This window comes from Eleginops maclovinus, chromosome 16 (genome assembly GCF_036324505.1).
Source record: "Eleginops maclovinus isolate JMC-PN-2008 ecotype Puerto Natales chromosome 16, JC_Emac_rtc_rv5, whole genome shotgun sequence".
In the NCBI taxonomy this organism is placed as follows: Eukaryota; Metazoa; Chordata; class Actinopteri; order Perciformes; family Eleginopidae; genus Eleginops; species Eleginops maclovinus.
The window spans coordinates 19,964,551-20,031,471 of NC_086364.1; the positions used below are offsets into that span (position 1 = coordinate 19,964,551).

Consider the following 66,921-nt stretch of genomic DNA (forward strand, 5'->3'; position numbering starts at 1 on the left):
GACGCCATGCTAAAGGGAATGTGCTCTTTCATTGTCTCTGTCCTTGTGGGTGAAACATCTGTCTCTTTCTCCTTCTCTCAGCACGGTGCTGCCAAATTCATAAAGGTCCATGATGGTTTCTCTCATTTCATCATCGAGCAAATTCTCTATTCAGATGAGACGAGATCAGATGGTGTGCTTCAATAGGAAGGTGGTTCTCAAATAGCAACCAAATGCCTCATCAAGCAGTCAAATGAAGAATTAGAAAAGAATGCAAAAGAGTTATAGGAATTAAAAGTGTGATGATTGATCTATCCTGCTAAAGTGAAATTGCTAATTCTTAAAGCCAGTCTTAGATTCACCTTTTTTTTCCTCGTACCTTCCAAATATTTGACCAAATACACGAAACAGCAGACAAAATGTACCTCGATGACAATAAAAGTGAAGATGAAGTTCATCTGAAAGCAGTTTTTGGGCATATATCACCAATTAATGTGCCAGACTATTTGCCCACAGCACAACACCTGCCCTTATGAAGAGTTTACGGAGCTTTATCAATGCTAGCACTGAATATTGACCTTTTTAGGATTAGCTGGGAGTTAGCTGCCCATTTTGAACTTCATAAGGGCTCTTTAGAAACCTAAGGGTGGAGTCAGTACGACTAGGTCCATTCACAGTCTATAGTAGACAGATCGGTTCTTAGTTGGTAAGCAGAAGTGATTTAATACCAAATATCAGGAATGCATGTATTCTAAATGCAATCCCAGTTTAAATCTGAAACCAAAATCGACTTCAAACATAAGACTCAAAAGTATGTTCTGTTCATTTCCATCCAACGATTCATGCAAAGGTATTTGATTTGAGTTTTTAGATTTTCTGTCATTGAATTGATCACAGTTAAGTAATAGCTTTCAGATTCAGATTCCATTGTTGTCCATCACATTTACATAAAATGGAAATGTATCCTTGGCACCGGCAAAAAAAAACAACACAAAAAACGTTTTGGCATCTCGTCTGAAAGTGACTTAATTGGCAGTCATAATTGGAGTGCTGAGTGCATTGTTGTTCCACTGGAGCGCAGTCCATTTAAAGAGAGATATCACCACACAGCCTCCTCAACATCTCTATGAAAGCCAGATCATGATCTTCTAAAACACTTGCAGAAACATCATTTACTTTTAAAATGTACTATAATGTTACTCTAGTTCATCTCTTATCCACATGATCCTCTTTTTTTTAATATTCTGGCAACTTCTTGTTAAGCTACTCACTTTTTTTTATCACCGTAAAGCCTTGCTCTGATGCACTGACACTGCTAAAGATGTCTTCATCCATTATAATGCTAATTATCCAATCTCAAGAACGCACATCTCCAGTTGAAACCAGCTCTTTTCACAAAGAAATGTGGAGAGATTTGGAACAAAAATGCTGTTGAATGAGGCCCCTTTAAAAAAAAAAACTCACTGCTACTTTAACCTTGTGTCTTGCACGTTATTCATTTCCACTTTACACCGACGTCAAGGAAAACTATGATGCCTTCAGTATTTCAGCGTAATAATTACACACTGCATCAGCCTGTCTTCAAGCACCTACATTTGAAAGATGCTTTATAGGGTGAGTGAGTTTGTGAGGGAGCGAGTTGTCCTTGGAGCTAACTTTTATCCAATTGATGCCAGGCTGATGTTTAGAGCACCTCCAAAGAGTAGCGCTCTGATATCACACATTAGGACCGGAGCCAGACTGAAAACAGAGTATCAAATCAAAGCTTTGAACTGTCTGTTTTATATGGCGTCTTATTTGGATTACAGTTTTGCCTCACCCTCTACTCCAAATGTTGATCCCCTCGTTTGTCCGTGTGGCTCGTCTGTCCTCTTGAAGCTGCAGAGACAATGTGTCCCTGCAACCCGGATTAACACACTCATCCATCTCGCTGCCTCTCCATCCATCTCCCCCTTCTCATTTGGCTGTCCTCCCTGACTCTCTTTCGCTCTTTCTCTCTCAAGTGCATTAAGATAATACAGTATAATACAAAGACCTACACTTAAGACTATACATACCAAAAAAACTGAGTAAAAAGCCTTGCGCATTCACAACGTGCGTGTACTTATCGAGTGGTGCAGGAATGAGTCATAAAACCCAGATATGACTCAGCATTTTACCACTTCTGGTTTTTTAAAGTTAATTTCCGACCTGAAATAAGGTCTTTGGATAACCCCAGCTTAAGATATTTTTAGATGTTGTTCTATGACTTGAAATACATCAGTAAATACGGCACTGAAGAAATTCCGAAGCTTCTATGTGTCATGAACTGTGGTTGCTAACAAGTGGCTAACCTTTAGCTTAGCGGTGGTGACATGAAGTCATGTGACCGTGATTTAGTTCCTCTATAGCCTGACGTTAATTGTCTTACTTCTGGGGATTGCCTTTACGCTTAATATAATCATAAAAGAGATGTTGATATGTGGAGATTATCCTGCTGAACTAAACATTTAAGTGTCATAAAGATTTCTTTCAACAGATCTTATTTGATGGAAAAATCCCATTGAATTATGTCGATGGCACCCTTGCGATGCTAACCTCAGGGTTGCTTTTCAAAAATACATCATCACTCTACCTGTTATATGAGTTATCCTTAACACTTAACCATTCCAGTTCCATGTAACATGATTTTGGGGACCAGTCCCTTCGAAATTCATCAAGAATAACTCTTCATAATAATCTCTCCAACAGCAAAAAGTTTTTCAAACGTTCCTAAAATGTCTGCGTTTCTTTATCCAATAATATTTTCATTCACTGTATTTATTTTCTGTGCTTTACTTTCTCTTAGCGACACAAATCTATGTAGTGGCATTATCCTCTCTCCTGGCACATTTTAGCATCCCCCATTCTCTCACCCTTAAGTCCTTGATCACCCCCCATCCCATTTATTTATTATACTCCATTCTGTGTCCCTCCAACGCACTGGCAGGATCATTTGGCCGCAGCAGAGGGGCTCCTGTGCTCCAGGTGTGAGGCATTGAATGATTACCAAAGGACAAACACACACACACACACACACACACACACACACACACACACACACACACACACACACACACACACACACACACACACACACACACACAATGAGCTGCCAGCATTTTTGTTTCTTTACCCGTTCCAAGAAAAATATCTGTCATGTTTTGCCAGTAAGCCATTGCTATAATGCCTGATTTGGATAACAGTGTTGTCCATTGTGTCTAATAGATGGGCTTGTTTAATATACTGTGTTTAGTCAGTCAATGATTCACATAAATATGCAAATACACACACACACACACACACACACACACACACACACACACACACACACACACACACACACACACAGGAGTGGTCCAGTCCTTTTGAGTCTCCATGTGACAGATGTGTATTCCATGCCATCTCCTCGTCCACTGGGTCCTCTTCCAAGCCATTACTCTCTCCTCCTCTCCTTCCCTTTTCTCGCTCTTTTCCTAATTCCAAATGGATTAATTCATCCAGGCGATTAAATGGACATCAACATCAGTAGTTTTTGAGCCATCGTAATTTAGCTCCAAGGCTCAATGAGGTGTAGAAATGGCTGTTATAGCTTGTTTGGAGAGATGAAGGGTTACAGTTATCTCAATGGGAGTTTCTGAATGGAAGTCATCTTTCACGGTGGAAATCTGGGCGACATTTGCAGGAGCCGAGAAGAATTTCTGAATTAATTACTTTCCCTATTGATATTTGTGCGACTTGAGGGACAGATTAAATGCGCTGTCTGCATTTATCAAAAAATGGAAATAGCTCCATTGTTAATCAGTCCAGTCGTGCAACGTAGATAAAAGGTTTGTGGGATGAAGCAAAACAATGCACATATTCAATTGAATCTCTTATTTATCCAGTCCACACATTAGCTGCATAATAGCTTTACACAGTCTGTGGCACGCGTTTATAAGATTTGATGGCTTATTACTTCTTATTTCTGACAAAAATGTAGTTTACTACCTGTACAATACGACTTTCTTTGTGTCGTAGCATCGCAGCGTTGCAATTATTCTGGGGTCAAGAACACAAACATGAATGAAAAAATGCGATTGACTCTTTTGTGGCTCGAAAGAGGATGAGTGTGGGATGTTAAGCAAGTGGCAGTCAAGCTTGAGAAACCACTTTTTTATGGAATAAAGCACTGAATTAATCATTTGACCTGCTTGAGATGAGAAATACCAACACCACAGAACCAGCAGTATTCTTTTTAGGCAAAACATTTTGTGTAGGAATGAAACTCTCTTTGGGGTTTTACTTTTGCAGCCCGTGTACATTCACACAAACCTATACAACACACTACAGTAAAGGGAAAACCCCCAAAAGCATAATAGGGCTTCTTTAAATTATTGATTTACTTCCGTCAGTAAATCACAAATGTCCTATTTGTTTGTGAGACATGTTAAAATATGTGCATAAAACTGTTTTACTGTATAGAGTTTGGTTTTATCCATCAGTTATACTTGCTTCATGCCTTTGAGGGTTGCATGGGGGCTGGAATCAATTCCAATTTGACATTTGTGTTCATCCTGGACATCATGCAAGTCTTTCAATGGGTTTACACGTACAGTATATGAGCGATAAAACACCTGACTGGAATGAGCCCATCGACCTTGCCTCTTCCTCTGGTTTGAATATTGAGTCTAAACTGAGCTGGTTGAGAGCAGATTGTTCTTTGCTTCACCGACAGAATTAATATGATACACATGACCTTGAGTTTGACAGTGAAATGTATGTTTTTAAAGTGTTCTGTGTGATCTGTGTGACCGTCCTGCAGGCTGCACGTCACCCAGAGTGATCACTCCTGCTCTGACACTTTGCTGTGCTGCAGCCTCGTCCTTTTTAACTCTGTTGTTCTCTTGTTTTAATCTTTAGCAAAGCAAGACAGACAGCCTGAAAGCCAAAGAGCTGCTGAACACACGCTGCACACATGCACTCTTTTGTGAATGAAATCATGGATGGACAAGGCAATGACCAGAAGAGTCAAAAGGCAGGAACAGGAAGCACATCTTTCGAAACCAACTTTGCACCCATTGGTTTATTTAGCACTGGTTGAGTTAGGCGTTTTGGAGTCGCCATTGATTGTCGCCATCTTGGTTTTGTGCAATGGGAGTAAGCAGAACCAAAGAAGAAGATTTACAGATGTAGGTTGTCTTTAACTATCAAGGACTGAAAATACTCAATTTCTAGGATGAGAACAATGATCGCCCAAACTGCTTCATCACCTAATTTACTCTTAATTGGATCATAATTTACATTGGTAACATTATGCTCTGTTGAAGAAGACTTTGATCTATTGACTAAGACTATACTTTCTTTGGGAAGATGTTTTCTAAGATATTAAATCAAGAGAGATGTAGGTTCATTTTCTCATAGACTTCTATGCAATCTGACTTATTTTTGCAACCAGTGAAGCTGCCATTTGCCTGCCATTAGAAAGGATGCAGGCTTAAGGCACTTCCACATTGGCTTACTGAGGTTGCGGCTTGGTCACACACACTGAAGCAGCTATAACACACACATCCTAAAATTAAAAGCTTCACTCTTTGACATTGACAGATCAATGCAGAGATGTATACAGTAACATCTCATACGGCTGCAAAGGCATTAAGGTTTATTGCCTTTTCCTATAAGATACATTAAACAGTGTTAGTTTATCACTCTGCGGGGTTATAGTGTGTGTGTGTGTGTGTGTGTGTGTGTGTGTGTGTGTGTGTGTGTGTGTGTGTGTGTGTGTGTGTGTGTGTGTGTGTGTGTGTGTGTGTGTGTGTGTGTGTTAGCCGGGGTGTCTCCCCAGCCGAAAATACTGCAGTCTTCGTCATGCATGGCTGGCTCACAGCAGCGTGATGTAAGGACACGTATTTCCCCTCAGCTGCTTTAAAGTGATGGAGTCCAGTTTGGCTGGGCTTTGTTTAGGGAAGAGACCAAATCAAATGAGACAACATTGATCGTGTGTGTGCGCGCGTGTGTGTGTGTGGTTCCTAGTGGGGCGATGGCAAACACAAAACCAGTGTGAAATGGGGTCACAGAAAGTCACATGTCTTGTTTATTACTCACACACCTCTTCCAGGGCAGTGGCCACACTCATGCTCACTCACAAAAATATGAAGCATTTGCACCGGCGATCACACAAACAAAATACACCCCTGGCCTCTTGATGGCGGTCCCCCCCTCGGTCCTCTTCCTGCCTCGCTGCTCCAGTTGTGTTTCCTCTAATGTTTGAGCAGCGGGCCATCATGAGTGTTTACCCTTCCATCCAGCGGACAGAGTGGGGGATCCTACGGGCTGAGTGGCAGGCAGGTTGGTTTCCTTTGATTTTAATAAGAGCTGATGGACTCTGAGGTCTGACTCACTGCCTGCTGTCTGTGAGCGGCACAAGACAACAGTGCCTGGTTAGGGGGAGCGCCTTACTGCCACTGTAAGTATATCGCAAGTCTCGTGGTTGTGATGAAGGAACAGACGGTATTTGGTGACCTGCTTTCTACACACCCGGTCACACTGATGCCTGCAAGGCCTGCACAACTACACAGTCCTGTTTACAAGCAGGACGTACACTCACTTAACATTCAAGTTCAGTTTCGGTCACTGAAGAACACATTTACCACCAAGGAGCTTGATTTATTCATCACTTAACATAAGATACAGTATATTTGGAGCCTGAGTCCCCCCATACCAAGGGATTAAAGCCAAGAACACGTGTTTTTGAGAACAGTTTTTCCCAATAGTTTTCAAAATAAAGTCAAAAAACTAAATTCAACAACGTTATTGGTCTGTGTCTTGGCATTGAGGGTTTATGTAGCAGGATTGCGGGCATTTTGATTTCTCTGTTCCAAAATATAACAGAATAATAACTGTGCATTTGTGTGGAAGCATGCAAAAAGTCTTGATGTCAAGGTTATTTTACCATTGTTTGTTCTTTTGTTGCAGCAAGAAAAACTCTCCATTTTGCCTCTTCCTTTTTGAAATCATTATGATTTCACAACTTTATAGAAGTGCAAATACTTTATCCCAGGAATGCTACATGATTACAGTGTTTGATTGTGAGAAAATGGGCTCTGTGAAGCGTGCCCATGTGATTGCAGGGGTGACGCCATAGGCCAGGCCTTTAGCTGACACAAAATAGAAAAGACTTGGAGGAAGTTCCAGATTTAAAAACAGTTACTGTGAAGAAAATATCACGATACGACCTTATCACGTACCATATACATCCGGTTGGTTCTGTTATCCGACCCCAAACTATAAATCCAAACCTACTGTATCTCTTTGAGGTCAATGGTTCGAACCTAAAGCATCAAGTATAAATCTGGTGATGAGCTAAAAGTTTTCAAAGATTCAAAAATTCAGAGATCAAAGCAGGCCTAATATTATTTCAGAGGTGCTTGCTTTAACTACTTCTCTAGGTATCGATGCATATTGAAGGCATCGAGAGCTTAAGTTTCATTGTCTTTCAGCACGCTCTGAACATCTGAAGTGCAGACTCAGTGAATGAGGACGGGGTTGTGTTATGTTACAGGGAATAAGTCATAGATCCAGCGATCGATACTTCAGATCTAAATATGGAATTAAAGGACTTGGTGTTGTATGAAAGGGTCACTTATACCTTCGATACCACTAAGAACCAACACCCCATTCTGCAGCATAATGCAGATTATTACGGGAAGACATTGAATTATTGTGGCTTTGAACAAATAATGAACCAGGTCTTTGAAGGCTATTCAACAGCCCGTCCTTTACAGGCTCCTTTGTCTTCATTTAGTCTTTGTGTGTCTTCCATCCATCTTTATATATCGCCGCCGTGTCTCTATTTCCACCCCATCTCGCCTTTTTGTCTATAGTGCAGCTTAACCGCCTCATTGTCGCCTCCCTTTTCTCTTTGGTGGGACGCATTCGCTCCCGTCTCCCTTTCTTTACTGGCCTACAGCATTATGGGTTTCCCAAAAAAAAAAAAAAAAAGAAAGGAAAGGAAAACACAATTTGTATTCTGGGCCACGTCTGTGATGCGAGAGGGAAAGCGCAGAGGGGGAGAGAGGCAGCGAGGAGAGGAGGGGTTGTTAAAGTCACAGTTTGAAGTTGTTTAAATTCATTGGACATAAGGTCCGGGGGCGTTTGTCCTCATCGTTAGCAGATTTGTTTCTCCTTCTTCAAGAGGCAAGTTTGACCTTGAGTGAATGGAGAGAATACTCATCCACTTAATGTCTTAATTATAATTCTTATTTCTGCATCTGATTGCAATTAGGCATTCGGGTGCAATTCATCCATCTCATTTTCTTCATCATTACACAAGTGGTTTGTGCATTGACACGCGACTTGACTGCGCTGGTGGTTGTTTTGAATCGTCTGAACATAGAGTGTGTTTCCCTCACAGTTGGATAACGATGTGTTTAGCAGAGTAGAAGGAGAGTACGTGGGATGGCAATCCACGCATCAACAAGCACCCATGAATGCGCTTTTCTTAGCGCTGGTGGCGTACTATGCGAAACCGCATCAGCGAGATTGAGCGACGCCGGCCTGCATGCCTGAGTGTGCACGCGGATGCCAATGTCTGCCAGTGTGCGTGCACTGGCCTGTATCCCTAACCCCGGCAGTGATGCCTGGTCAGCAGCAGCAGCTGACACCCTCTTGTCACTGACAGCAGCTCCTGCAGTAAGAGAGCGATGGGAGGAGGAGGCGGAGGGGGGAGAGCTCCATTGACCTTGCAGCAGAAAACCCTAACAGCAGTAGTAGCTGACTGCTCATACGCAAAGACACTGGCTTCAAGAGGGGTAACACACATTTACACAACCTCTCCCTTTCAGCCTCTCATGTTCATCCTGACACTCGGTCCACACCCTGAGGAATCGCCCCAGGCCGGTTTGCTAGGGTCAGCCGTCTTACAGAGCGAGGAGCAGGATGGCAAATCGGTTGAGGGCAAGTGGGTAAGGATGGAATATGCACAAGAAAGAAATTAATGTGCACTCATTCATAAGGTAAAGCTAGAAAGTGGACCCAAGGTATATCTTCAGGGGAGGATGTGAATTAGGACCAGACATGTGGACTCGAGTCACATGACTTGGACTCGAGTCAGACTCGAGTCATGATTTTAATGACTTCAGACTTGACTTGATCAAATTCGGCATGACTTACGACTCGACTTGGACTTGAATACTATTAACTCGAGACTTGACTCGGACTTTGCCTCTTTTACTTGTAATGACTTGACATGCCTCGAGTCAAAAGCTAAATTTCCTGATCATGGACATCCTTCCCTGCAATGCGAACCTGCGAAGCCCCAAAGACCGCAAAGTGAGAGAGCCGGCAGGCAAGTGCGAGCAATGCAATCATGTGGTGGATTTTGGCCTTTTTGGATTGGATCAGGGACCTAACCAGCGTGATTGGATAATCCCCGGGTTTCCCCTCATTAATATTCACGATTTCCCCGGATTTCATCTACGGAAAAGATGCAATTGTGCCACGGAAGGGAAGCCTAGTCGAGAGCTGTCCGTCTGGTCTGCGTCTCTCTCAGTTGCAATTGGCAGGTTTAAGATCCAGATTAGGTTCATGGTTGTGAATTCTATGTAAATCGACTCTATAGATAACACGTTCATTCTACATGTTGAATGATGATAGCGTAATACAAATATAGGCTATACATACAATGACAAAACTGCCGTGGGCGATATGTTATCCGTATCCTTTGTTAAAATTAATGTTCAATAGCTCTATGCCAATGGGAACAACAGAACGTGCGCATTACATATGGACCAATGCGACACGTTCATTACGGCCGTGGACCGATAAACACTCAGTACCGTACGCACACCAACCGGCATTTGCGTGTTTAACACCTTGTTTAACACCGTGTTTAACACCGTGTTTAACACTGGCGTTACCGCCGCTTAACTTAAATAATGAACAACTGCTTTTAATTACGACTTGGCCGAGATCTTAACGTGCTGTTCATGCGTTTCCCATGAATAGCCAACTACTATAACTCGGAGCGGAGCAGGATATAATGCGCATGTGCGACGTTGCTAGGCAACGTGTACAAAGGCTGGGGGGGTGGGGGGGGGATGCCCCCAGACCCCCCAGACCCCCCTACAACGGTTTAGTTTGTCACCTTTTTCAGCCCTTCTGAGTTTGCAGGTATGTACACAAATAACTAAGATTAGGGAGGTGTACTCTGTCTCTCTCTCTGTCTGTCTGTCTCTCAAGCGCCTACCCCCAGCACCTTTCATTGTGTGTAGTCATGCTGCTTAATTGTTATGCAGATTAAACATTGTTTTATTGAAATATTAGGTTTCTTTGTGATTTAAGCAAAATGTTGACCTACTGTAACTGGCATCCACTGAAGCATCAATGCCAGTTACATGCATCCACACAGTCCATGCCTCACTAGTCAAGGCGCTTTACCAACTTTAGGATGACAGTGGTGCCTTCCGTGCTCATACATTTCTAACCCACCATTCACACACAATACTTTGAAGGTCTTTGGGCGCATGCGTATATACAGATATATAAATATATGCATAGTTTAATCTGTATGTATAAAAAAATACTGAAGATTAGGTTGATATGTTGAAATTGTGTGATCGTTAGTCTGATAATGGCATTATTAAGTGAAGAGTACATGATGACTTGTTCAGGACTCGAAGAAGCTTGGGACTTGGACTTGGACTCGACTTGGCTTTGGTGTTACTTGGACTTGGACTCGACTTGCCCTTCTCTGTCTTTACTTGGGACTTGACTTGGACTTGACTGCTGAGACTTGGGACTTACTTGGGACTTGCCAAACAGTGACTTGGTCCCACCTCTGATTAGGACACACAGTCCTGCACACTTCTATGACTAAATAGTATGCCAAAAATATACCACCTCCTTCAACATAGATCTTCTGATCATGTCATGTGTATTTCAAGTGACAAACGGTTGGCTACGAAAGGCTTTGCTACATAGGAATATCTCCATCCTAACGTCTCTCACTGATGATACCGAGTCACCAGAACATGCCATTAAAGTGAATGGGACTCATGAAGGAGTGCATTATGGGAAAAACATTGTAAGTGAGTGTCGCTTCAGCTGCTGGCTTTGTTTCATCCTCCTGGATCAGATCACTGATATGAAATCTGAATCAAAACCCTTGAGATGTATTTTATTGCTTACAGCCCCACTGAGAAATACAGCACGAGTTCAATCATTTTCTTGGCTGTACTTCAGAAGTATGCAGCCTTAGTGTTCCGTGTTGATCTGTGACAACGAGAGACTTTTGCACAGAACTTGTGTGTGTTATTAATCGCAAATGCATTCTGTGAAGTAATACTTAATTAAAATGTTGGTCTGGTATCCAAAAAGGTATCTAAAGACATCAATTTGAATCCAGAATAGTAATGGCAGACGTCGCCATGAAGCTGAATGAAGTTATGATTTGTTCATCAGGATTGTTTTGCACAGCATGTGTTTGTCGGAAAATCCATTTACATCTCTTTACAGGAAAGTAAAAGAAAGGTACAGTATATACAAAAACAACCTTTGTTTCAGGATGCATTATGCGACACTAACATAATACACCCATATGTAAGATAGAACAGTTGGTAGTTCAGTTGCATTGTGGGTAATGTAGGTGTTACAATCATAAATTACTGAGATTTTTCACGAATGTCTCTTTAAAAGTCTCAGCATGCACAACAAACACAATAGCGAAAACTCTCAGCATTATGTGACCCTAATATACAGACCCATATCTCCAACACAGCTGCTGAGGATTCAGTTGCATTGTGGGTAATGTAGGTGTTAGATTTGTAAATTACTCCGATTTTTCACTTTACGTCTCTTTTAAAGTCTCAGGATGCACAACAAACATAATAGCGAAAAATCTCATCATTATGCGATACTCATACACACACCCATATCTCCAACAAACAAGTCAGTTGCATTGTGGGTAATGTAGTTGCAAGGACATAAATAAGATGTCTGATTCTGCAGCATCGAGTTTTTTCAAGTGAAATCTCAAAAGTGAGTTTGAGAATGTTAATAAACTACAATGCTTTATTAGTTGGGTATCATTTGCTTCTGTAATTTCCCTCCTGTCTTTACCCATGTCCCTCTCTGTTCATGAAGTAGAGTCATGCAGCACCAAATAGCTTCAGGTTTCTCAGACCGACGCTCAGTTGGGAGCATTCAACCCAAAGACGAGCATCGCAAAGTAGGCGATAATGCAGAGATTGCTCCGGGGAGAAGAGAGTATGGGTGATGGGATAAGGAACGCGGCTTAAATTAAATGTAGAGTCAGGGAATTGAAAATAAAGGTCAGACAAAAGGCGTACAGAAAGTGTACGAAGCGATAAATGGAAGGAAAACTTCCCCTGGCCTTTGTTCCTGAGGGCTCGAGAGGCTGCCGGGGGGATGTGACACTCGATTGATGGATATTGTTCACAACGAATGCGGCTTTGCACGAGTGGATAATGCAACTCAATCTGACCATTGACAGTTCGTTGCTCCACATTAACGGGAGCCATTCCACGATAGCTTCTTTGCATATAGGGCATGCAAGTTGTTCTTATTCCACTTGTTCTCTTGAGTTGCACTGGGAGGCAAGAACTTCTCACTCACCCTGGATAATCCTACTTAGATGAAGAACAGGTAAAGAATTTTAAGTGGTGCTCCATTTTTGTAAAAGTTTGTTTTTGATTTGAACTTTTAAGAAACATGACTGAAGATGAACGCCTGGGAAAAACTGTAATGAGCTTGTTCCACATTCTTCCACAATTTGAAGGGAAAAGATTGACTTATGGTGTGAATTGTAAACCTCTTTTAAAGATTGTTAACCGAAGAGTAATAACACTTATTACTTCCATAGCCAAGAACAAGAATGGTGTTAATCATGCAACCAAAAAAATCATATTTATCAAAATATCAAACTAATTTGGTTCAAGTGGAAGTGTAATCATGGTACAAATAAGCAGTATAGGTAATAAAAAGGTGCAGATGTGTTTGTTAATATTGAGAAACTGGTATGAATGATTGCTGGCCAGAATGGAGACTATAGAGTCTGTAATTGTAATAAAACCTTACATCAAAAGTCCAGAACAAAATGACATTTGTTGACCGATTAAACGTTTAACCTTAGATACCGTTCACTTCTCTAAAGACCAGTATAACTCTTTATATACCACGACTCCCCAAAGATACAGGCTTTAAGTGGCTTTGATAAAATGGGTCACATCATCTCTTTAATTGTTCTTTTCTAAAAAAAAAAAAAAAAACCCAGAGAAGATCAAGCGCTGAAATAAGAAAAGTCTTGATCCATTTATACTCGCTCCTTCTCCCATCTGACCGTGGGTTCGTTAATGATCTAATTTAAGAGGTCACAGGTTTTTCTAATTGGAAGTGGAATGACACTGTTTTAACCGGACTGACCTCTACGACAGTCTAAAGAAAGTATCGACTCTTTGACCTCGCTAAAAATACCGCTGTCTTTAGAAACACTGGACCCAACTCCTTTTGGACCCTGAGTTCTCCCTAAAGGAAATGATGTGCTTTGCTTGAAGAACATTTGACAAAAGGGAAGATACTGTGGTTCTCTAAGAGGACTGAGCTGCACCCTTAAATCAAAGGCAATTATAGAGCAATGCAGATGATGCAATTGGGCCAAAATTTTGTCAAGACACCATCTGAGACCCATTGAATTTGTTGGGCTCGTGTACAACACATTGACAAGTCCTTACAAAGTCCAGCTCTGCATACACACACACACACACACACACACACACACACACACACACACACACACACAAACTAGCCTCGAACTGGCTGCATCAGGGACGTTTTTTTTAACCGATCGTCCTGCATATCAGTGAGACGTCTCCAGATGCCAGACGCCTCGCACAACATCTGCCCTTGACCTTGATGATGAAGACTCACCATCAGCACAGCCTTCTGTCTATATGTGCTCATCATGATATCTTAATGTGTGTGTGTGTGTGTGTGTGTGTGTGTGTGTGTGTGTGTGTGTGTGTGTGTGTGCACGTGTTTTGTGGATGTGATTAGGTGGCTGTTGGGAGAAATTCGATCTGTGCCTTTCCCTGCTTCAGTGCACCGTGTTTCTGTGTGTGCAGCTACTGTATATGCCTGTTTGTAGTATCCGCGGGACATTGTCCGATGACCCGTACTGCTGTGGTATACCATGCATTATCAGTGATATTATCCTATATGACTTTGAATGCAGCTCGGTAGGCAATTGTAGGATAAATCATGCATGAGTGTATCTGATTAGGACCAGCCTCCGTGTTTCCCCGTCTTTAAAAAAAAATCTCAGCTAAAAAAGTAATCCTCTTCTTCATTCTCTTTTATCGAAATCTGTGTTTTAATTAATGGCTTTTAACAGGGGCCCTGAACACCGGGTTAATTGGGCTTTTTATGACAAAATCAGCCCAAATGCAAATTGTCTCAAAGCGACCTCTGTGCCGTAGCTGGGAACGGTGTTTTAATCATCCAGACAACCTTTTTAAGTGGTAGACAGAACGTAGTGACCATATGCTGAGCAGAAAAAAAGGTTGAGGGTGTGTAGAAAAAGATCAAAACAGACTTAAACAGCAGTGAAATGAGGAGGAGGAGGAGGGAACAGAGGAAAAGTAGGAAATGAAGGTCAAGATCAGAAGAAATTCACCAGAGAAAACACTTTTCCATTTCCCAGGATGCATCTTTCCATGGATGTTTGCCCACATAAGCACCGTGCCTCCTTCTGACAATTCACATTTAACTGACCCGTTACTCTCTCATCTTTGATAACAAGCCCACACAAACAACCACCCATCTATCTTTCCCAGTAAAAATTACTTTTCCCAATCCAGTCCGCCCACTGGCAGGCCTCCATCCTACTCACTCACATTCCGCTTTATGTCTCCACACAACAATGCACAGTAGAGGAGAGAAAATGGACAACCAGAGGGCAATTGGCAATGTAGGACAAGGACTCTGAGATATACAGGAATACACATAAACATACTATGCACACACACACACACACACACACACACACACACACACACACACACATATGAATGCCAACACAATCACCACTTTTCTTTTCCCTTGGTTTTCTGTTTCCACATCATTTCTGAATGCAGCAAAGGTAGTAAGACGTAATGATCCGCTTCTATGGGCGGTTTCCAAACTACATGCTGCTTTTTATGACTGTTTATCTTCAATCTGAGTCTGGACCAAACCCTAACCCTAACAATTATTCGACAATGAACATGCAAAGGCTATGGTAATGGCGGGAAGAGGAAAGACCATCTGGATCAGCGCTGAGAATAAGGCAATAAGTGAGAAAGACTTGGACCAAAAAAAGCAAAAACCGCTGTCCAAACATCATTTTGTTCGGCAAATATTGGAGTTTCACTTCATATCTGTCACCTGGACCTGTCAGTCTGGATCAAACCTTAACCCTAACTATATAACGTTTGGTAGGATGTTTGTTAAAAATCGTTTTTTTTCTGTTGGCAAATATTAGCCCATGGTTGTTAATCTACCTGCTGAATATATCAACATGCCGGCGGCAGAGGGTTGACAATCTGGATCAGCACTATGAATGATGCAATAAGGGAGAAAGACTTGGACAAAGAAGAATCACTGACCAAACATCTGTCACCTTCTTCATGTACAGTATGGAGTGAATGTTAATAAAGATTGAATGGATATTTCAATCTGATTCTGACCATAACCCTAACATCGATTTGACGATTGGCACAATGTTTGATACAAAGATCATCTTATTCGCAAATATTCGCTACCATGCTAATGTTAGATGGTATCAACATGCTAACCTTGTCATTGTGCGCATGTTAGCGTCTTGAGGTTAGCATTTTGCAGCTTGAAGCATGCTCAGAACATCTAGGCATGGCAGCAGGTTCTCAGTCTTGTTTTCCATTAGTGTCATTTGAACGAGTCGGAAATGAAACCGGTTGAGAGTCCTACATTCAGAATGACCCTTCATTACACCTCATTATTTTTAAATAATTTCACACTTTTAGATTGATTTCTAATCTGCAGTAACATCAGGGCAGATATCTGCATGCCCCATTAATGATGATCATTATGTCTAAGGACTCAGTCACATATATGAGCGCAATCTCTTAAAACAAATCATTGGAGCGCGCCCTCTTTAGATCATTGGCCTCATAAAAGACTAAATCATGAGTCATGGTGTGGCAGTGCAGACAAAATAATAGTTTATCACCTCCCCACATGTGATGTCAGGAGCGAGCACATTACAGAAGAGGCGTACAGTGGTAGAACAAACATTTCCAATAGGTTTACGTCTCCTTTTGCAGGAGTAAGTGTATCCTAGTGGTGGATTGTGTAGTTCGGTTCTGCAGAATTGCTGACAACAATGTGCATGTTCTGCCCTTGAACCCAACACAACACAATGGATACTGTGTTAGTGCACACAAGCCACCTCAAACCAGTATTTAGCAGCACGTGCAGGTCCGTAAGTTAATCAGAGTGCTAAATAGGTCCAACTGCATCACAAATGGTCAATTCACCCACACACGCACATGGTTAGTGAACCCTCATTCCGTCTGTTATGGTGGTTTAACACCTTTCCCAGTCCACCTGTCCCAATTCCACTGGTGCAGGTTGGACATTTCTCCTACGCTGGTTTTCCACGCTTCCTTAAACACACCAGCATCGGTGCTGAACAGCTCTCAGCACACACTTTCAATTCTTCCTTTCTTCTTCATCCACACTTTAACCCGTGTCTTCCTCTTTCCTCTTCATTGCACAACTAATACTAAACCATTGTCTCACACACACACACACACACACACACACACACACACACACACACACACACACACACACACACACACACACACACACACACACACAACCTGCCATAACCACACTGTGAGGTCTCCTCCCCCAGGAGCATTATATCACACCTGGGTATTTCACACTCCGCAGAGCTCCACGCTCGTTAAATCAATGATTTCCCATGAAATCAGGAGAGGATATGCTACCATGCATCACGCCTGGCTTTTATATCTAATGGAGAAGTGGTGATAAAGTTTATGTGGACGTGAGATGCTCAGGTTGAGAGAGTGGAGAGAGATAACGCGATTAGCAGGAGAGAAGGTCCGGAGGGTGTGTGGATGGTTATGGTATTATTCAACAATAATGACTACTTACTTGTATGCTCTATTCCCTACAGGGGCTGATTATAATCTAGCCTCTCTCCTACTCTTCATCCATCTTCCCGCACATCTCACAACCTCTCTCCCACATTATCTTGTTTAAATCCGGTCTGTCTGACTGCTTTCTGTTTCTCTACAAAACGTACTTCCGGTGTTCCTCAGGGATCAATCCTGGGCCCATTGTTTCACGTTTTCCTCCTTAATTTACTTTCGTGAATTTGCAGATGATACACAAGTGTGTCTTCCAGTTAAACCTGCTGATTCTATGAGGTTTGGCTTCCCTAACAGACTGATTTAAAGATATTTGGGTGTTTTTCACCATGAAACAATGGCAAGACTGAGATTCATCCCAACTGGAATAATGAAAGTAAAAATGCACTAAATCATCTTCAGTTTGCCCAAAATGCAGCTGCTCAAACTTGACCTGGAACTGACTTCCCATTGCTTTTATGGCACAATTATAAATAAATTATATTATTCCTTACAAAGACCTTAATTGATTGGCTCCAAGCTATATCTCTGACCTACTTTGTTAAACCAAGTTCTTCCTGCTTCACCAAACTTTGGATTTTGAACTTGGGTGACCATGCATTTTGTATAGTAATGCACCAAAACATTCATTACTTTATTTGTATTTTATTTCAGACTTCCTCGTATAATGTCCTCCAAAAATATGTTACGCTCCTTTAATGACTTGATTTTTTTATTACAACATATCTGGTTTTCTTTCCACCCTTTGGTCCAGTCCAAAATATCTCCATATATCCAATAATTGAACATAAACTATGCCAGTCAGGGGGTGCCTTTTTTCCAAGCTTTTCCTTAAAGGATTCCCATAATGTTAGACTGATCAAATTAAAACAAATCTATTATTTTTGTTCAATTCTCTCTCTCTACTTTACGCCCTGTAAAGGTATCTGAAGTTATGCATTTCGCCGCCTCCCTTCCTTCCCTGCCCTATACGTTCAACGCACAATCGGACACCCGCCTTCCTAAAACCAATGTCACTTTCTAATTGGCCTGCACAGAACATCGCAGTTCGCACAGCTGTTAATCTAAGCAGTTGGCAGAGGCAACGAGATTACGACAGTGACGGCGGCGGGCAGAGGGATGACAATCTGGAACAGCATGACGCAACGAGGGAGAAAGAAAAAAAAAGAAGTTTGAGTCTGGTGCAAAATCACTGTCCAAACATCTGTCATTGAGCCAAATCCACAAATTAAAATGCCATTTAAAGATCTGTCACCTTTACATCGATGTATAGCGTGGATTCTGTGTAGTGAATGTTAATGAACAAGCGCATTTTCTGCAGTTTCATTCAAGCATCTGCTCGAGCATCACCCGCACAGGAATGCATTGGGTCTTCTCTCCCATTGCCACCCTCCTCTCTCCTTTTCTTTCACACACACACACACACACACACACACACACACATACACACACACACACACACACACACACACACACACACACACACACACGCACACACAGAAGCACACACAGACACACAGCGCTCTGGGAACCAATCACCATCGCCTGTTTCCAGGTCCTGTTTGTGAATGGGATTTTTACGGGAGGAGTGGAGGAGGCAAGGCACCGCTGCGTTTGTAGACATGCAGCTGCTTTCAGCATCCCATTCTCAAATCTGAATTATTTCCCCCACTCTGTTTTCTTCTCTATAATACATTTTTAATCCTTCTCTCACACCCTGATTTCCCTTTCTCCTTCTTCTTGAACTCCTTGATTCTTTTTTGTTTTTGTGTTTCTTTTTTAAAGCAGACTGTGAGTGCTGAATGAAAATAGCCTTCCTCTTTTCCAATGCTTTTAATTCACTTTTCCTCTGACACACCGTCACCGTCATCCTCCAGCAGTGTTTGCCTTTACATCTTTTTACTGTCATGCCACTCTGCCGTATTCTGCAGAACAGCATATACCCTTATTCTCCTCTTTCACACATCATCCCGTCTTCCTCCTAAAGCTGCGGCCGATGCATGCAATGTAAAAGACCGCTGACACACAGAGACATTTGTAGACACTTACCTCCAGTGACAGGGACAGTGCTTCTGAGTCCTCAGTAGTTTGAAGGAAGACCGGCAAGCCTGCAAGCTTCTGGCGTCTGGAGAGAAGTGAAGGACAGGAAGAGATGGAGAGAGAAAGAGAGAGAGAAAAGAAAAGAGACAGTGGAGATAGTGAGACCTGTCAAGAGTGAAAGATAAAGTGGGCAGGAGAAGGCGGTCTGTGCGATACAAGAAGAGGTGGAAGAGGAAGAGGAGGAGGAGGAGGAGGGTGCTCTGGCTGGCTGGAGGTGAGATGAAGGAGAGAAAGAGAGGGAGAGAGAGATAAAGGACCAGAGAGGGAGAGAGAGTGAGGGTGCGCTGGATTGGGATAGGAGGGGATTGTGTGATGTTTGAGAGGAGGAGGAGGAGGAGGAGGAGGGATTGCAGGGAGTGGAGGAAGAGGAAAGTTGGAGAGAGGAGGGAGGAAGGACGGGTGAGGATGCAGTCAGAAGAGAGAGAGGCAGAAAAGGTAAAAAATGAAACATTATGTTCACTCGCTTTAATCTGTTGGATGTTACTACACAGCTCTTTCTTTACTGTACTGTCATGTGATCGTCACAAACAAATACAAGTGCAACCATGGACACACCTCAGACCGAACAACTCACACAGGCGGCTTCGAATGTTACGTAACCAATGTCAATTAAAACTCTTCAGCCAGAATTGCCTACAGTGTTTTCTACCCACAGCTGCTTTAGTATACAAAGCTCCTTCACTTCATGACATCAGCAGCATTTGAAGGCAAGAAGAGTGATAAACCTTCAGCTAAGATGTGCAGTGCTCAGCGATTCCTTTAGAAAAACGTTTTGCCGTTCATGGCTGCGAACAATAGGAGCTGTACATCGACAGCAGTGGGTTTGAGCATGCAGACGGGCAGAATATGTATGGCCCTTTATGCGAACTGCAAATCATACGTTTCCACAGAAGCGTTGTCCCTGAGCGCTCGGGCAGCACTATCAACGCTTTCCTCATAACTAGTTCAGACTTCTACAGATGTTTCCGGTTAAAGCCTGGTAATTACTGGCTATCACCTGCCCTGCATGTGTGTGGTTGTTTGTGCATGTATATCATCATTGCTTGAGCATGAATATACTATGTGTGTGTGTGTGTGTGTGTGTGTGTGTGTGTGTGTGTGTGTGTGTGTGTGTGTGTGTGTGTGTGTGTGTGTGTGTGTGTGTGTGTGTGTGTGTGTGTGTGTGTGTGTGTGTGTGTGTGTGTGTAAAACACCAAAAAAAGAAATTTCCCTTCAAGGGATTAATAAAGTACATCTTCTTCTTCTTCCTCTAAAGGAAACACAGCGCCGATTACAGAGATAAGTTGCCACAGCTATGCAGATGATACTCAAATTGATATAACAATTTCACCAGGAGACTATGCCCCAATTAAAACACTGATTAAGTGCATTGAGCAAGTCAATGACTGGATGAGTCAGAACTTTCTCCAATTAAACAAAGATAACACAGAGGTTATGGTTTTTGGAGCCAAGGAGGAAAGATCAGAGCTTCAATCGTTAAAACTCAATACAACAAATAAGGCAAGAAATCTAGGTGTAGTCATGGACTCAGAGCTGAACTTCAACAGTCAAATGACTAAATCAGCCTACTATCACCTGAAGAACATATCTAGGATTAAAAGACTAATGACACAGCAGGATTTGGAAAAACTAGTCCATGTGTTTATCTTCAGTAGACTGGACTACTGTAACGGTGTCTTCACAGGCCTCACTAAATTTATCAGAAAGCTGCAGCTGATTCAGAACGCTGCTGCTGGAGTCCTCACTAACACTGAGAGAGTGGACCACATCAGTCCAGTTCTGAAGTCTCTACACTAGCTTCCTGTCGGTCAAATAATTGATTTTAAAATACTGCTTTTGGGTTAGGCCCAGAAAACATGAACGGTCTCCTGCCAAATTATCAACCATCCAGGGAGTCTCTGGTCTTCTGGGATGGGTCTGCTTTCTGTCCCAAGAGTGAAAACTAAAAAAGGAGAAGCAGCGTTTAGCTTCTATGCCCCCACTATCTGGAATAAACTCCCAGAATCCTGCAGGTCGGCTACAACTCTTGCTATTTTCAAAACCAGACTGAAAAACGTAACGACATCAGGCTTCAAAGATGGACTAGGGCGCATCTTAGCCTCTTTCTGACTCAGCCGTAGCGCCAAAGACAACAACAGTGGATTGAGCACGTAATGAACGAGGCTTCTGTACGGCCTCTTAAGCTGCATCCACATTATTTTAGATGTGCTCTTTGCTGACTGCACGGTTGGGTGCAAAGCCGTGTGGTAAAAACTGTCAGTAAAGTTTGGTTTCCGTGGTTAGCACCCTTGCTAGGTTGCACCGCTACATACAGTGTTTATCTGTGGGTACAGCGCAGAGTCAATTTGGAGCAGTAGGTGACACCAACGGTAGTGCTTCTGCTTAGTCGATCAGCGGCAACTTCAGTTCAGAGTAATTTACCACTTGTCATGTGAATGAAGCTTTATGTAAACTGCAAATATTGTTTTTCCGAGCACCAGCCATGGAAATGTAACGAGACCAGTGGTTCCAGTGGTTGTAGAATGCCTTATTCTGAAATCCTAGTATCGAGGATATTTTTACTTGGAGGTAATAACCAAACGTTTGCATGAGCGCTGTCGCCTCTCAGTGTGCGACCTTAATAATGATTTTTAAAAGGGAAAAAAAACATGATTAGAAATGAATGCGTCCATCAGCCCCCCTGGACCAGCCGTCACATGCACCTGTACCTGGAGACAATCAATTTCAGAGTGGAGAAAATGTCCTTCCATCCAATAAATCACACTGTAATCCAATCCTGTGCTGGTGTGTTGCAATTAACTTTGGAGCAATATCTTAGACTCAGGCAGAGAAAAGACGGACAGAGTAAAAGGCAAAATAAGGTGAAGAAATAAGAGCTGAACGAGTTTCCTGAGATGAATTGGGGAACGTGGCACGCTACAGAAAGGGGGATGCAGTGATAATGATAGAGGGCACTGCAGGCCACATGGAGAGCAGAAGAAGAGGAGCAGATTGGCCTCTGGCTGAATGCACTCAGGGATGAAAGGGTGGCGAAGAAAACAAAGCAAGCAAGGGAGGAAAGAAAAAAGGAGGATGAATGCAGGTGTGGAATCCGCTCATCGGTCTTGTGCTTTTCATACATTCTTGTGAAGGTATAATGTGAAAAGTGACATAGTGATGCAGACCGCACGCAACCTAGAACCAAGTTACAGTCATGGATTATGAAACCGTAGGCCTCTGGGCACAGACAAGTAAAAAACACCCCCTCCTCCACCCAGCCCTTCCTACGGGGGAAGCAAGACTCCAAGTGACACAAACCATACCGCATCACTTTTTGGAGCCGTTTGTCTCCTTTCCTGCATCTCTTTATAGTCTTTTTTGTCATTGCCATGCATCTCTATTTGCATCTCTTTGTGGTAATTTTGCTTCATATGTTTGTAGTTGTTTTGTGTCTCTTTGTAGCAGGGGGATGGAGAAACGACTGACCTCATTTCCATGGAAGGATGTAGCATGGGCCAAGGAGGAAACCATTAAAATATGGAGTGGATCTTAATCACAGACAATTGTGTTTCACTCTTGGTTGCAGAAAATCAGTGTCCCATTTAGTGTTTTTCCCAAACTTATTTGGGGTTTGAAGTATAAATGTCTTCTTCTCTTTGCTAGTTTGTTTCTTCACAGTTTTTTGGAGGGTTTTTATTGAATCTGTCTGGTTGTGTTTCCTCTTTTTTACTTATATTTATCTTTCTGGGGTGGTTTTTGTCACTTTGTAATCATCTTCTTAGTCATAGTTTAGCATTTCCTTGTGGTCATCCTTTGTCCTTGCTTGTGTTTGTGGCCACTTTGCTTCTGTATTACTCCCTCCATGTCTTTCACATGTGATTGACTTGCCCCTGTCGGTGACTGTTTTAACTTCTCAGGCAAATGAATCCCTCGCTGAACGCGCTGAAGATGTGAAGCATGGTAAAGTACCTTCCGGACATGGTTTTTGGAATAAGCTCCTGATTTACGGGTCGAGTCTCATTCGTCACAGTAGGACCTGAGGGGCATGAAAGGACCAGCAGTAATGAAGATGAGATGCTTTGGAAAATCTTTTTTTATATTCCGTGTCAGAGGTCCGGGTCAGCCGCAGTAATCTGGAAATAGCAATAGGCGAGGATTCATTTTCTTAAGGTGAGGCTTAATTTGCTCAAGGACACTTCATCAGGGTGGAAGCTGGCAGAGCCTAAACCTGGGACTGCTTGTCTCCTTTTTAAAAATAGCTGTTTAAACACCTCACTGAAAATTGGTGGTCCTTTTCCACTAAAGCCTGCTAAAGAAACCCGTACACAGATTCAGAAAAATCCAAACTGGCCCAAGGCTTGCCTGTAATGTGTTGTCAGGGCCCCAATTTGGCCAGGGGCAGCACTTAGTCATCCACTGTGGGATCTTTAGGAGAACCAGCCTCCAGAATGTGAACTTCTTTAGCATAACCAATCCCAGAAGCTTCCGTGAATTGCTTTGACATACTTCCAACAGTACCATGGGATAGTATATAGCTGCCTGTTCGCACATGCGCAGCAGAAATCAGGTTTCCGGTACGGAACGGGTAGGGACAGCCACTGGCAATCTAAGTGGAAGTGAGAACACAATCTCAAAGATGAAGAGTAAATAAAAAACACGTCTTATTATTAATTCAGAAAAAGCTCATTTTTGGATTCAACACTTTTTTTGTCAGAGCTTTCTGGGGCAGCAATTGTCAGAGAGAGAAGTGGCTCTACTATCAATCCTCACAGGCCATTACATGCATAGTTAAGTGAATGCTTTTGAGTGCTCATGTCATTTCAATGGCTGCATGCAACAGTGCTGTCACCCGAATTCATTTCAGTTCCTAGACCTGCTTTAAACAGGCAGTAATGGAAGGCAACTGTGCTGTGACGGTAATAATATCAACTGTGTGTGTGTGTGTGTGTGTGTGTATGTGTGTGTGTGTGTATGTGTGTGTGTGTGTGTGTGTGTGTGTGTGTGTGTGTGTGTGTGTGTGTGTGTGTGTGTGTGTGTGTGTGTGTGTGTGTGTGTGTGTGTGTGTGTGTGTGATTGTGTGTGTGTGAGTGCCCTGTGATAGAGAGAGAAGGCCCAGAATTAATGAGACAGGAGGAAGAGCGCTAGACGTGTCTCCAGCAGTTGTTTATCAGCGCAGAGCACTCCGCTTAGATTAAACTACAACTACTTTATAATTACTCTAATGTATTCTTATTGGACAATGTCTTTCCTAATAAAGACTCCAATAATTGACTTTCTCCCTGCTCCAGCCCTCCCTCGGAAACACTCACTATTGATCTCATTAATTTACATTACATTCTCATTAGCCCTGAAGAGTAATTCATTTTACACCAGCACGATGGTGGCCGTGCAATGGTGGAAGCAGCGTTATTACTAAACAACAGATTGGTCTAATCACTACTGTGTACAAATGCCATGAGTAATTCAAATATCCTACAAATATTTATTCATTAACCTGTATTTAAATCCCTTAATACAATGATTTAAAATGCAAGATACCATCCTTTAAGATGACTTGTCTTTGTGGAAATCAAACTGCTTCCTGTTTTAAATTGCAATTTATGATGTGAGGTGTGTTTATTCATGGGGAGATTCCTCTTTCATCTGAAGTGCAATCCATTTTCCAGCCTCAAACGGTGTTTTCATTATCATACTACCCTGAATGTGGACATTTCTCAAGAAGACATGGCCAAAAGGATGAATATGTATCTCTAAATTCAGTCTGAAAACTAATGAGACCATCAATTCCTACTCCGCCCTGTTGAAGCTACACATGGCAAGATTTAACAATGGCACATCTCTCTTACCAGTGTAAATCAGAATGTAGGACAGCAGCAACTCCTGTTGCACGAATGAGTCTTAAGAACCCAGGAATGAGTTAGCATTCCTTTAAACACTTCCTGTGTCCACGTCTCGAAGCTGTTTGACTGACGACAGCATTAGCAGCCTTTAGCTTTGCGCCATGGTCTTGAAGAGATGCTAACGTTAAGCAGATTGTTTTTACTCTAATGTGAAGATTAACCCGTTTGATTGAAAATAAAATGGGGAAATCCATCGCTTTTGTTAGCCCTGGGTACGTCATCACTCTACAGCTGTATTTAAGTATGTTTTTTATAGGCTCCCTACAATATCGGCAAAGCGTTTTAGTTTAGGAATGTATTTTCTGTTGTGTGTACAGTAGGTCTAGTTTGTGAAGTGTGTATGTGTGTGTATCTGTGGAATGCACTGTGGCTGTGACATTTAATTTGGAGACCACGGTCTGTGGGACGGATGTGATTTACCAAAAAAGCGAGGATAAAGTCTTTCAAACAGAAAGCGATTATAAAACCCCCAGAGGTGTTTGCATAATTACATAAAACAAACCTCTGGCACTGGATGTGATTGAGACATCTCTCCGTGCATGTGTTTGTATGTATGAATATTCAGACCTACTTGTGAAGGTCCTGTGTGTTGCACTGAGTGAACACCTGAATTCCAACTTAAAATAAAGGTTCATCTTCTTCTTGTTTGATTCTGGGAGGTCTGTAGGAGTCTAGCTCTTTGACCACTGGATTAAAAAATATATATTTTGAGCAAAAATTGAAATATAAACTAAATGCATTTCATTGTCATTACTGTATATCGTCTATCTACATCAGAGGTGTGATTTTACTGTGATACCAAACAGCAGTTGTAGCATGCGATCACTAGAGGGCAAGATTGAAGTTGTAATTGCACGCTGCGTGGAATATGGCATTATTACACTGTTGAGTCATTTTAGTGTTGCTTTATCGCATGATTACGGTGCGATCAGGTAGGAGTGATTAGCTGAAGCATATGAAACTAAACACCGTGCATGCACAGTAAGGAGTAGAATAGGACCTGTGTCTAATTTCTTAAAGTAAAGGGACCTGTGTGCCACATTTTCACATGACCAGCCCTATAGGCCTATATTAATATATTTAAGTCCGTCAAGACATTTGACGCCTTGCCTTTTGGACAGTTTATAAAATATGTTCAGATCAGCAAGATGATTGGCGAGTTCCTCATTGTTTCTAAGAATTAGAGGAAGCGTTTACTTTTTTTTTTTGAAGGTCTCTCGAGAAAGAAGTTATTCTAGTCTTCCCAATGTTTCTGGGCCATGCCAAACCACTTGTGAAGTGTAGCAACAGTTCTTCGTATTGAAATGAAGTGGAAAACATGTGCCTTAACAGGCTTAAAATGGAGGACGTCATTGTTTTAAGACCCTTAAACATGTGGCATCTAAGAGTTTGTTTGTCTCGTTTTGTCTGTGATCTGTCAGAAAACATCAGAGCCTTTCAGCCATACTGAGGTGACAAGCGTTACTATGGCATGAATGTGATGCATGCTGTTGTAAAGTCCATGTGGCATGTGTGACACTTCGTCTTGTTTTTCATTTGTGTCTTTTTCTATTTACTTGTTTTATTTTGTTCTTTTGAGTATTGTTTCTGTTGCACAGTATCTTAATGCTATTACTGTTTTTCACTATTTGTAATTGCCTTGAGATGAAATGTGTTAGATTAATAAACATGCAAAACCCCTTGTGAAGTGTAGCAACAGTTCTTCGTATTGAAATGAAGTAGAAAACATGTGCATCAACAGGCTGGAAATGAAGGACATGTGATTGTTTTAAGACCCTTAAACATGTGGCATCTAAGAGTTTTTTCTATGAGTGTTTCTTGCAACAGTGAATGCTAGAGAACGCCAATACGTTTTAAAACCAAGGTGTTAAGTGTTGTGAGAGTTGATTGCTGATTCATGACTTCGCAGCAGTAAAATGAGGAATTGGTCAAGATATATCTTAACTCACCATCAGCTTTTCTCTGGTGGAGGCGTTTGTTAGTACTAAGTCGTACAGCGAGAGGAAATGAAAGAGACAGACATGATTGTTTTTAATGTACTACTGTTATAGAAGCTTGTACAACAGGCTTTTGCAATACTGTGTTTTTGATTTGGACATATAAAGCAAATAAAGCTTCTTTGAATCTGACAGATGAGATAGACAGAGTAGGCGAAGATCAGCTTTGAACAACAAGTACAATGACAACAACAAAACAACAAATTCAGTAACCATCCATCCATCCATCCATCCATCCATCTTCTCCCGCTTTTCCGTCAGGGTCGCGGAGGTAGCAGCTCCAGCAGAGAGCCCCAAACTTTCCTTTCCCTGGCCACATCAACCAGCTCTGACTCCAGGGATTCCAAGGCGCTCCCAGGCCAGCGAAGAGATATAATCCCTCCACCTGGTCCTAGGTCTACCCCTCGGTCTCTTCCCAGCTGGACGTGCCTGGAACACCTCCCTGGGGAGGCGCCCCGGTGGCATCCTCACTAGGTGCCCGAACCACCTCAACTGGATCCTTTCAACGCGAAGGAGCAGCGGTTCTACTCAGAGTCCCTCCCGGATGACTGAACTTCTCACCTTATCCCTAAGGGAGATGCCAGCCACCCTGCGGAGAAATCCCATTTCGGCCGCTTGTATCCGCGATCTCGTTCTTTCGGTCATGACCCATCCTTCATGACCATAGGTGAGGGTAGGAACGAAGATGGCCCGGTAGACAGAGAGCTTTGCCTTCTGGCTCAGCTCTCTTTTCGTCACAACGGTGCGGTAAAGCGACTGCAGTACCGCTCCCGCTGCTCCGATTCTCCGGCCCATCTCACGCTCCATTGTTCCCTCACTCGAGGAACAAGACCCTGAGACTTGAACTCCTTCACTTGGGGTAAGGCTTCATTCCCTACCTGGAGTGGACAGTCCATCGGTTTCCTGCTGAGAACCATGGCCTCAGATTTGGAGGTGCTTCACACTCGGCCGCGAACCGATCCAGTGAGTGCTGAAGGTCACATACCGATGAAGCCATTAGGACCACATCATCTGCAAAAAGCAGTGGTGCAATCCTTAGCCCACCGAACTGCAAACCCCCTCCCCCACGACTACGTCTCGAAATCCTGTCCATGAATATCACAAACAGGATTGGTGACAAAGCGCAGCCCTGGCGGAGGCCAACCCTCACCGGAAATCGGTCCGACGTGCTGCCGAGGACCCGGACACAGCTCTCGCTTTGAGAGTACAGAGATTGGATGGCCCTGAGCAGAGACCCCCTCACCCCATACTCCCGCAGCACCTCCCACAGTATCTCCCTGGGAACCCGGTCATACGCCTTCTCCAAATCCACAAAGCACATGTAGACCGGATGAGCGTACTCCCAGGCCCCCTCCAGGATCCTTGCGAGAGTGAAAAGCTGGTCCATCGTTCCACGACCAGGACAAAAACCGCATTGTTCCTCTTCAATCTGAGGTTCGACAATCGGCCGGACCCTCCTTTCCAGCACCTTAGAGTAAACTTTCCCGGGGAGGCTGAGTAATGTGATGCCTCTGTAATTGGCACACACCCTCTGATCCCCCTTTTTAAAGAGAGGAACCACCACCCCGGTCTACCACTCCTTCGGTACTGTTTCCGACTTCCACGCAATGTTGATGAGACGTGTCAACCATGACAGTCCCTCAACACCCAGAGCCTTCAGCATTTCTGGGCGGATCTCATCCACCCCCGGGGCTTTGCCACTGTGGAGCTGTTTAACTACCTCAGTGACTTCCCCCCCGTGAGATTGGAATTGATCCCCCTTCATACTCCAGCTCCGCCTCTAACATAGAGTGCGGAGTTGTCGGATTCAGGAGTTCCTCAAAGTGTTCCTTCCACCGCCCTAACACCCTATCAGTTGAGGTCAACAGCGCCCCATCCTTACTGTACACAGCTTGGATGGTACCCTGCTTCCCCCTCCTGAGGTGCCCCGTGTGAGGTTAAAACATCAATGTTGACATATCTGAATCTCCGTGCGTAAGAAAACAAATGTAACGGAGCTAGCCGGGATCTTCATACTTACTAAGGAGATTTTTTTTACACCACAACATTTTCCACGTATCTAAAACTACGACAAACAAAAACGGGACTTTCAGGTTGTTTAGTACATATCAAAATAAAGAAGTTAAATACATCCTTCATTTGAACCCACACAATGATCTTTGAATAAACCTAACAAAGCATTTTTTATTTTACGTGGAATTACACATTCGTATCTAAAACAGTAACGAAAGAGACAATTGATTTCCCTCAAAGCATAGAAGAGGAAGTTTTGTTGAATGGGAACATTATTTCAGACACATTTTTCTAAACAAAGACTTCAAATAGTGCTCAACCGGTCGAAACAGGTGAACAGTTTCATTGTATTTATCCCACTGGCCTTAAGATGTGCGACATAACTGAGTGTTTGGGATGTACTGTATTTAGTGATATTGAAACCCATGTGGGTTGGTTGTGGCTGCTCTGACTCAAAATTGAACTTTCTGCACCTGAAAGCAGTAAACCAGAATGACTCAATATTATAAGTAACTGTAACAATACATCAGAGGTGGAAGAAGTACTCAGATTGTACTTAAGTAAAAGTAGAAATACCAGAGTGTAGGAATACTCTGTTACAAGTTAAGGTCCTTCATTCAAAATGTTCCTCAAGTTAAAGTACAAAAGTCTGAGCATCAAAATAAACTTAAAGTATTAAAATTAAGAGTAGTCATTGTCTGATTGGTCCATTTCAGAATAATATCTCTGATATGTTTTATAATGATTGATCATTAAAGTGTTCTCAGAGCTGGTAAAGGTGCAGCTAGTTTGAATGGCTTTGTATACTGCAGGGTAGCTGCTGGATTTACTGCAGGTGAACTAAAGTCTGATTTAAGGGCTGATTAGATTTCACATCATTAATCCTAATCTGCCTAGCAACTAAAGGGATTAAATACATGCAGTGGAGTAAATGTACACCATTTACCTCTGAACTGCATTGGAGTAGAGTTGTTTGCTAAATATTAACTTCTGAAATGTACTGTAAGGCCTACAGTAAAATACTATAAGGACATCTAGTAAGGAATAGGAGAAGCAATAACCACAGCATAAAAAAAAGCAGCTGACTACATTTTATTCCTAAAAACCTGGTAAAATGTGATATAACGAACATGACATTTGTATGATATATGTCACAGAAAGGGGGAACTGTGAAACAGGAAATTCCCACAGACTTCTGAATTTGTACAGGGCCAGACGACAAGCAGGAAGCAGCAAGACGACGGACAAAGGAAACTCTGAAATCCTCTGTATGCAAAGTACCGTGTGCTACTGGAGAGACGCCTTTTTCTGAAAGTAGCGTCATAATCCTCATGTTTATAATTAAAAAGGTTTCTTTTCATAGGGTTGAAACAGTTTGGATATATGTCACTTCAAAAGGAGTACAGTGATATTCATGTATGTACAGCTCTTATTGGCCGATTCATCTGAAAAGAGGAAGTTAAATGCCACTGGTCCTCATAAGAGCTGTGGATGACACGAGATCCTACATGTTGACACCTTGTGACGCAGGACGGATTAACAGTGAATTTTCTCAATCAAACACATTTCGTAACGATGTGGAAATGGAAGACGTGTTGTAATATAGCAAAACAGCCTGATTTATTATATCATCCTAAAGAGCAATGTCGGTAACAGGATTTCTTCATGTCTCAACAACTCAAACTAAAAATGAATCAGCACTTCTCAGATGCTTCATGCATTCTGTCATTTGCGTACAGATTTCCGGGTATATATTTGGGTTAAATCTTAGTTTTCCTTTGATTTTAACAGGCGGCTATTTTCGTTTTACTGTCAGCATCAGTGTCATGACCTCTAAAGCCACTGTTTGCGTCCCACACTCTCCTGAAGGGGCTTTCCTCCAAACTTGCTATGGTAAACAACAGTTAGTGTTATGCCTGAGGGACCCTTAAAAACCCCCCTGTGGTTGTAAATATCACACCTTGCCTTATTTCAAAAAATATTTAAAACCGTGGTATGTTTTCACGTTTCCGGTTTAATTGCATATTTAACAAGATATATTCTCACTTTTAAAAAATGTAAATATTACTTCTTAGGAACCTATAGAGTCTTCATTAGGAACCTATAGAGTCTTCATTAGGAACCTATAGAATAAAACAACTGGAAAATATATAAGTGAATTAAACCTGTGAATAAATGTGATCAAAATGTTCATATCCTGTTTATAGCTATCATTAAACAGACTTTCTTTTTTGAAATATATTAAAAAGTGCTTTGTATTTATATCATTATTTCAGAAGCTGATCAAAAAAATCTAAAGCAATTTGGACTTATATTCAGAAACGACATGGTTGTGTTAAATGTACAACGGGTACTTTTAGTTAAAGATTTACACAATTCTAGAGGAAAAAATTCAGATAAAACAAACAAAAAACAATAATGAAAACAGAATTTCAAATAACATTTGTAGATTCAAAATAAAAACCTATTAAATCACTCAGAATTCCAATAGATGTGGGCAAAACTGACCAGTACATCTCTGTCCCCAAGCAGGGTAAACGTGTGTTTTAAGAGAAGCTGTGGTTTTGAAGCCTCGCGCCAAGCTGCAAACACTTATTTGTTTACATCCACATTATAGTATAGCACAGTGGCAAAACCGCTCATCTGATTCAACAGTGTTTTATTTATTGATGGTCCCCAGTGACAGCATGTGTGTCTTTTAATCAGATGTGACCGGGAGATAAGAGGTAAACGGATGTGTGGTGACTTCCCACAACAAGCAGACGCTCAAAGCAGAAGTTGGTGCTGCTGGTGCGGTCATGACTCATTTCTTCATTATTTCTAGTAAATGAACTAATTCTCCCTTTCTGACTCTGTCCGTACATACAGACATCTGGCTGATGTAAAAACAAACAGTAAAGTTTGAGACAAACAGAAAGAGTCTCCTGGCACTCTGTGTGTGTGTGAGTGTGTGTGCCAAGGAATGATGCCTCTTTACTGGCTGGTGCTTTGGTCAACGCTCCCTCCTCTGGCTCTCTGCTGTGCTCCAGACTGTTGTACCGTGCACGAGAGCAGCAGCAACAGCGGTAAGTCTCTTCACATGGCTTATTCACAAATGATTTGGATTTAAATCCTTCCTCGATTTCTAAGTTTATATACAATATTTCTGATTCTAAATTGGATCATTGCTCAGGTAAATCCGTACGTCTTGGGATGCTTTGATGAGTGATTGTTGCAATCGGTGGTTGAATGTTACTAAACTCTACACTTAGTTCAGTTAAGAAGTGATTAAAAACAGTATTTCTGCTACTTATATTTCTTCTCTGCCTTATTTCACTCGGACATTTTGTATTTTCAACATTATATGACAATGTCAATAAATCATTTGCATATCAAGCGCATAGTAAGACTGACTTCCCCTTCAGAACTTATTATTAGCCTCTAAAATGTGATCAATTGTGCACCAAACAAAGGATTGTACTCCACATAATTCAATAAAGTTCTTGACATTTTCTTATTTTGTGAAAAGTAAAAAAGTCTGTTGTTGAAAAACAATGTTTCAAGATTTTTCTCGGTCAACTTTTCCATTATTCGAGTGAAGCAGCCTGCCTTAAATGTTTTCACAGACAAAATGTAATCAAGTTGTTTTCAATGTAAAATAGGTATAAGTGTCCCTTTTTCCTCAATGGTTTAAGGACAGACAAATCTTTCTCAGATTGACGATTTGAAATTAAAATTGCCTGCATCCGAAATGCTATTCTGAAATGTGTCATCCTATAATATACAAACTTATAGAACTTGTATACTTCCACATGTAGTATTTTGAATGAAGGGCTTAGTGGTGATTTAATTACAACTTCTTATTCTTCAGACTGGACACAACCGAAAATTAAAGACATTTTGTAAAGTAATCAACAAACTATAACATTTCCTTTTTTTTCTGCCCAGTGTCTCCGCTGCTGAAAGCCTTGCAGTGCCACAACGACTACGAGACCCATGTCGTCTGCAAGTGGAGGGAGCACGGAAACACAACCCTGCAGCTCTGGTTCGTGACTGAAAACAACAGGTGAGGGCAAAGGATCAGGGGTGGACAAAGAGGGTGTTTGAGGGCCGGCTTGTTGTGCAGACATGATGTTGGATTTACTACTGTAGCGAGGTTTATTTCTAAGAGGTATTGAAACTAAGGGGAGGGATTTGTCTGTAAAGCTGGTGAGGTAGGGAGGAAGGGATGACTGAAGGAATGTGGTAAGGGGTGGATTGTCGGTCAAAGGGAATATGGGAGGGAGGGATGAACGGTTGAAGGAATGTAGGATATGTAGGATGAACGCTTGAAGGGATGTAGAGAATGATAACCAAGGAAGGAAGGGTTGAATGGATGTAGGAAGGGAAGGGAAGGAAGAAGGGTTGAATGGATGTAGGAAGGGAAGGAAGAAGGGATGAATGGATGTAGGAAGGGAAGGGGGAAGGAATCAGTGGATGTAGAGAGGGAAAGATGAAGGGATGTGGGAAAATGGGGAAGGGATGAGGATGAAACCCTCTTTATAACCCATCCTAGTACTAGGAGCAGTGGCAGCTATCCCGGGGAGCAATGGGGAGGTGGAAGTGTCCGGTGCCTTGCACAAGGGCACCACAGCAGGGCCTAGTAGGTAAAGTAGAGGTAGGTAAGACCTCTCCAAGTAGCAGTCCACTTTCCATATTTCAAGTCTGTTCGGGGACTTGACCGGCGACCCTACGATTCCCAGTCCAAGCCCCTACTGACCGAGCCACTGCTGGACTGGATGTGTTGACCTGGTATAAGTAGCTCAGCTGGTGATTAGAAGTATGTTTGAGGTGTGGCCGTGCTCCCAAAGCTAAGTTAACTAATTAACTTCTAGCTCTGTAACTAACTAGCTCTGTGTCCGTATCCTTTCAGGGAGCAGTGTTTGCCTTATGGTGTTGAGGAGGAAATTGAACACAGGACTGACCAGTGTCGATATGAAACCCGTGCATTTGCCATCGGCATCAAACACACCGCCTTCTTCCTCGAAAACAAGACACTCTGCCCCTCTGTTCCACACAAGCCTCTCGATCTCTCCCTGCACCGTAAGTTTAGATTATAAAGTGTGCCAATGAGCAAAATACTATGCATGATAAGGCATTTGTTTAGCTTACATATATCTATTAGTACAAGAATGAGACTTCATACATCCTGTATTTTGGTTTCAGAATGACCTTTTTGATGTTAGGAATCATTTGAGTAGTTTTTTTAAGCCAAGCAATGAGAAAATGAGCTTTATGACTATTCTAAGAATCATTTAAATATGCAAACCGGGGAAAGTTTGGCAAAGGAGATGGAGAGCAAGCACTTGTATTGTTCATCTCCAGTTTTCCTTGGCCAAGTCTTTCAAAAAACCTTAAGACATCAGTTCCAGCTTCCAGCAGCCTCTCTGTTTTCCGGTGTTCTTGCTCACCTAATAAATTCCTTTATGGTATCGCTGCTACCTGAATGTGTGTTTGTGTCGTACAGTGAGAGCCCGCCCACCAGTGAATCTGTCCACACATCATGGAGTTGATGGGGGCAGACGGCTCAGCTGGTCCAGCCCGTACCCCTCCTCATCCCCCCTGAACAGAAACCTCACATATCAGCTCAGCTACAGGCCGCACGGACAGGACAACTGGACGGTTAGCATCCAATAATCTGCCACCAACTTTCGACCATGTTTCACATAAACATTGGCTGGTGAAAAACGTCTTTGAAATCATGGGATTGCGTAATGAAAAGGACATGAAGTGGAATAATATGTCAATAATAATAATAACAAAAACTGGATCTCTTTTCATTCCCTTCAGTCTGAGGACGTCACAAACACCAGTGTGAAACTGGAGAAGGGATTCTTGCTCCTGGGTCGCAGGTACGAAGCCCGGGTGAGGGTCCGGGCCAGCGTGGGCCAGTGGAGCGACTGGAGCCCTGTGGTGACCTGGCACACTGAAACAGGTGAGTCAAGAAAATACTTAAAAACATGACTGAAATTACAGTTACAATCAAGATTTTGAAGAACCTGAAGTTCTTTGAGTGTTTACATTTAATACTTTATTCTCCATTTCATTGAAAAAGGGAACTTGTGTTTTTTTAATCCACTATATTTTTAAGCTTTAGTCGCTTTTCTTATTAAGATTTGATATTAAAAAAGTGATAAACCTTTAACATAATGCACCTAAAAAGTGTTTTTGAAGTACAAAAAGGCAAAAGTATCCAATATATTAAGCTACGGGTAAGAAAAACATCAATTTTTGGTGCTACTTAATGCAAAAGGAACAACCTTATAATGTCAAATACTTTTTATGAATGGAGGCAATTCTTCTGCAGAATAAGTATTTTAACTTTTGATACTTTAAGTACTTTTTGCTGATAATACTTTTGTACTTTACTTTAACTTGGAGTATCTCTGGCCTTTCTTCTATAAGAAACCCTGCTCTTCATCTCCATTTCTAATCTTCTCCTTCCTGATGAGAAATCTGGAGCTTGCAGCTGTTGTTATTAGCTCTTTTTCTCTGGGTTTAGACACGGGGCAGTTTCCCAGCTTGCATTGTGTCCTGGATGGAGCGAGGGAGGTGACGTGCAGCTGGGAGGTGAGCAGGGACGTGGATCACTTCATTACCTACCAGCTGATACTTCGGAACAACCAGACGACGCCGTAAGTGGACAACACCACCTGGCTGGAAAACGCATCCGGTTATTTATCATCCTTTTCGTTCATCTCCCCTCTCCTTTGTAATCCCTGGTTTCAGGTCTGAGAGGCGCTGTGTGAACCTGACAGTGAGCCCGGACCTCAGCGGGGGGTTGGTGAGGTACAGCTGCTCCCTGACTGTGGCAGACCCTGCACATCTGCTGGTAGAGCTCCAACCATCACGCCGGGCCAAGAGCTTTTGGGTCTACCAACACAGTGAGTGGACAGACCGAGTGCACAACAAGATCTGGTGGATTATGGGGTCAAACAAATTAAAACACACTTCATGGGACGATGAAAACTGCAGGGCTCTGAGTTGAGCAACTGTGATGTGTTAGAGTGCCCCACCTAGTGTTTGAATAACCAAACTGCAGGCCTGTACACTAATTACCGGGCTTTGGATAAGATCACATGGCTGGCTTCATATTTTTTATGTTGTCATATGACAAATTACATGTAACGTTTTTTAAAACACAGATGTTCCTTATTATTTATGTTATGTATAAATTATGATGTAATTGGACGGTCTGGTCCCTCTCCATTAAGGCCTTTAAACAGCAAACTGGCGGATAAATTCTGAACCCTCTTACATTTTTAAGGATTTATAACGTTACTGTCCGGTGTTTTTCTGGCTTAAAATGTATGTTATGACTAAAACATAATAATCTAATCAAATCACAATGGAATAGCCAAATAATTAAATTTATGGAATGGGGAAAATAACTATGAGGATTAGAAACCAAATTATTTTTTTGATGAAAGGCGGGAAAAATGGGCTTTGTTTTATTTAAAATATATATATTTTTCCTGATTTGTCGATTGTAATTTCAGTATCTGAGTTTATTTAATTGTATAGGATTTTTAAATCATTTCTTATAATCCAAATAGATTTACTATTGTTGTTGTTTTTATTCTCAACTGTTTCTTTGCTGACAGACTTTTAAAAAAATACGCTGGAAAAACTTAACTCAGAAACATTTGTGTTCTTCAGTCATAAACACAGGAGGGAAAACAACTTAGCTCAGCCATTAAAAACATATTACCAGAATATTGTTCTTTAACTTGCTTACGTGTTTCTTCTTCATGACACAAGCTCTTGTTGTGCAGTTCAACCCAAACCACCGCAGCAGGTGAAAGTGAAGCCAAAGCACAGAAACTGGATAGTGTACTGGACTCCTCCGAGCACAGCTTCAGAAGTGGAACTGTTTTACCAGGTCTGCTATTACAGGACCCAGGATCAGGTGAGGTTTAATCCAAGTATGTTCTCCTGCCTGACTGCACACCTGTGTGGAAATCACTTCATACTAACCTCGTTTTTTTTAATTGTTTCTATGTGCAATCAGGGTTGTTCTGTCCTGGTGAACCTCACACGGGGCTCCCAGACCCTGTTGATCCGGGAAGATTCTCTGGCCCCGACCCAGCGTTACCAGGTAAAGGTGAGGGCGCTGGTCGTCCCTAATTACTACCAGGGGATCCCGTCTGATTGGAGCCCACCTGAGGACTGGACCTCAAATGAGGGTACTTTACAACATGTGCATGATCTCAAACATTCCCACAGATTACACATGTTCTTTGTTTTCTATTGTGCTTTCTGGATTGTACAGATTATTTAAAGGTGATAACCACAAAATGTTCATAGCAGCAGTGGTGGGATGTTATGATGTACTTCACAAAAGTACTGTAATGACTAGAGTATTTATTTCTGTGCTACTTTATACTTCACTATTTTACTTTACTCCACTACATTTATTTGAAAGCTTTACAGACTCAGATCATTAGAGAATAAAAAATACAATTCAACAAAAAATGAATACTGATATCCAGCAGTGAAACACAAAGTTATTAAAACAGCTCAACGTAGCGAATTATAATCCAGTCATTGTATAAATGTCATTCTGAAATGGGACATAAAGTCGTTTTTCTTTGGAACTTAATTACACAACTTAATACATTTGTACATTTCCTTTAGTAAGATTTTAATTGCAGGGTTTAGGGCGGTGGTGGCGAAGTTCATAGGGGCTTGGCCTGGGAACTGGAAGGTCACCAGTTCAAGTCCCCGAAAGACCAAGTGCCACCGTGGTGTCCCTGAGCAAGACACTGGTTACCCACACTGCTCCCCGGGCGCCGCACATAATGGCAGCCCACTGCTCCTAACACTAGGATGGGTCAAATGCAGAGACCGCATTTCGTTGTCCTAGTACTTGTACTCTGTGCAATGACAATAAAAGTTGAATCTTCTATATTTGTCACAGTATTTTTACAAATTGAGTATTGCTACTAAGTATCTACTTCCTAGTAACCCACCAATGCTTTACACATATCATAAATAATCGTCATTAATTCAGTTTTCTGTCCCGTCGCAGCCCCCTGGTCCGTCACAAAACTGATCTACATCACCGTCAGTGTGTTTGTGACCGTAGTCTTCCTCGGACTCTACTTCACCATACCAGCATGCCAAAGGTACTTTATTTACTTCAAGAAAACAGCAAAGTGCACGTCTGAAAAACTTTGAAATACAAAGTTTAAGAACCTCGTTACTTTGCACTTACAAATTAAAGATTTTTCTTTTTAAGACGTCAAAACAGCAGACTGATCCAGACCAAAATGTTGAATAAATCACAACATATATTATTTTTTTTAACTTGGTATATTTTGAACCAACAGGAGGGTGATTCTGTGGGTGGACTCGGTTCCTTCTCCAGCCAAAAGCAAAATTCTGTCCGAGATTAAGGTCAGGCTGGATATTAATACCATTCATCTCAATTATTTTAATTTCTTTGCATATTTGTTTGTGTCATTACGTGTATATTTTGTCTTTTGTCCTCCAGGCTGCCACCAGTACCTTCATGCAGAATGAGAGCACCACCTTGTGCAGGGTGCTGAGTTTGGACAATGAATCTACATGGTAATGCATCATAGAAAGATAATATAACATATCTTTCTGTCATGCAAGAAATGTGTGGGATACAGTTGATATATGTTGCTGACAGTCTCTGCTCTCTCTTTCTCCCTGCAGCTCCTCGGATGCTTTACTGTGGCCTACTAAGGACACAGAGAAAAAGCGCCTGCAGGATGAGGACAGCTGGAAGTGTAATGACCTGCCCCCCCCTGCTGAGAAGGTCAGCGACTCGGACACATCCTCCATGAGCTTCAGCGGGCCGTACATCTTCTGCCAGGTCAGTGACTCGACGTCAGTATCCTGCCTGAGGTACACAGGTGCTGTGAATCAGAAACACCAAAGACAGTAAACTTGAAATGTGATGTTCACTAACTCCAAGCTACTAAAAAAGTGTGCAATAAACATAATGTATTTCCCAAATTAAGGCATATATCGCCCCCTCCTCCTCATCTCCCCGTAACTGCAGATCAACACCACCCTTAAAGGAGTAGTTTTGGGAAAAACAGAAAACATATTTACTGTTTTCTCACAATTAATTAAATAAATTTATCAAATTATACCCATTAAATGTTATATTATGACTTGAGCACAGACCACCAGGAATAGAGTATAGCTGTTATACCTTAGCAAATAACAATCAGCAAGTCTAAGTTTCCAAATGATTCATTACATTTCAGCCATTGAGTGTCTTACTGATCAGCATTGTTTTATCTTAAAGGCATCAGAACCCAACAGCAAGTCAATGGCTGTCACATGTAAAGAGGAAACACGAGAAGCCCCGTCAGAAGACTCTGCCTCTCCTTCCCCGCTGAACTTTGGTATTTTTGGGGAAGGCTACGTTTGTCTGCCCAACCGCAACGTCTCCCGGTCCACACAGGACCTCGTATCTCACAGCAACTCAAACATGAACAGCACTGAGCAGATCGAGCAGATTCCAGATGAGATGGACGTCCAGCCGGTCCTCAGCGAGCCAATCAGCAGCCCCCAACCTCCAGCCTTCACTTCCTGGCCTGAAGTGGGCACCACACAGGCTTCAGGGTACTGCCACCTCCCAGGAGCAAAGTGACCTGGAGAAAGATCTTCTCTGCCACTTTTTTAGAAAGTTTTCGACTTTATGTTAAGCTTCATATGCCTCCATGTAAAAAAGGCCTCATCTGTACTTACAAATGGTACTTACACAAGAGAAGGGAACCATTTTCCTTGGTTTCATGTCTTATCTGTCCCTGATATCAGGGTGGTTGTCTGACCAATGGAGGGCAGTAGTGAGCTGAGCCTGGGAGGGCAATGCAAGTAAATGTAAAGGATGGACTTCAGTATGGCAAACAACATATATCTATCTTTCTGAGCTTTCTTTCCTCCCACAATCCACGTCAGAATGAAACAAGTGTACCTTATAATGTTTAATAATACAACAGCTCTGCTTAAAAGGCTGACTTTGTGAAGTGTGTGAGGAGATATTCTCTAGAAAATGTTACATAATTGACTTATGTAAATATTTTCTTAAAAAGAACCAATGCAGATTATATACCACAGGTTCTTGAAGAACTGTGTTGAAATGTAGTGGTTTTTATTACTTCCCCTGCCTCTGTCACAGCTGAGTTGATTAATGGAAACTGTATTTCTTGAGAAATTAATGTATGTTTGCTGACTGGCGCGTTTGCTGCGGTCATGTTTGCACAGAGGTGTGTGAGTTAGGACCTTGTTGTCATTGTTGGAGCACGCATGGTGCTGAATGTATATTTACAGTAGCTTATGTTTTCTACAGGTATGTTGTGTTGCACGGCCACTCCGTCTGAGGCCTGCAGAGATTCAAATGTGTTAAATGTGAATATTACTTGCCATTTCTTCATCTGTTACAGTAATGGCTTAACTTGATGTGGGTTAAGGCTTAGAAATGACTGAAATAATACTTATTAATACATAATAATATAGTTTGCTGCACTTGTATCCTGTGATAAAAACGTAAACATGTCAAATGTAGGAGCACATAGACTGGTTTTTTTTTGTTGCCAGGCTACAGGGGGGTTTCTTAGCTAATGCTAAGCTATAGGTCAAGCTAGGTCGCTCGCTCTTGATGTAGCGTAGCATTTTATGTCTTAGGTGTACAGTGTCTCTGTTAGTGCAACAGTGGTCTCTCTACGGAGTTATTTAGTAATGTGGAACTTTTGAAAATGGCTTTTCCGCTGAAATAAAACAGGTTTTTTTAGCAGCTAAGTCTTTAACTGTTCAAGTAGCATTTAGCCCCTACTCTGTTTGACATTTTTTGAAAAACAACATACTTCCCTAAGTTTTATAGGTATACTATACTATAACTTTATGGCATTATTCAGGGCATAATACCAATACTTTCCACTCTCCTTTTCTATAATGCACACAAGTGTAAACACATGAGATACATTTTTAATTACATAACTTACACAGCTAGGTCAGCAGCAGTAGCCCAATCTGTTTCCAATCTTAATTTATATCAGACTTGTTATAAAGTTGTGTCTTGTTGATCTGGAGACATGTCCCGAGTGTGTCTTTATTTGTTCACAGGTGCAACATTTTCATTTGTCCTTTTCAGGTAAGACATTTATGTAATTTGGCAGCTGATTCTAGATCAGAAGGCTGAATACTGCCTGAGGCCAGAACCTCTCCTTCTGACATGCACATAAAACACACACACACACACACACACACACACACACACACACACACACACACACACACACACACACACACACACACACACACACACACACACACACACACACACACATACACACACATACACACACACACACTAATTTATTGCTCTGTTTATCTGCACATCTGTCGAGCCTGATGGAGCTGTGCAAAGGTCTGTCAGTGTGTGTGGTGTACATGCATGTATAAGGTTGCAGTGCTGTATTTCTGTAACACATGTACTGTATATGAAGTCCTATCATTGTGCACAAGTCTCTCTTGTCTCTGTGGAGAAAACACACAATGCTGGAATTCCAGGCATGCCGATATCGACTTCCTGTGTTTTCAACCCATCGTTAGGTACAACTTCCTGCCCGATGAGGCTGAGGATCAGTTTGACACACTGACTGAGTCATGATGCCAGCAAAGCGATAACCCACTTCTGTATTTGGCCTTGACTGTGGTGGTAGACGAGGAAGGTGATTTAATGTGTTTTCCCAGAATCCCTTGCTTTCTTTTTTAGATGATCAGTACTAAAAAACGGTCACATTCCTCACATTCACCGTCGGCCGGCTATTGTTCCATGGAAGCAGAGGGGGTTTTATGTGAACGGGTGACAAACTCATGTTGATCTGCATCGTTGATAAGAGAAAAGAAAGACGTGTCTTGATGGAAATACCGGAGTGTGTGTGTGTGTGTATGAGTTCATCTGTGTACAGCTTGTCCCTGTCCTTTTTCGTACATAATAACAGGAAAATAAAAAGCGCTGGAACGTGTAGGGAGTGCGTGACGGCACACGGATGCTTGTGTAACCTCCTGTTCAAAGGCCTCCTGTTTCCTAAGGACTCAACATCAGGGAATCCAGGTCACTCCAAAACACAAACAGTTATGTCTTGGAGCAGTTTTCTTTTTGTGTTTGCTTACATTTTCCGTTTTACTCCTCTTAAAGTCTGAAATCTGTCCTCCAGGCATCCTTTTGAAACCTTTGATGAATAATTATATGCGTTGTTACACCAACTCGGTAGAAATAACCACCGTTTAAATGCGAATAAGTGCATTTCTGGGGCGTTATTTGGGTATGGTTCGCTCTCTGATCAATGAGATAAGAGAAAATAATAAAACATAAACAGACTTTTAAGTAACGTTGAAGTTGCTGCTGTTTGCATGGATGCACACTAAACAAATCCACACACAGAAACATGGTTTTAATCACTTAGGAGGAACTTCTACTCATTTGTTCTCTACAGATATTCCCTGATCTTAACCATACCCACTTCAAACCCTCAACAATTTGTTCCTCTCATCCGGATTACCGCCCTCAATATGGATCCAAACTCAGTTCATAATATGTAAAAGGCTTTGATTGTGTGGTGGTACCAATTTCTCAGATTTTAGCCAATCGGGTTAGGCCCTGGGAACCCCACAACATATCAAATGTAAATGTAGTGAGAAATGCCCTCACAAAAAAAGCCTCTTTAATTAAATTAAAATGCATCTGAAATAATAAATCAATGCCTCTTTGATGATAAGTGGAATTGAATAGAAATAAACCGTTAAGGAAATTAAAGCTTGTGGTCACATGACAAGTGGAAAAGTGGTTGTTGATACTCAGCACAGTTTCATTGCTCAATATTTAGAGGAAATCCGAAAAGTTAAGTCAACAAAAAAGGGGCCCAAAGACTATGGTTTGGGACTGAAATTAGGTTTCCAATGTGTAAAAGAAGGCTTATAGTGCTCTGGGTGTTCACTTTTCCACCTCTCTTAAGCCTGAAAGAGAGGGACACTCTGATTGGACAAGAAATGCACCAAGCTGTTCTCCCTTCATAGGAGTCTGTCCCCACACTCAGGTGATCTGAATTACCCTCCAATCAAGTCAGCAGAACTGCGATGTTCAGCTAAAAGTAAAATAACAGCCACAGTCTGAACTAATGAAAATGGTTGCATCACGGTTGGTAATCAGGTTGGTCTTTGTTGAATTATGCATGTGGTTCTGGTCCTGATTGTCATGATATTATTCCAGTGGTTGTTTACTGGTAACAGTGTTGTTGAGACCCAACAAGCCACATCGCCCTTTAAGGTCAACCAGTGAGCTATGAACCATCTCACGTCTTTAGTCACAGTCCCTGCTCCCTCAGAGACCCTCCCCACACTGTCATGGTGGTTGACCCCTGTGTGTTTGTCACAGTCAACAGGGCTCCATGTACTTCTCTTTCCCGCTCTTGTTTGAAGTCCACGGGGGGGGGGGGGGTAGCTACTCGGACACCCACTGAAAAAAACAGTCATCCCACCTCGATGCTGAATTTGGAGATGGCCTGCTGTTTAGAAGTAGTACGTCCGTGTGAGATTGACAGTAGGGCAACGGGGAAGTAATGCCCGAATACACATCACGTTCAGTGGGGGATTAAGGGAGAGAAGCAGCTCTCTGCAAACCTCGTGATTTATGCACATTATATCAGACCAGGGATGAAGACCATAATTAACACTGTAAACATGAAAGTAGTCTAAAGATAAATCTGAGGACATTTATTGCGCTTTCAAAGCCATTCCTCGTATGATTCCATTTAAACAGTGGAGCAGATGTCTCCTCGATAATTAGCAGACATAACTGTGCATCTGGCTGCTGAGTCGGGGAGTTTCTGCAGCCAAAAGTCGAGGGGGTAAATGTGAAAAACAAACTGCAAGGAGAGCGTGTGCCAGAGTTCACCTACAGTACATCTACCCCCCACTCTTTCTGTTCCCTTTGTCAGATTGAACAAACCCCATGTGCATCACTGGGACTCAATACGAGGCTGCGTTGTGAATTTCAGGAGTCAACATGAAGTCTCTGGAGACTGCAGATGCTCTGTGTAGACACAACATGCCAAAGAGGCTCAGTAAATAAATCCACCTGGGTCCACGGGGTGGTAGGAAAGTCAGGGAGTTCATGGAGTCATGAAAAAGGCTGGTTTTATTCTTCAATACACTTTTTTCTGCTCTGGTTTGGATGGTTAGTATCTCAGCACTTGATTAAAGTGAAATATGGCAGACATCCAAGATGTTTGGAGAATAAATCCTTATCACGTTGGTGACCCCCTGACTTTACCTCAAAAATATTGGATGATTTTCCATGAAATGAAACAAAAATGTTTTAGTCTTAATCACTTAATTCACTTCACTTCCTCTCCAATAATGACACTCCCATTAGACTCAGCTATTTTAAGTTTAGTAGCCTACCTATTAGCAAATGTAAGCATGTTCAGATGCTAAATTAAAGCCATAAGTGGTAAACTTCCTCCGTATATCTCCTCTCTATTACATTGGAATCTTGGTTCCTATCAAACCAGATCCAACAATTGGCTCTCTCTTAGGGTTCCTTGAGCACGTTCGGATCTCGGGAAAAACTGCCTTTTTCTTTGATGCCCCTAGCACATGGAAAGCTCTACAACAAACTCTAAGATTAGAGGTACTTCCATCTGCTACTGCTTTTTAAACATTTGGTGTTTAATCTCTGCTCTTCAAATTGCAACTGCTTTTAGTTTTTTATTTGTTGTTATTTTTCTCCTGGTGTTTATCCGTCTTTGCTGTTGTTGTGAGCATGACCCTTGATGTAAACTCGTCGTCATTGAAAATGAGCAAAACCTCAATGCCCTACGAGTTTAAAATAAAGGTGAGAAAGAAAGATGCTAAACATGGTAAAAATATCACCTGCTTAGCATCAGCTTGTTAGCATGCCGACATTAGCATTTAGTACAAAGCCCTGCTGGTACCAACCTGAATCCAGCTTAGCAGCTAGCACTGATGCAGACTTTTAGGGGGAAATCACAAAGAATTGCGCTGCTTTTGCGGCCACTAAGATCACACAGGGAAGACTTAGCTGCTAAGAAAATAGCATCTTGGTTCTCTTGTGCTACATGACTAGTTGCAATTAAACATAACAAATAGGTCGTGTTTGTGGTGCAATAATCGTTAGCACAATGCAATGTCATTTGTGAATCAGACCTTGTCTCCTCCTGTCACTCTTTGTAAGCTGAAATTGCTTTTTGTCTCAGTGAGTTTCTCTGAATAGCATCTGAAGCTAGTTCATGTGGAAGGTAAAGGAATAAAAACACAAAACCAAGTAGATTTAAGCACATTATCTTCTTATATCCATATGAAAATAGCATTAGGTGGCAAAGTTATCACAAACATTCCGTTTTTTTTCATCATATCTTATAATAAATCAGACACAATCAGTAACAGTTGTAAGTTGGCATGAAGAATGTACAAGTTTTTCAATAACTTAAGATGTTTGGCATCACCACAGAGTTTCTACTGGTTGTTACTGGAAAGGAGACACAAATAATATCTGTTTGGCTTTTTGTTTTCCATTAACTTTGAATGGACTCTTTTAGTTGTCTGTAATTGAAATGGCAAAAATATTGTGATTTAGATTATTGAAACCAATACATTGGGGGCCCTTTTTCCAGAGTTTTAAAGGAATGTGATTGTTTCATTGGGAGAGTCACATTTATCGAAGAGAGGAACAGACAGATGTTTCGAGATGCATACAAAACAAACACAAGTTAAACCCTGCATGATCCTGGAGGAACCACCTACTCATCACAAAGCATAGAAACACATCTCATCTCGTTTAGCAGGATTTAAAGTATAAAAAAAAGTTAATCCACAGTAATGGCCGAGATAAATAAATAAGAAACATAGCACAGCGTCTCAGGTGTAACGCTATCACCTCGTGTTCAGATAGCACCTTTTTTTCTCCACCTGGGATGAGATTTTGAAAAGCAACATTTGATGTTTTTGTCCTCTAATCACTTCAGTGTAATTCCAGTGTGTTAAACATAATTAAATATGGTTAGACGACAGAGACCATCGCTTTTTGAGGGAGCTAAAAAATGATATCATGCTTCTGTACGGTACATTTACACAGCTCTCTGTTCCCAATACTCTGTCTCTCAAAAAAGAAATACTGCTCATTTTAGTCATTTGTCTTTACGATCTATTGATGATTGTCTCTATTATCGAATACAACAGATTCCTCACTGACACAAAAGTCCATTTATATGTCAATTTTTTCCACCAAATGCACATTGTTGTCTGTCCTGAAGTCTTTCAGCAACACACTTTGTCATTTGAACCCCATAGCGACTCTGCCGACATATAAGTGCAGCTTCTCTCAGTTGATATCTAAACAAGGTTTTCAGAAGAGTTTCGAAATTGCACTTTTGTCCACAGCTCTACAGCGATGCAGTTTCAGTCCTCCAACGTTTCTCAGTCTTCAGGGTGGCCGTCTGTTACTTCCTACCAGCGACTGTCACCGTAGAGGCTTTAGCCGCCAAGTCTTTAGCCGTCTCGTTTTTATATTCCTTTTTTCTTCTCACCCTCGTCTGACTCCACACACGTGTCGTTACAGGTTCACCAGACAGTCATTAGTAGTGTTACGGAGGAGGTGTCACAGGACGAGCAGGTTAGTGACAAGTGAATAAATACTTATATGAAGGAAGTCACTGCGCTTCACCTCCACGATCCACGAAATACACCAAGTTCACTTTGTGTCCCTGGAGGAGAAACATAGGTAAACATACTTTTAACATCCTTATATCCGCAAAACATTTTCCTTTTTCATTTGAATATTCGGTAAGCTCACCTGGTTTTTGTTTTTTAGCTCTACATTAGCATTGCTCTCATAGCTGCCTTGCTGATTTTTCTGCGATTCTTCCTAGGCCTTTTCCTTGGACGGGCTGGGGGTCTGGGGCCCGTTGGAGCCGATGGCTGCTTTGTTGTAGTCGTAGATGTTGTCGCTGTGAAAAATAGCATCCAGTATACATTTTACTCTTTTGTTTCTCTTTTATTGTGAAAGATCTCGAAATTAAAACGTTCAGTAGTTACAAAAACAACAGAGAAAACCTTGAGTTGTCTTTAAGCACTTCATTTTACTCTGACAGGTTACTATACGTTGTTTTTTATTAACCCTAAGTATACCATAACATCCCTTACCTGGTTTCTGTGTTGTTGTTGTTGTTGTTGTTGTTGTTGTTGTTGTTGCTGTTGTTGTATGCAGATGATGATGATGTTTATCATGCAGGTTATGTTGCAGATCCTTTTCTTTCTGCCTCTCCTCCTCCTCTTCACGTTTCATCTGTTGCTGCCTCAGTATCTCCTTCTCTTGGTCCAGCCTCTTGTGGAGAAGCAGCAGCTCCTTTCTCTCCTGCTCCAGTCTCTTCTCCTCCATCTGTAATATCTGCGCCTCCTCAGGAGTGTTATTGTCTCTCCGTCTCGGCAGTTCTCGAGGATCCGGATTGGGCTCTTTGGTCGGTCTGAACCTGGTCCCGGCTCTCTGGTTAGGTGCCTCAGTGGGACTGAATTTGGCTTCGGGATTCTGAGTAGCAACGTGAGAGGAAGCGCCTGTTTGGGTTTTGGAGAGTAGGTCATCTTGCCGTAATGGATTCCCCTTTTCCTGATTAACTTTCCCTTCTGTGCTGTTGAGCAGCAACCCCTCCCCACCTTCGAGCAACTCATTCTTTTCCTCAACGCCAACGTTATCCATTGTCTTTTTGCCATCTGAGACCCCACCGTTCTTCCTCTCCATATACTCTGTTTGTTCATGCAGCCTGGTGGAGTTATGTGCCCAGTGAGGAGCAAAAAGAAGATCCTCTCCAGAGCGAGATGCATCCTCCCCAGCCAGGCTGTACCCATCCCCAGGCTCGGTGAAGGTGTCTCCTCTGGGGCTCCAGTGCTGCTCCAGGAGGTCCTCCAGGTGGGCCCCCTGGTTCTGCTTCAGCTCATCCCACTGATGCACTTCAACCTTGGAGTGCACCTTGACCTTGGACAATGAAATAAAACCAAATTCAATTCATATATTCCAGTTTGGTCCTTTGATGCTCAACCAAATCCCAAACCATCCTATCTAAATGCTTTAAAATTACACAAAAAAGGAATGTTAACGAGTAGATTATATTCATGCTGGTTTTTTACGAATGTATTTATTATGTGAAATATCTTTAAAATCAACCCAACCAACGGAGGGTTTCTTGTTCGTTTTCAGTATAGGATTGCTTAAAAACTACTGGCTTGTTTTTCGTGAAACTTAATGGAAAGATGTAGCCAGAGGTGTAAAGTAAGTACATTTACTAGTACTAGTAGGTATTTGTACTTTATTTCAGTATTTCAATTGTATGCCACTGTGTACTTTTACTCCATTACATTTATTTAACATCTTTAGTTGCTAGGCAGATTTGGATTAACGATGTTAAATATAATCAGCCCTTAAATCAGACTTTAGTTCACCTGCAGAAAATCCAGCAGCTACCCTGCAGTATACAAAGCCATTCAAACTAGCTGCACCTTTACCAGCTCTGAGAACACTTTAATGATCAATCATTATAAAACATATCAGAGATATTATTCTGAAATGGACCAATCAGACAATGACTACTTGTACTGTCGCTACTTTGAGTACATTTAGATGAGAGTACTTTCTACTTTCACTAGAGGAACATTTTGAATGCAGGACTTTTACTGTGACAGAGTATTCCTACACTCTGGTACTTCTACTTTTCAAATTGCTTTCAAAATTGCCTTTTTGAATACTACATTTAAAAACAAACGTGAAGAAAGGTTATCCACAAAGGAAGAATTCATTTTATTGTGAAGGTGCAGGAAGTATTGGGCAATAGTAACGGTGCGTATAAGCAGGTGTTAAGGTCAGAAGTTGGTCCATGCATTCTTTGTCCAGATTACTTTTATAAAAGTGCTTAAAGTTGCAGTTTTGGATTGAAGTTTTGTTGGATACTATTCTTTGGTCACACCCTTACTGCTTTGTGTACCACTTCAGCCTAATATTGAGTCATGATCTAAAGCAGTACACACTGTACCTGTCCGTGTCCTGGGCTGAGAGTCTGGTTTCGGTGCTGGTGGTTGTGTTGCCTGCGATTTGACTTTTTCTTGGGCGGAGGGAGACGTGGAGCTTGCTGACACCGGCACTCCACGTGATCCACCACTGACACCACGGCTTTACCGTAAGTTGGCCTTTTGTTGACATACTCAATCTTCATGACCTAGAGAGCAAGATAATACGATGACAGTCAGAGGAGATAATCTTTCCACAATATTCTATTAGACGTTTGGATATTTGAGTACTAGTGTGGTTGTTTACCTGCAGGTATCTGGTGTGCGTGAGGACGGGGACGCAGTGCATGCTCTTGGTGTTGCAGCAGCCGGAGCAGCGCTGCACCTCCACGCAGGGCGGCCATAACAGGAAGTTAGCGTTGCTGCGATCCAACATTGCCCTGGTGACCTCGACCACCTCTGTCCGGACTTTACACAGAGCCTGCTGAGCTGGCTGGGCATCTGAGGGATGAGATATGAGCGAGTGTGAGCGTGGAAGGAATATGATACAATAGATTCTGAGCACAGGAACAGACTCATTATGCATTTGTTTGCGGCATTTTGTATCTCTGTGTGGTTATTTTGCATCTCATGTAGTTGTTTTCTGTCTCTTTGTTGTAATTTTGTTGTTTTTTTGTCTAATTTACTTTTTTTACATCTCTTTTTGGATGCTTTCGTGCCCTTTGTGGTTGCCTTTTAGTCATTTTGCTTCCCTTTACAGTCATTTTGCATCTCTTAGTGGTATTTTGTGTCTTTGTTCAGCCATTTTTTGGCAGTTTTTGGTCACTTTGCATCTCTAACATCATATAACTTACACTTAGGAGAATTGTGTGGCTCTTTGTGTGTGCTTTGCATATCTCTTTTAGTCACATTTCTTCAATTTTAAACAAATGTAAGTAGCTCTCACCATTAAAGCCCGATTTGTTTAATGCTAAAGTGACTTTTGACTCATGCAGCTCACCTACAACTGTCCTGTATTACCACCGCTGCATCCACTAAAGCCTGTAGCTGATGCAAAGCACAAACAAGCTGTCGGATTATGATGTGAAACTCATGCATTTCAAATGAACCGACATGCTACAGCTTCCTCTAATCAGACGTATTATTGAATTGCATTATTGGCCTGCGATACAGAAACACGAGGCCATTTTTCTGCAACTGCTTGACGTACAAGGATACAGATAAGATATGTTTTACATCATGATAATGTCGGGCTATTAGTATCTCCTCATGCAGAAGGGAAGCAAACAAAGGCACCGAGACTGAGGTACACTGAGTTCAGTTATTCAGACATCTGTTTTAGCATGGGAAAACAAAGGTTAATGGGGAGGATTTTACCGTGTCACTAAAGCCATACTTGTCACATCAATCAACTCCCAGGAAAGGCAGCCATCCACTAATGAGGATGGAGTACTTTTAACTTCATGGGAAGAATCAGGAATCATCCATATCAGCACTATGAACTATTTATGAGCATGAATACACACATATTTAACCTGGGAAACATACCATGAGAGTGTGTCTTCCAGATCCAAAGAAGACTTATAGCAGTGAGGATCTTTCTGTTTAATAATATACAATGAATTCATAGAGCAACAACAAGCTTCAGGAAGGAGGGGGGGGGGGGCTTATCTTACCGAGGCTCCTTGGTAGTCTGTGACCTCCGTTCGCTGCAGAACTCCCGTCTTCCTCATCTGAGACAAAACAATAAACAAACACAGCCTATGACTTGTGTAAACACAGCAAGTGATTTATGAATGGTGTTTATGGCATTCAGAGGCCTTATAGCGCCCTCTGCATGCATGGAGATAAAACAGGAGCTCAGGAACACGCATGAGGGGAGGAGAACAGGTAGGGGGGAAATGGATGCGAGCATGCACAGAGGAGAGATGGAGACTTAGATATAGGTTAAATATTCATGGCATGGTATATATCATATACATCATATGTGTGTTTGTGTGTTTCTAAGACCATATGGTGTGTTCTCCCTGCTCTGTGTTACTCCAGTTGTTTTTCAGAGTTGGTTTTATTAGTGCTGATGTTTACAAGTCACAATTATGGTAGAAAAGTAACAACTTGTTGTGTTTATTGTCAGGTTATCACTGCTTGCCCGTGCAAATGTCATGTTTTATTTTCTGCCAGATAAGATTCTGAAATCTCCTAAATTTACGCTGCTGTTTTTACTTGAATTAAAAGCACTTTGTTTTGAAAGGATACTCACGAGGCCAAAGGTTAAACACAATTCTAATACACCCATATTTTATGAAGTATCAGAGGTCGCTGGTCTTTACCTACGGAGTCAGAGAGCAGCAGCAGCTGGAGGTCCTCTATGGAGGAGATGGGGCTGTTTCTAACCAGCTCCACCAGGGCTGCAGGCAGAGGCTCCCCCTGAAACACACAGGAGCAAATCATCAAATAAACCATATCACTCTGGAACATGAGTCTGGGAAATAGAGCCATAACCGTTGAGTTGTTTCAGCCGTGACATGTGACAATAAGATCTGTTTGAGTATTTCCCACCCGGAATTTATCCTGCATCAGACATCACAGAGTTTTCCAAACAATTCCTCTGAGGAAAGGGAAGAGCACACCGCAGCACGTCTGCATCAGCCATTTCACAAGTTTCTCAGTCGTTGTGTGTGTGTGTGTGTGTGTGTGTGTGTGTGTGTGTGTGTGTGTGTGTGTGTGTGTGTGTGTGTGTGTGTGTGTGTGTGTGTGTGTGTGTGTGTGTGTGTGTGAGAGAGAGAGACGGAAGGAGAGAGAGAGAGAGTGTGTTTGTAGGCCTCACTGAAGAACTAAAGGTGATCAAAATGAAAAAAAATGCATTTGTTCTAAAATCTAAACGGTGACTTTGAGATGAGTTAGCAGGAAGTGGTAAAATGCAGATTTTCTGGGTTTTAGGACTCATTCCTGCACCACTCGATGGAGTTTTTATAGCATGGAGGCTATAAACAATATCAGGCTGTGTCACAACAGGAAACTTGATAGTAAATCAAAATCGAAAATTCATTTCAGGTGTATTTGTTGTAAATAACAACAGGATAAGACAACACGTTGTGCTTAAACAACACAACCAGATAATTCAATACCACCACACCAAGCAGCAGCTCTACATGGTGACTCTATGGAGTGGGTGTGGGTTAAACCCCTCGAGTCATTAATGGGCAGGAGGGGGGGGGGTGGGTATTAACCAAAGTGGACACACAATGGTCACTAAGAGCAGGCTGAATGACTATTGGCGTTGTGTCTTCTCATCTGCTAACATTTAGGGGTCAAAGGAGCCAGGAAGGAGTCAGGAAGTGGGGGAAGGAGTGATATGGAGAAGAGGAGATGGAGAAGGGAGGTGCATCTTGAAGAACGGGGATAATAGATGAATAAAAGACGGGTTAAAAATGGACAATGATCAGACATGGGTCGAGACGCCTCCTCGGCGTTGCTTTTAAATGCTGTGGACGTGCTTCATCTGCTGTCCCGCGGTGACGAGGAACCAATGAAGATGGAGCAAATGTGGTCAGACAATAGGACCAAAAAACACAATACTAACTAATATCTGATCTCTAATCTGTCCCGGCTTAATGCTGTGTAATAGCAAGTGTGTATTTATTTGTGTTTATAGCCTCATCATTGGACATCCTATGTTAGACTCAACTGGTTTTCTCACACGATAAAAATAATTAGATTTAAAAGTCAATTTTCCTGCTTCCTTAAAACTGTAGCACACAACTGTTTCTACTGAGACACTATGACTAGTTTATCCTCTATATTTCTAGCATCTGGGCAACAAGCTTTCATGGTTAAGGCTTTCTCTGACTGGAATAACTTACTTTATAAAATTCGATTAGACTTCATTTGGCTGCTCTGATCTCCTATTTTTAAGACGAATTTGCACGTTTAAAATTACATCTGTGAACATCTGTCTTTGGCTTCTACTGTTCGCTTTAGATTCTTTCCTTGAAGTGAAAGATATCATCAGATTACTGGTACATTTGTTAGAAAACAGCATGATTTTAATCTTATAATAACACTGTTTTTTGGTTGTTCTGTATGTTTAAGTACTCAAATATTGGTGTGTTTGTCCGTTGATACTTTAATGTTTCTTTAATAGTGTGTTTTCTGTGTCGGACCCAGTCAAAAACAAGATTACCCATCTCAAGAGGCGTCTTCTAAATAAAAAAAAGTGTGGCTAAAACATTTTGGAAACACACAACATGTAAAGGACGACACATCGTAAATTAAATGTAACAGTGTAAGTCCGGTCCGGTAAAGTGTGTAGGTCTGTGCTGCAGAGTATAATGAATCCCTACGGGAAGCAGGTTTGAGCCAAAGGAAGCAGCCATCCATGCATTGACATGTATTCTCATCCTGCCTCTACTGTACGCCGCTGCCTTTCCTCCATTGTTAGCCTGCTTTTCAGAGCGCTGAATACAGCGGGGAAATGCCTGTTGTATTACACTCACATGTCCGCTGCAGAGCTGTCCGTGCCCCTGAGGAGTCATCACCGTGATTTCTTCCCCTCGCCAAACGGAGCAAAAGTCGTGTCTGATGTTAATTATAGGATGTGTGCCTTTGTTCACAGTGGTGCCTGCTGCCATGACGATTTGTGTCTAAGCAGGAAATACTAAATAAACACTTCTGGGTTCTGATAAACAAAACAGATGTAAACACATTCAAAAATCCAGCGACAGAATGCGTAAACACACATATGGAGAATGCTCAGTGTTTAAACGGAGACAACAATATGTCTAATATTTCAAGATGATAAAATTGTTGCGTATAGGGGAATGTGGTACGACCTGGACTTAGGTAAACAGGAGTATAAAAGGAGGAGAAAGGTATCAAACTATGGCTGGACTAATGATTGTTTTCAATACTGATTATTTTCTAAATTGATCCGGTAATCGCCTGGTCTATAAAATGCCTGAAAATAGTAAAAAATGTACTTCCTAATTCCTCAAACTACAAGGTGATGGCTTTAAATGTATTTTTTTGTCAGTCTAAAACTTAAACATATTCCCTTAAATACAATTTTAAACAGAAAAAGCAGGAAATCTGTACATTTGAGAGGCTTTAAACAACCCTTTTCTGCCATGTTTGCATTCAAAAGTACACGAATAGATCAAATGTGATTCTTTTTTGTTGATAAACTTATTAAATACTCAATTTCAAACTGTATTGTTGGCCCGCTTTCAGTAAGAGCTGCTGATTTGGAGGAAATACAGTGTGATTATTCATGCAAAATTAGAGGGAATGATTATTACTAAACATATGATGATGGTGAACTCTACAAAACAAGGATTTTTTGTTTAGTTTATAGAATACTTTCTCCGCAGCTCCGCAATACTTCAATCTTGTATTTTGCCAAATATTGCACCTGTGGATATTGGGTTAAGATGTTGCTAAGCTAACGATAAATTGTTCCTACTGTCAATCGGTCAAAAAAAACACAGGAAAATTCTTATAAACTCTGTTATAAAACCCAACTGTCGTACAATGTCGCTCCTCTTTTAAAAAACAAGAGAAGTCAGGTTCTCTCGTTCACTTTTTGTTATTTTACACTGTCCAAAAGATCAACATTTTGGGACTTAGTCCAGCACTTATCACCTAAAGCAAGCTCCCGTCCCCCTGGTCGGACGTTGTGAGGAATGCCAGGTACAGGCGGGGCAGGGGAGGAGGAGAGGGAGCGTCTAATGGTTCATAATTAGGGGGTCGAGTTTGCTGCAGCACACGTGTGGAGCTTCACGTGTGCTGCAGCAAACTGGAATGTCTGAATAAATGTGACTTTAATTAATTCCATTGTCATGATTTACGCTCTGGAAAGGCGCCTAATGCAATTAAGCATAATGATGAGTTTGTGCTGTAAATTAAATGTCTGGATTCCTCTTTGGTGGTCCACACTTGGATGTATATGCACGTTATGTCTTATTCTCTTATGGTAAAGTTCTTTTTATAGGGTTTGTGATTGAACCTTGCATACAGACATGGGGAATTCCTGGTTTTGTACCTCAAAGGCTAACTTTCTCCCTTTTAAAACGCCTGGCCTGTCAAATGTGAGCTTCCTTTTTACATGGTGCCTGCAGAGGCCATAAAATGCAAAGACAAGCTGATGACAGGGATCTGAAGTCATCCATCATAGCTGAGTCTCACCAGAAATCTACCTTTATGTGAAGCAGTCATGGCTACGGTAGACATGCATACACTAAATTGTATAGGTGGAGTAAATGAGAGGAGGGATAGGAGCACTTAAAGATACTTTTCCATTCATTAAAAGCGTCCATTATCAGCAGAAGCCCTGGTTGCAATTCCCAGTACCATGCTACTCCAGCTGTCTTGGGTTGTGCCCTCTTTTTGACTTGTTTGAATGTCTACTTCCTACGGCTGACATGTTAACTGTGTGTTTTGACCCCATTTAGTTTCTCAAGTGGCTGACACTGGTGTTTCATTGTGAAAATGGACTTCCTGGGTCGGCAAAAGAGATGGAATCTGAGCGGAGGCAGAAATACAAAAAAATAATCTGATCAAATGTGCATCTGGACCGACTTCTATGGCCTTCATTGAGGCGAAAGAGGCCAACATGTTTGAAATGTCATTTATCTTAAAGACTCACTTGACCTAGACGAGACCCTGAGTTAAGATTTGTCTTCCTGTTTGACCTCGGGAGACGGTCAGAGTTTTCCCATCCATCATGCATGCATGCTTCACCATTGCATGTTCATTACTCTGACGGATTCGGGTTGAAATGGAGCAGAAGTAGTTCGCTCGAGGTACAACAGCACTATTATGTGCATCATAATGGCAACATACCAGTCACAAACTATTTAAATTATTAATACTTAAATGGAGACTACACCATTGCATTTATATGTGAAAATGTCATGGCGTTCTGCAGTTGTCTCCATTTACATATCAATAATGTAAGTGTTTTAAGACCCTCAACATCTGGACAGACAGGTGATTTACATTGTGTTGATGCATGACAAATATTTCATACCACAACCGGATCCTGTGTCCTCTAACCTCCATGAAATATTTCACTCTGAGTGTCCAAAAAAATCTCTCACAACTGTGGTACATCATGGTCGTCTACTGTGACCGACATGTGGTCTCTGCAGCCTCACGTCACAGTGAGATGCTGCTCGCTTTACGGACTCGCTCAACATCTGGAGCAGCATCCACTTCAACCCATAGAGCACCCAGCTGCTGAAGAGCCTCTCATGGCAGCCAGCCTCTGTGTGTGTGTGTGTGTGTGTGTGTGTGTGTGTGTGTGTGTGTGTGTGTGTGTGTGTGTGTGTGTGTGTGTGTGTGTGTGTGTGTGTGTGTGTGAATAAATGCCCCTGGGCATCCATTCATTCATTATACCAGTTAATGGGAGGAATAACAGTTACCCTCTGCGGGGAGGATCCCAGAGTTCGCACAGGCACTGAGGGAATGGGAGTGGATGTTATTCTAGGACTAAACAGAAGCAGGTGCACTAAATCTAAATAAATATAAAATAAACAGGATTATCATGTTCGTTGTAGTCTTGATGAGGTCACTTATAATTTATCTCCATTAGAGAAAAACATACATTAGAATAGAAGTGATGAACATAAAAACCCTTCATTTAAAGTCAATTGTACGAATTTTCTGACACCGTTAAATAAGCATTCAAACATTAGCATAAGTAGTCAATGCTAAGCTAGCATTCTTTAAAGCTAGGCTACTTCCTGTCAGTGTTGCGTTTTCATTGTCTGAATGGAACAATTTACATTTAATCAAGTAACGTTATTACGGTTAATTTATACTTAAAGAGAAATATGGTACTTTATACTTTCCCTTTACAGCTAACGTTACAAGAAACTTTACAAATTCAGTTTTTTGCTCTAAAGTAGATGTATAAATATGATGATTTGTTATCATTTAACTGAATATAAGAATAGCTCCGTCGATTAAGTCTTGGCTTTTCTGAATGTTTCGGTATTTTTAGGTTCATAAAGAGTACATTTTGATAATTAAACTTACTTAAACTCAAGTAAACTTTAAAATGCAGGACTCTTACCTGTAACAGAGTATTATTAGTATGGTATTAGCACTTTAACCCCCACTGCTCCATTTTCAATTCATGATGTTTTGCTTTGATCTGTATGATGCAGAAACACTACTCTCTATAGCTTGTATGGGTCGTTTCATTTATTTGAGTCATGTTATTTTACTATATATGTTGCAACTACGAGACCAGCATAAACGTTACCTCGTTGTGCCTTAACAATGACCATAAAGTTCTTGAAAACTTGACCCATCTCTAAAACATCGATAGTTTTGACGCAAACTCACCTCGGCTGCGCCAAACCGCAGACACGTCGCCAGCAGCGCGAGCAGCAGCTGTACCCACAAGCTCATCTTGCTGCCCAGCCTCGAGCCACTTTGACGGAACGGGCATTTATGGAAGCGCGAGAGACCCCTCAGCACTGCGCGCGGAGGGACAGCGGCTCGCCCTGCGGAACCGCGTGCGCGTAAACGGTCGGTCCACACCACTGTCGTATCTCCAGAAGAAAATATCCAAAGATGAAAGAAGAAGCTCCAAAGTTCTGATGAACCTTCCAAGTTTTAATTAAGGTGTTTTTTCTCCAACGTGGTGCTCAGTATTTTTCTTTTTGTCCACCTTGCGCAGAAGTCGTATTTACTTAAACAACATTTCCAAGTCACAAACTTTGCCCAGAAAGCAGTCCTTTGGAAAGTATCAATTATTCCAAAGATGCCCCGTTTTAAGAAAAATACAATATATCCAACTGATGTCTTTCTTTCCAAAAGTGAGGGTCTTTTTATTAACCGTGATGTGTCCAAAAGTGCAGCTCAAAAACGTCGCATGTCAGCACGGGAGTTCGTGGTGCTCTTCTTCCAAGAAGTCTTATCAATAAGAAACGCTCTGTGTGTCTCGGTGCGCCTCAGCCTGCTGGAGCTGCCTGATTACGCAGCGCTGTGGTGGTGTTGGTTGAGGGGAAGAGCAGTTTTCCAAGAGTCTCTCTCCCGCCCCCTGTCTGAAGAATGATCATCTGCACACAAAGGAGCTACATTAGTCCACAAACGAGCTCTTCACACACAGCAGCCACTCTGAGCTCTACTTCCTCTGTCGTGAATCATGTATGCAGATATTCCTGAGACTGGGCCAATCCTGCGTGTCTGTTGGTCTGAATTGTGTCAGCGATATGATCTGGTTTAAAATGATAGTATTATTAACCATGAGGGTGTATAAATATCAACACTGTGTTAGTATTTATAAGCAGTGGTCGTAAAGTAATGCTGGAGGCTCTCAAGTTGGGAACATTTGAGGTACTTCTTGAGTGTTATTTTAAGTACTTTATGTCAACTCAACTATATTTATGTAATAGTCCTAGTTAGTCTTGTTTTACTTCAAGACTAAGATTGTAGATATGATTTCTACAATGCAAAGTGTTTAGATAGATGCTGCCATTTCACTAAGTAACTCAAGTGCTACTTACCCATAGACGCACCTGAATTAAAAATCCAATAATATTGTTTTAAATTTGATAATATGGCACTCAAAGTTATTACTCTACATGCCAAACACTGTACTTACTAACCACATTCACATAGATTTGTATAGCTTTTGAATACAGCGCTTAAATGTGTAATGGCTTACAGAGTTTATGGCTCACTACAGAGTCATACAAGTAGAAGTTGCAGTGGTTTTAGTGCTTTAAATACACCAGAAGGATGCTGAAATAACTACAAAATGACACAGATTTGTACAAAATACACATTCTTTCATTCTTTCATTCATTCAAAGACCAAAAGTCCTTTTTATAACTTTTAAAATGCTTGTTTTAAATGCATTTCAGCATCGATCAAGGCTCTGCTAACATTTGTGTTGCTAACAAAATAACTTCATGTAGTTTATGAGTTATTTTAAAGTGTGTAACATTTGTCACATATTGACAAATTCTGTTTTAATGGGAAGTAATTAATAATAATAACAACAACAACAACAACAACAACCCTGTGACTATTGTGAACTTTAAATAACTGTCTCCAATAGTACTATTTTTAAAACTTGCCATGTTGCCATTTTTCTCACATAAAAATTAAAAATGCATCCAGGGTTTTTAAATCAGGGATTGTACATACCACAAAATGCTATAAGCAAAGTCCACACGTGGGAACAACCATTGACCCTTCAATCATGGCATTGCGTAATAGAGCTCCTGCAGATGATGTCATATATGCTGGTCACGTGACGAGATACGACAGGGGCAGCCATTTTGGCAGTCATCGCGGCAGTAAATTGACAGGCACTGGCAGACTGTCAAGGATGGTGGATAACTGCTGTGCACCAGGTTGCACAAATAGGCGTGGGAAAAAGAAAGGTGTATCGTATTATCGCATTCCTAAAGACGCGGAGAGGAGGGAGAAGTGGATTGGAGCGATTAAAAGAGCCAGGAGCCTTCAGAAAAAGACTGAAAGATGGGACCCCCCGGCCGTTGGCTTTCGCTTATGCAGTGATCACTTCATATCAGGTGGGTGAAGGAATACAGTACAATGCTACAAAAAGTTTCTGGTCAGTTTAATTAAATTTAATTAGTTTAATTTAAGAAGTAGCACCCAGTTATTATAGCTAACGGACACTGTGATGTCCCTTTTTAACTCAACAAGTGTGGCTCTGGCGCAGCCTAGCCAGTTAGCAAGTTAGCTTGTAGCAAGCTAGTGGTAAACAAACCCGTGTTGAAATATTCCTTCTTATTTTGTAGGGAGAAAGAGTGATAATCCGTTGAGTCCGGATTTTATCCCCTCAATTTTCGATTACCTTCCATCTCCAGAGAAGAGGAGACATAAAACGAGACTGGAGGTTTTTAACAGAAGGCAGAAGGCTAAACTGCACAAAGTAGAGCAGGCAAAGATATCTGCAAAAAGCTAAAGATAAAATCCAAGCTAAAAAACATGCTAACGTGACACTTCCGTAGCTAGCCAAGCTAATAAACAAACAATGCTAACGTGACACTGCCTATCAAACTGGAATAATTTAATACTTACCCTTGCAGTGATGATGCCGAAGTTTTTGGATGTAAGACTCCACAGTTGAATGTTGTTTACGAAGCCGGACTGACACCATTTGTAAGCCTCCAAGCTTTTGTACGCTCTGAGGGAGTCTCCTGAGTACACTGATGGAAAGCTTACAAGATAGCTGTGGATGTCTGCGTAGCGCAAGTCGGGTACATCGTCTTCAGAGCAGGAGGTTATGCTCTTGAAAAGCACACCGGGTGAATTATATGGGTCGCTTATATTTAATCTCTCTAATTTTGTACTATAAAGCCGAATTTCACTTGAATTAAAATGAGAAGTATACTCGCTCGGTAAGAAAACACTGGCACCGGTGGTCATGTTGACTGCCAAAATGGTGGCTCCCAACCAAAAGTCACGTGACCGCAGGAGCTCTATAGACCTTTACGCAGCCACTATTGCTGGAGAGGTCACGGGGATAGTTGCCATGCCAACTGACTCCTCTTGTTACCTCAGCATCTCGGCTAGCCGGGCTATCAGGAAACAAAAGGTGTTTTTAAATATCACAGGAGTTATTCTGAGAGTCCTGACCTTTTGCCGTGAGTTTAGGGAACATTTATTAACAATGCCTGACGGGCCCCAAATATAGTATATCAGCCGGCCGACCTCGAGGACCCATAATGATACGTGACGGGGAGAAAAGAGCAAGAACGCTTTTATCATGGGGGAGAAAAAACATTTGAAAGTGCAAGAAAGAACAACACTGCTCAAAGAATCCATACATTGTTTCTGACTGAGGGCTTTTCACACACAGATGCTCTCAGTTTTTCTCGCTGCACTGCAGCTTTATGAACAATGTCCCGACAGCCAGTCAGTTGAAGTCTAGTTTCTTCCAGTTCAATCACGGCCCGGTGAATAATAGGATGCCATTGTTTTTCTAACAAGAGTCAGTGGAGGAAACAGCATGAGCTATGGAGCTATATTTACACTGCGTTTCATATTTGCACGTTTGACCAAGGCCACTGGCAGCACGGGATAACCATTGTGACTTAAAGTACCAATGAAACACCGCTCAAAGGAAACAGTGGTTAAGTTAAGTTAACTTTAATAAAGATATACAAGTTAGCTTCTGTTTCCAAAGATAATTCCACGTTTTTATACAGTTCGAAATCTTGGATTATCTCTTACTAATGGACCTTTCTATGCTCAGGGTGGTGAATATGATGTGGGCTTGGCATCACTAATAATAGGGCTGAATTTAAAGAGATAGTATGGATGTTTCAGAGTGGGGTTGTATGAGGTACTGTGTATACATAGTCAGTGTGTTACTTACACTGGACGGCTTGTAGAGACAGACAGAAGTTGTGACAGGAAATATAATCAATGTGATGCTTTGGAAAAAGGTCGTCAACAAAATGTATTTTAGTCACGTGGAATAAAATAAAAAGATCAACTTCAGTCAAATGTTTTGCCATATTTTGAATATTTGTACAGCTTTCCCTTGTTGTCAGACAGCCTTTTCCAACAGGCGACTGAAAACACATTTACTAAAACTGAATTTTAACCTGCATAACCGGAGAGATGCTAATCTACGTCTGTCTCGGTAGATAGAGGAAGACTAAATGACAGTAGGCCAGACTCTGTTGACAAAAAACAGTAATTCTTTACACACAAAACGATAATCCACTTCTGTCGGTATATCGGTTAGTCTGTTTGTGTGTTACTTGAGTGAATCTGAAATAACCAAAATTAGCAGTAGCAGTAAAGACCAACTTCTGTATTCTGGAAGTTAAATTCCATTTTCTTCCCAATGGAGTCAGTGTGCTTTAAAGAGCATATATGGCTTCAGTTCACAGGTATAAAGCGCTCCATGACAGCAAGGTGAAATGTTGAAAATATTCCAAATATATAGCGTACACTCACACCTATATTGATTTTTTAGGTCTGCCTTTTTCCATGCGGTAACACGCTGACGATGGATAAGTACCTCCCATAACCCCGCTGCACACAACATCCCAAAATCTGAAATCATCCCTTTGACTTTTGATTATTTTCTTCCTCTCGTTTCCTCTCCATGTTGCCAACTTAACCACCCTGTACATGTCAAAACATATTTTACGTTATGCTCAGATTGTGGCTCCGTAAACATGAGTGAGTTTGGTTTATAATGAGGAAGGGAAAAGGAGGAGGAGAAGGAAGAGGAGGATGAGGAGGAGGGGGAGCAGGTTCATGACTAGAGGTAGGGATTTTCCCACCGGGTCCCGCATTGGTTTTACACTACAGCTGACTTCCAATCCCAGAAACACTCTCTCACACACACTTCACACACACACCTGTGTCTGTAACATCTCAGCACAACCCCACAGAGAGAAGACCATCATTATTTCTACGAGGCGACAACTTAATAAGAAACATCCATAAAAATACTGAAGCTCTGTGTACAAAGCGCACGTGTATGCATGGAAACACACTTTTGCATGTGCACACAACTGCCTAAGTGTACACACAAATGCCCAGTAGAAGGCTGAATGAAATGGCTAATGAAGAGCATTCAAACACGTAAAAGCGCTGTTGTGTGGAACAGATCACACCCCCCTGAAATATTGGCTCACACACACGCTCGCTGTCCAATTTCACCATGAACGGAGGACAGAGGGCCCTCTATGTTTAACAATTGAGGGAGAAATGACAGCACTCCTTCAAATATTTAAGATCCTTTCAGAAGATCCGGATAAGGTCACAGCACCCTGAACTAATCTGCTATCGGACAATGATGCCATTTCACTCCGCGCGTTTTTTCCACCGTTGGCTGAAACACTCCAGTGGTTAATTTGATGCAGCAATCGCATACTTGGGTCCTCGCCCCAAGTATCCGCTTTCTAGACGAAAAACATAAATGTACTGTATTTGTGTTGCACCATGGGTTGGTGCACATGTGTCTGCCGAGGTTTGGCTGCTGTCACATGCAACAGAGTTTAAGAGGGGCGACAATTGACCCTCGATTAGTCGTGGGGATAGACTCTCTCCAGCGCGTGTCTCAGAGATAATAGAGGATCATGTAGACCAAATGGACTAATGGGAAGTCATTAGTCAGCCCCTCGAGTCTAGAGTATGAACCTCTCACCCTGGATCTCAGGTTTCCCAATCCCAGGAAGAGGAATGTGGCTCAATCATATCAGAAGAGGAAAACATGGGGTAGATTCAGGTGCAAGGACAACTGATTTATTATTATTCAGCCTCAGCACAACTCAAACTAAATGCTCTTTCTGTACGGACAGACTTAGCAGTAACACCGAAGCTTAGATGTTGGGACTTTTATTTTATAGTGACCAACGATGAGTTGAAGCAGCTCAAAGCCTTCATTTCTCAGCAAGGATCTGTCAACAGCATCTAACGAATGGGTTTGTATGAGAGACTGACAGAGAGGAATTGTTGGAATGCACTCTGCTGAGACAAAGATGGAGAGAGAGGACGGTTTAGGAAAGACCAGAGAGAGAGAGAGAGAGAAAGAGAGAGAGAGAAAGAGGCGGACAGAGAAACACTGACAGGCAAAGTGGCCGAATAGATGGGAAACCTAGAAAAGGCTTAGAAAATCTACACAGAATTGGGGTTTCTAATGATTTGAATATGAGATATTTGCATCACCGCTGTCCCTATTAGCAACCAAATGATCCTTCTGTTGTTGAATCTGAGTTTTTAACATTTCAAAACAGTATAGAAATATAAATCTATGTAAAAATAATAGGTTTTCTTTCCAGTTTAAGGCCTGATCTAGCTCACCTTATCTTGAGTTTTGAAGGAGCAACTATAATGTTAGCATTGCCTTGACTGATACCGAATTCATTCAGAAAGCAAGCATTTTTAAAAGTCGTTTGCATGCTGTCTTTCTGCCAGACCTGACAAAGCATTCATTTCCACACATCTGCATCATTTTGTAGTTATTTTTGCAACTTTTTGATCTATTCCAAGCAACAAATCCTTACAAAATGTGTTTTTTTTTAGGGTTTAAAGCGCTGCAGCTAACCAGACTAATTGCACAATTGATCCCATGGTTGAACTTTGCATTAAGCAAAACACAAGAATTGTTTTTGCATTTAATGTGAACACAGCGTGAGAAGAGAACACACAGAATCAGTCAGTGCCTCTGGACGTGAGCCAGCAGCACAGCTCTGATGATCGTCTGCTGCAACGGAGGCTAATTTACAGCCTGATATGAACTCCTTCAGGCTGCGTCCTTTGCCAGTCGGCACTTTAAGTCACACTTGACCCCACATAACTGTACCAGCGTGTTCTAAGTGGTACAGTAAACAACACATTTGTAACGTGAAACGGGATACCTAAACTTCTGCAAATCATTCTTACATACACAAGCATTTGGACTCAATGTGGAGACAGCGCTGCCTTTTAAGTTAGGGTCAAAACGGAGCCAAATATTAGCATTTGTCGGGACGTGTTTTCTGGCTGGATCGATCAAAGAAAATAGCCAAAGGTAGTCTTGAAATTAGAAAGGGAAACGTGCATTGTGGGGAAAGAGCTTGAATTATGTTGGAGTGCATTACACCTGAGTGATCTCCACAGGGCCTTTTTGGATGGTTAACAATATAAATCTGAGTTATTTCTCCAATGGCAGTTTTATGGGCTCATAATCCCCTCAACTAACTCTGTAATTGTTTCTTCAATGTTTGCCAAATTGTGTCTATGCATGTCAACATTTCTTTTCTACATGAAGTGTTCCTCCTGTTGGATGAGCGTCCTGCTGACGGTGACATTATGGAGACACGAACAGATCCAGAGAGGATGGACCACACCGCCCTACAGAGTATAAACACCTCCATGAGGAATGCCTGGTTTTGTTCAGCTCCAGGAGGCTGTATACAGCAGCATTCCTCTGCCAGCCTCCCCTCCCTGTCCCGCCTCACAGGGGACTTCCCTGCTCGCTACTGTACTCAAAGTGCTCTAATGAACACCACGTAGGCCTACTGTACGTATCTGTGTAATTATACACAGGGTCCGACTGAATTAGCTCCGTCCTCTAAGTGACTTATTCTGGGTTTAATATTTATCCTAAAACAAACTCTCTCCAGTATTACTCCAGTGGACTGAAGTGAATGCCACGCTGTCATTCCAGTATGCATGATTCTGATCCCTACCTCACATACACACACACACACACACACACACACACACACAATGTAACACACTGTGCCCACCTGTCAATCAAAACCTGAAACTTTATTAGTCCCACAGCGGGGAAACTTGTCAGAAAGTTAAATGAAGAGCAACTCACACATTTATGAATCAAATCAGACAAGTGCACATGGTAAAGCTGGTGAAATAGTAACAGCATTATAAAGAAGGTATGTGAAAAAAAAGTGACGGATAGTTTATTGGGTCGTCCCATTTTACATATCTCCACATCAACAATTGTACTTGTATTTGTTGCTCTAAGGAATTGAATTGAATAGAAGTATTGTAGAAAAACCATATCTTTAAACACCCAGCACAACAATTGGCTACTCATAATAGATAAAAATGCCAAAACACATGTTAAAAAAACATTAATAGGAGACACTACGAGGTATAAGTGAATCAAATGTAATAAAATACTGTGTTTACGAGGAACTTCTCAAAGTTTTCTCAAACTTCTACCATTAAATGTGCAAATTAGGCCTTATTTATTTTAAATATATGCTATTTTCATAACTCCCAAATCGGTGCAAACATGATGATCTTCTAAAGTAGATCACTTTTAATATATTTGATTTTTGTAATATGTTCTCATCTGTAGCTTCATCATCAATTCAAAACAACCTGAACAATTAAAAGCGACATTTGTGTTTAGTTCTGATTAGCACTAAATTAAACAGGCTAAATTAGCATTAGCATTCCATTGTTCCATCCACGCAATAAGAACTTAGTGGAAGTGTTTAAGGTGCCATAGAAAGCCATCTATCTGGTAGTTTAAATTGTTCTCTGATGTCTACAAAGAAGGTATATAACTTTGGTTGATGCAAAAAATGTGCAGATGCGGTTTTACAGGCCCATTTAAAACCCTATGATTTGGTCCTAGAATGAAACGAGCTGAATTGTTTTATTTGGGGCTCATTCAAATCATTATGACGAGCTCTGCTCTGATTGGCTGGTTTACAAGGAGCGTCCTATGGCTGCCTCAGAGCCCACAGAAGTAAGTGAAGTTCCTGAAACTGTGAGAGATGAACCATGGAGGCTATTGGCATCCAACCTTACATGTCTGAGTCTTTATTGGAGGAGGAAACCGATGAATTGGAAGAACAGCCAGTTGGTCGGAGATTGGAGAGCAACGTTACGGAGTGGTAACTGTTAGCGTTAGTGTTTCCAGCAGCTGGTGTATGCACATGTTGGGGCTGGACTACCGTGTGTGACGTCACACACAGAGATTGTTGTAATTCACCCGTTTTACCGCTGTGATATGCATATTCATGATTTGCAGGTGAAGGAGGAAACACTGGTGTTTGAGGTTCACGGTATGTCAGCTAAATGTACCGAACTCTCCTTATTCAACTGTGCCAAGGTAAATACAGTTTTCCAATCTATGGCACCTTTAAGGTTTACTTTTGGCACACAAAAAAAGAGGAAAACAAAGAAACATGATGAATTCTG

General features: G+C 41.6%; 3 protein-coding genes and 1 long non-coding RNA gene across 6 annotated transcripts in view; 2 read left to right on the forward strand and 2 right to left on the reverse strand.

The window, feature by feature from the left end:
• Positions 1-19,497, reverse strand: part of pvalb6 (parvalbumin 6) — a 48,536-nt gene extending 29,039 nt beyond the window's left edge. Inside the window, exon 1 of the mRNA XM_063903261.1 lies at positions 19,236-19,497. The gene's annotated coding sequence lies outside the window, so the exon portion shown is untranslated. The remainder of the gene's footprint in view (positions 1-19,235) is intronic.
• A 12,455-nt stretch (positions 19,498-31,952) lies between these two features.
• Positions 31,953-40,969, forward strand: csf2rb (colony stimulating factor 2 receptor subunit beta). The gene is made up of 14 exons (XM_063904874.1): positions 31,953-32,240; positions 33,103-33,220; positions 34,067-34,236; positions 34,661-34,815; positions 34,984-35,128; positions 35,696-35,828; positions 35,923-36,077; positions 36,969-37,102; positions 37,205-37,379; positions 38,225-38,321; positions 38,526-38,592; positions 38,690-38,766; positions 38,878-39,037; positions 39,479-40,969. The coding sequence occupies exons 1-14, from the start codon at positions 32,138-32,140 to the stop codon at positions 39,824-39,826; spliced, it is 2,037 nt and encodes a 678-aa protein (XP_063760944.1). The 5' UTR covers positions 31,953-32,137; the 3' UTR covers positions 39,827-40,969.
• Positions 40,970-45,524: 4,555 nt separating this feature from the next.
• pdgfbb (platelet-derived growth factor beta polypeptide b) lies at positions 45,525-58,328 on the reverse strand. Of its 3 annotated transcripts, none has more exons than XM_063903228.1 (8): positions 57,601-58,328; positions 51,582-51,678; positions 50,928-50,984; positions 49,559-49,752; positions 49,278-49,460; positions 47,401-48,226; positions 47,051-47,204; positions 45,525-46,961 (listed from the first exon to the last, which is right to left on the reverse strand). In XM_063903228.1, exons 1-7 carry the CDS (start codon positions 57,664-57,666, stop codon positions 47,071-47,073), a joined length of 1,557 nt encoding a protein of 518 aa, XP_063759298.1. In that variant the 5' UTR covers positions 57,667-58,328; the 3' UTR covers positions 45,525-46,961; positions 47,051-47,070. The 3 variants fall into 3 exon arrangements, with proteins under 3 accessions (XP_063759298.1, XP_063759297.1, XP_063759299.1); XM_063903227.1 differs by lacking the exon at positions 57,601-58,328 and adding an exon at positions 53,748-53,897; XM_063903229.1 differs by lacking the exon at positions 57,601-58,328 and having other exon boundaries at positions 51,586-51,625.
• A 1,156-nt stretch (positions 58,329-59,484) lies between these two features.
• On the forward strand, positions 59,485-60,677 carry LOC134877678 (uncharacterized). Its single transcript, XR_010167605.1, has 2 exons — positions 59,485-59,801; positions 60,033-60,677. It is a non-coding gene; the product is annotated as an uncharacterized LOC134877678 (long non-coding RNA).
• Positions 60,678-66,921: the final 6,244 nt, after the last annotated feature.

What these genes read in the sequence shown, in the direction of transcription:
- csf2rb (XM_063904874.1), top strand. Translation starts at nt 32,138, where the DNA reads ATGATGCCTCTTTACTGGCTGGTGCTTTGGTCAACGCTCCCTCCTCTG. An exon ending in TTCGTGACTGAAAACAACAG is followed by an intron (nt 33,221 to 34,066) that starts GTGAGGGCAAAG and finishes GTATCCTTTCAG; the next exon opens with GGAGCAGTGTTTGCCTTATG. An exon ending in TTGGACAATGAATCTACATG is followed by an intron (nt 38,767 to 38,877) that starts GTAATGCATCAT and finishes TTCTCCCTGCAG; the next exon opens with CTCCTCGGATGCTTTACTGT.
- pdgfbb (XM_063903227.1), bottom strand. Translation starts at nt 53,882, where the DNA reads ATGGCAGCAGGCACCACTGTGAACAAAGGCACACATCCTATAATTAAC. An exon ending in GCTGCTCTCTGACTCCGTAG is followed by an intron (nt 50,985 to 51,581) that starts GTAAAGACCAGC and finishes GTTTTGTCTCAG; the next exon opens with ATGAGGAAGACGGGAGTTCT. An exon ending in CGCACACCAGATACCTGCAG is followed by an intron (nt 49,461 to 49,558) that starts GTAAACAACCAC and finishes CTTGCTCTCTAG; the next exon opens with GTCATGAAGATTGAGTATGT.